Raw genomic sequence first — 72,089 nt, 5'->3', positions numbered from 1 at the left:
CCTAGCTGCTGGCATATGGATGACCTCGTCCACGGGCAACCATCCTAGTGTCCACTGTATTTGGCTGGCGGTGAGGGTCCGAAAGAATGATGTATATGCTGTAACTCCCTCGGGTAGACTGGCCCCCTTGATTCTTGTGTAGAACTCTTCTATGCAAGTTTTCTTCGATGAACCATAACTCAAGAGCTGGGAACGGTGACAGAGATGCTCAGTCATCCATATTTGTAGCAACAAGTTACACCCTTCGAAGAAGCTCCCTCTGGCTTTGCAGGCTGTGAGAGCTCTGAATATATCAGATACTATCATAGGTGCAAGAGTGCTTTTGTCTTGAATGAGCAAAGTACTAACGACCCCGGCTATTTTCAGATCAATGTTTCCGTCTTTCCTTGGGAATACCAAAAGGCCCAAAAGGTTATCAGAAAAGCCATCGTCTATGCTCGTCCCACTTCTGACGGTTACTCTTGCTGCATAACTTGTTATCCGGGTTGTTGAATCCTCCGACATTACTGTATCTGTCGTATATGAAGTGCGGATTACAAAAACCTGCGGCCAAATCTGGGTTGTGGACCGTCCTAGGTATTTTTAACGAATCTAAGAACCGATGCACAGTGACAGCCCTTGGAGCAACCGGGTATTTTTGCCTCAACGGAACTTCAATATTTCCGATGTACCTAGCTATTTCCTCCAAAGTCGGAGTGAGTTCAAAATCAGAGAAGTGGAAGACATTGTGTGTCGGGTTCCAGCATGTGACCAAAGCTCTTATGATATCCCCCCGAGGCTGGATTTCCAATAAACCCGTAAGACCTTTTAGATATTTCTTGACCTCATCTTTCCCTTCACCACCTAAATCATCCCACCATAGCCGCAACTTGAGAGGAATTTTAGTCATTATTGAAAAAGGTTCATTTTGCATCGCGCTCATCCTGCACATTTATTAAGGTGGCTAAGAAATAAAATTTATTTGACTCAACAAATTGACTATTTTTTTTTTAATTTTTCACAGATTAAAAGAAAGATCCGGCTCCACACACGACTTTTCAGCACTTCGGGGACAAATATTTTAAAGCTGGGTGAGTCAGCCGGTCAAATATCCAAAAAAATGACTAAAAGTGGCAGTTTATGCAAAGTCAGCCTTCCGGCGTCCCTTTCGGGAACATTCGGCTATTCTTGCCAAAATCGGCATCACCCGACTTATTTATGACGAAACTTAAAATTTTGACATTTTCTAGGTATTTTGCAAAAAGGGGAAGTTGAACTCGATGAGGGTTGCCTACGTATCTCACATCCGGTGAGAATCAAACCGACGTAGTTCGGGTAGATAAAACAAACTTCTTTTGAAAACAAGACTCTTTTCAACGGCAAATAAAACCATTTTTCATAAACAAAACCCCTTTTTTCATTTTCTTTTTTTTTCATTTCCTCAAAAATTCGACAGAGTTTCGACGCCATTTGGACATTGATTTTTTTTCAAAACAGGCGATTAACCATCTCCATCTCTCTTTCCTCAAAAGCTGGTCAACATGCAAGTCCGAAACAAATAAATGCACAAGTAGAAGCAAGTAAGATGCATCAGGATGGTCGTTTTCATTTTTGGTACACCTGTCCTAGACAGACTCAGCCCCTGTGTTGAGCCTCCAAAGTCAAATGCACGTGATGCAAACAAACGTTCCTACTAGGGATCCGGCATGAAGCTGAGTTATTATAGGTTCATAACCTGGGTCTCTGTTCTAGGCTGTGTACCCGAGCGGACAACTCGAGTCGAGGAGGGGGCTACGTACCGGGGACCCGCGGGATCGTCCGGCTTTGTAACTTGTCTGACCTCTTTCTTATTTCAAGGTATGACACTAACAGAATAGGGAGTCTCGACCAGCAAGCTCCTCCCCGGAGGTAAGAAGAGAAGGGTTTCGGCATAGTTTATATACAGTTCAGATAATATCAAAGCGGTAAGAGCAGCATTTAGCACATTAGGCCCAAACATGTAACAAAAATCAGATAAAGCCAAATATAACAATTTATCTAAGCTCGAATTCTGAACCCAGAACCAGAGGTTCTAGGTCTATTTATGTCCCCAGCAGAGTTGCCAGAGCTGTCACACCTCCTTTTTCAGCTACACCCCGCAAAGGGGCGTAAAAGGGAGTTTTTCCAATTAAAGGACAATCGAAACAGTATTTTATTTAAAGATTCAGAGTCGCCACTTGGGAGATTTATGGTGTCCCAAGTCACCGGTTGAATCCCGAATCGAGGAAAAGGTTGACTCTATATTACAGTCCGCGAACCGGAAATCCAAGTAAGGAATTCTGTTAACCCGAGAGAAGGTGTTAGGCATTCCCGAGTTTCGTGGTTCTAGCACGGTCGCTCAACTGTCATACTCGGCTTATTTATCTAATTTTAATACATGTTGAACCTATGTGCAAATTTTTATCTGTGTACTGCTTTTATTATTATTATTTTTACCGAGAACTGCAACATCGTGAAACTACATCTCGAACCACGTCACATCAATGCACCCGAGGTTATTGACATATTTCAACTCTGTTGGGATTTAGATTTGGGTCACATAAATGTGCACCCGAGTTTAAGAGGATAACATTATTAAATACGTGCCTAAAGCGACTAGCGTATCATTATTTTGGGTAGGGCCGTGAAATTTTGCTAAACTGCCCATCCCGAATTCTAAGTAATTTTACCAACACGTATAGAGGGCCCCGTAGCTTGTGTATTTTTGTTTGTCGAGGATCGTCTCATTCATTATTTTTTTAAAAGGAATTTGCAACGTCATGGAAATGCATCTCGAACCACATCACAATCAATGTACCCATGATTAGCGACACATTTCGACTTCGTTGAGATTTGGATTTGGGCCACAAAAGTGTGCATCCGGGTTTAAGGAGGTAATGTTATTAAAGTACGCGCCTAAAGAGACTAACGCGTGATTATTTTGGGGAAGACCATGAAATTCACTAAACGGCTCGCCCCGAGATCTAAGTATTTCAAATATACATTTGATGAGGGCCCCGCGACTTATGTATTCTATTTATCGAGGCTCGTCTCATTTATTATTTAAAAGGCAAACCTAAAAGCGACTATGATTTTCTATTTAATATCATTGTCTCTAATAAATAAATAAAAACTTAGTTAATTTATGAACTACTATATTAAAATAAACCTGCGTGTTTAAAACTACCCAATTTTGGGGCCTTTGATCAAAGCATCGGGCTAGCAAGAATGTTAGTCCTAAGGGGGGAATGGGCTTGTTACCAAATTCGAATGATCCATACAATTGGGCCACGGTATGGCCCAAATTGCTCATATTAACTTAAACGATCCTGAATGAAGTTTCTAAACCATTAGTTTAATACCAATTCACTAATTCATTACTGATTGGAATTAAAACGAGTTAATAATGCACTGAAAGCAGGTAAACAACTCGCAAAATGATTTATATTTCCAAAACATGCAATTGACACCCCAACTCTATTTTTAACTAACGGACCAGCCAACGTCTTATGCCACTGCCATCCTATCATCCAGTTCGACATTCACATGACTACTATTACCAATTTGAACAACGACCCTTAATGCAAACACAATATCACAGGTTCCAAAATAGAATGCTAATTCCAATTATTTCTAGCTTTAAATGTTTAAACTGAACACACACACTAAACGAACTATAGCTAATGCCTACAATCGATGCTTTAACCAATTCCAATACTATTTGCTTTCAACACTTTCCTTTTCCTTTCAATTGATGTGATACTTTCCAGAATACCATTGGCATAAAAACTGACATTCGGACTTAGTCGAACAGAATCCAATGATCCAGTAATCTAACAGTCACAGCCCCAATTAATTTAACAGTCCAACAAACTCATTTTTAACTACAGGAATCAGCTACCATATGCTAACATGTTTCAGTATGAACTATATTAAAAATAATCTCATGCAACTCCATTTCAGTCCACTTACTACATACCAACAGGGATCTATATACTAACAGCAGTGACTGAATAATTTAAATACATCAGTCATATAGAAACTAAAACAAAATTTCAAATCTTCACGTATATTCGAACTCCATGTTTTTAGCTTACAAATGCCAGAGTTACAGTTGTGTACCTGGAAATCAGTTACAATGGAAGAAGAAGAGATCAGCCACAACAATACAACAGTAGCATCAGCAAGCAAGGCCAAACTTAAGACCAAACCACAGTCACAAAGCCCAGGAAGAAAGAAGCTTAACCCAAAACACTGAATCTACTAGGAATTAGACTAGACAGTAATAGAACACCTTTCAACAATCAGATAGTACCCAGCAACCCTCGAATAAATCACCAAGTCCCTTCAAGTGTCCTGAACACCCAAGTACAGAATAGGAATAGAGAGATTTGAACTATTTCTGCTCTTGCAATTAATGTAACAGTATGAGCTGATTGTCTAAAGCACTCTCTCAAGCTCTTCAGGTTCTAAAGTGTAGAAGAATTCAGTTTTAAAAACTCTCGAGACAACTGATCCTCAAATCTTTCTATGAGTTCCAGTTCTCAGAAAATGATTCAAGAAGGGAAACTCTCTCCAGATTTTTTCCAATATAAGGTTTCTCCCCAGATTTTCAGAAATTATCCTCTTATCCTCTGTCAAAAACCCAACCAAATCTGTCCTAAGTGACTCTATTTATCCCCAACTAACCCTGTCCCTCAACTTTCAAAAGCACTTTGGGCAGAATATTTTCACTAATTCTGCCCATCATCTCCTTTTAATTCCACTAGCATATGTTTTCTTCCCCACTAAACTTGTTTTTATTTATTAATCCCACGCGGGTATGGGCAGCCTATTTTTCTATTCAAATCCCTTAAATCTTGTGAAATGGTACCCATGCTCCCTTACACAACCTTCAACCCCCCACTACTGTTTTTAAACTATTTCATTAGTTTAATGGCATTTTAGTACCCTACTGTCAGCCCACTTAAACTAGCCAATTTCTGAACTTTTCAATCCCCAAAATACCCTCTTAAAGCCTCTGAAATTACTGTCCTACCCAATCCCTTTAACTAGTAACAACCCCAAATAGCTATAACCAATTCAGCTAATCAATTAACTCCCTAGCCACATGAACCGATACCTAACAAGCACATCAAGACCGAATCCAATACAGGATTGAGATTCAATTCAGCAAAATCAGCTAGAACTTGCCCTTAGATTAGTTCTAAACAGTAACCAAATAAAACTACTGATTCAAGGCAACCTGTATTGAACTACTAAAGTCAAACTGATTCACACATACACAGGGAATAAGCTAACCATATTGGGAACCAATTCTAATTAGCTTAGACAAACAGAAATGAGCAAGGAACCAAACAAATGATGAACAACAACGAGCAAACTTGGCCAATTTGAACAAGTAATAACCATCAAACAATTACAGGAGTAGCCGTGGTTTTATACAAAGCATTATGGACACTGAATAATTCGATGTAAACAACAATACAAAAAAGAAACAAAATACAGAACAAACATAAAGCATTCGATCCTAAAAAAAAGTAGAAGATAAACTTACTGAACGAAACTAACATAGAAGAGAAATAAGCAGAAACCTACCAGTTTAAACGAGGACCGAGTTTGAACCTCCGACCTTTGGATTTGGGGCCAAAACGGACCCCATCGTGAACTCATTCTTGGATCCTTTGATCTAGACCAAAGCAGACTTTAATCGTGTGTTTTCAATGTGAAAACACACGACTAAAGTCCAATTTGGTCTACAGATCTTCAACTGTCCACTAAACCTCGAGCTTGAAAGAACTAGGGTTTGGGGTCAAACTTCGATCTAAGATTCGAGAAAATCCAACGAGATTCGAGGGAATCTGTTAATGGGTTAGGGACGAGGGAAGTCAGGTGGACGTTGGATGTTGATTTGGGGGCGATTGGGTGAACTAACGTTTTGGTTCGATTCTTCAGATGAAGATTCGAGACGTTTGGTAATGATTCTAGGAGAAAGGGTTGTGGATTCATAGAGGGGAGGGTCTGGGGGTTCAGGGGTGTTATTTTCACGGCCACCGGAGCCGGCGCAGCCGATTTTACGGTGAAGGGATGGGGTGGCGGCTATTAGGGTTTCTTGTCTCTGAAAGAGACGAGGATTGGGGGAGAATGAGAGAGGGGGGCTTAGTTTGGGGGGCGGGGTTCGTTTGGACCCCTTATATATGTACGTGAGGATGGTATCCAAACCATTCGATCTGGTGAGATCAACGGCCTGGATTGATCATTTAAGTGGAACGGCGTCGTTTCGTTTACCCTTGAGACCGGATCGGTCTTGGATGGGAACGGGTCGGGTGACAGAGGAGTTAATCTGGACCGTTGATCAAGTGAGATCAACGACCTAGATTGAGAGTGACAAAACGACGTCATTCGATTTAGCCGCAGGTGGACTGGATTTGGGGCGGGTATGGGCTGGTTATTTTGGCCAGGTTTGGCTGTAAGGATTTGGGCCTGGCCAAATTGGCCCAACTGAATTTTCCTCTTTTATATAGATATTTTTTCAATTTTTCTTTTCAACAATAAAACTAAAAATCATAATTAAATTATAAAATTGGCAATTAACTAAATATATTGACACTTAATAATAACTATCACACGAGATTAAACATTAATAACGATAAAAATCACATATTTCGGACATTAAATGCAAAATATGCAAAGCACATATTTTTTGTGATTTTTTCCATTTAGTAAAACAAACTTGTTAATTCCTAGATCGTAAAATTAAATCCTAAATGCACATGCAGTACATATTTTTTGTATTTTTCTTAATTAAAGAAGAAATAAACATGCACAGAAAAAAATACAAATAAATCACAAACAACACCAAACCATTTTATTTTGAATTTTTGGGAGTAGTTCTCATAGGGCAAAAATCACGTGCTCACATAGCTTATCTGGATTATGTTTGCAACTCCAGCGCTGAGGTCTCGTCTATTGATTATGTCCCTATTGTTCGGGAGTTTCCCGAGGTCTTCCCTTCGGACCTGCCGGGCATGCCGCCTGACAGGGATATTGATTTTTGTATTGATCTAGCTCCGGGCACTCAGCCCATTTCCATTCCGCCGTATCGTATGGCGTCACCAGAATTAAAAGAGTTAAAGGATCAGCTTCAGGATTTACTTGAGAAGGGTTTCATTAGACCCAGTGTTTCGCCTTGGGGCGCACCAGTGCTATTTGTGAAGAAAAGGGATGGTTCGATGAGGATATGCATTGATTACCCGCAATTGAACAAGGTAACGATTAAGAACAAGTACCCACTGCCGAGGATCGATGATTTATTCGACCAGCTTCAGGGTGCGAGGGTGTTTTCAAAGATAGATTTGAGATCTGGCTACCACTAGCTGAGGATTAGGGCGTCTGATGTCCCTAAGACAGCATTTCGCACTCGGTATGGGCACTTTGAGTTTTTGGTCATGTCATTCGGATTGACTAATGCCCTAGCAGCGTTCATGGAGTTGATGAACCGAGTGTTCAGACCTTATTTGGACTTGTTCGTGATAGTCTTCATTGACGATATTCTTATATACTCCCGCAGTCAGGAGGAGCATGAGCAACACCTCAGAGCGGTTCTTCAGACCCTGAAGGATAGTCAGTTGTATGCTAAGTTCTCGAAGTGCGATTTTGGTTGAGTTCGGTCGCATTCCTGGGTCATGTCGTATCAGCAGCAGGTATTCAGGTAGACCCGAAGAAGATAGAGGCAGTCAAGAACTGGCCTCGACCAGCTTCAGCTACGGAGATTCGGAGTTTCCTGGGGTTAGCAGGTTACAACCGTCGGTTTGTAGAGGGGTTTTCATCCATTGCAGCCCCTATGACCAGATTGACCCAAAAAGGTGCCCAGTTCAGATGGTCAGACGAGTGTTAGGCGAGCTTTTAGAGGCTCAAGGCAGCTCTGACCACGACACCGGTGTTGGTTTTACCCACATGTTCAGGGCCCTATACAGTCTATTGTGATGCATCTCGTATTGGACTTGGTGCAGTGTTGATGCAGGATGGCAAGGCCATTGCCTATGCCTCGAGGCAGTTGAAGGTTCATGAGAAGAACTATCCAGTGCATGATTTGGAGTTGGCAGCCATTGTTCACGCATTGAAGATTTGGAGGCACTATCTGTATGGTGTGGCGTGTGAGGTGTTCACGGATCATAAGAGTCTTCAGTATTTGTTCAAGCAAAAGGAGTTGAATTTGAGGCAGAGGAGGTGGTTGGAATTGTTGAAAGATTATGACATCACTATCTTATATCATTCGGGAAAGGCCAATATGGTGGCCGATGCCTTGAGTAGGAAGTCAGCCAGTATGGGCAGTCTGGCTTATATTCAGGTCGGTGAGAGACCGCTTGCTTTGGACGTTCAGGCTTTTGCCAATCAGTTTGTGAGGTTGGACATTTCTGAGCCTAGTTGAGTATTAGCTTGCACGGTCGCTCGTTCTTCGTTATTGGAGCGTATCCGTGATCGGCAATTCGTTGATCCCCATTTGTGTGTCTTGAGAGACACGGTGCAGCGTGGAGGTGCCAAGAAAGTAACCTTAGATGATGATGGCGTATTGAGATTGCAGGGGCGAGTTTGTGTGCCCAATGTCGATGGGATTCGAGAGTTGATCTTAGCGGAGGCCCACAATTCTAGGTATTCTATTCACCCGGGCGCCACGAAGATGTATCAGGATTTGAGGCAGCACTATTAGTGGCGTAGAATGAAGAAAGACATTGTTGCATATGTGGCTCGTTGTTTGAACTGTCAGCAGGTTAAGTACGAGCATCAGAGGCCCGGTGGTTTATTTTAGAGGATTGAGCTTCCCGAGTGGAAGTGGGAGAGGATTACTATGGATTTTGTTACTGGACTTCCGATGACTCGGAAGAAGTTTGATGCGGTTTGGGTTATTGTTGATAGGCTGACCAAGTTAGAGCATTTTGTTCCTACTGCAGCCACCTATTCGTCTAAAAGGTTAGCCGAGATTTATATCAGGGAGATTGTTCACCTTCATGGGGTGCCGCTATCTATCATTTCGGATCGGGGTACGCAGTTTACCTCACATTTCTGGAAAGTGGTTCAGCGAGAGTTGGGCACCGAGGTTGAGTTGAATACAACATTTCATCCCCAGACGGACGGTCAGTCCGAGAGAACTATTCAGATTCTTGAAGATATGCTCCGAGCCTGTGTTATTGATTTTGGAGGCTCGTAGAACCAGTTTTTGCCTTTAGCAGAGTTCGCCTACAACAACAGCTACCAGTCCAGCATCCAGATGGCTCCGTATGAGGCGTTGTATGGTAGGCGATGTTGGTCTCCAGTTGGATGGTTTGAGCCGGGAGAGGCTCGATTATTGGGTACTGATTTGGTTCAGGAGGCCTTGGACAAGGTCAGGATTATTCAGGATAGACTTCGTACAGCTCAGTCCAGACAAAAGAGTTATGCAGACCGCAAGGTCAGAGATGTTGCTTTCATGGTTGGGGAGCGGGTATTGCTCCGTGTATCGCCTATGAAGGGCGTGATGAGATTTGGGAAGAAGGGCAAGCTCAGCCCTAGGTTCATCGGTCCATTTGAGATTCTTGATCGTGTGGGAGAGGTGGCTTATAGACTTGCCTTGCCACCTAGCTTGTCAGCTGTGCATCCCGTGTTTCATGTATCTATGCTCCGGAAGTATCGCGGAGATCCATCGCACGTGTTGGATTTCAGTGACGGGCCGGTCTTCATAGATTAGCCCACGAGCCCGGGACCGTTTAGCCCGGGACCGTCAGCCGGTCCTGGCGGGCCTAACGGGCCCAACGGATTTTTTTTTAAAAAAAAAAATTTTGTATACACATAACATACAAAATATATAAGGTAATATATACACCTAACATACAATATATACTACAAGAAAATATATAAGTAATAAGTTATAATATATATACATAAGATACAATATATATACTACAAGAAAATATATAAGAGAATATATATACATAACATACAATATATACTACAAGAAAATATATAAGAGGATATATATATACATAACATACAATATATACTACAAGACAATATACAAGAGAATATATATACATAACATACAATATATACTACAACAACATATATAAGAGGATATATATATACATAACATACAATATATATTACAAGAAAATATACAAGAGAATATATATACATAACATACAATATATACTACAAGACAATATATAAGAGAATATATATACATAACATACAATATATACAACAACAACATATATAAGAGGATATATATACATAACATACAATATATACTACAAGACAATATATAAGAGAATATATATATATATATATATATATATATATATATATATATATATATATATATATATATATATAACATACAATATATACTGCAAGACAATATACAAGAGAATATACATATATATATATAACATACAATATATACTACAAGACAATATACAAGAGAATATATGTACATAACATACAATATATACTACAACAACATATATAAGAGGATATATATATACATAACATACAATATATACTACAAGACAATATACAAGAGAATATATATACATAACATACAATATATACTACAACAATATATATAAGAGGATATATATATACATAACATACAATATATAGTACAAGAAAATATACAAGAGAATATATATACATAACATACAATATATACTACAAGACAATATACAAGAGAATATATGTACATAACATACAATATATACTACAACAACATATATAAGAGGATATATATATACATAACATACAATATATACTACAAGACAATATACAAGAGAATATATATACATAACATACAATATATACTACAACAACATATATAAGAGGATATATATATACATAACATACTACAAGAACAATATACAAGAGAATATATATACATAAGATACAATATATATACTACAAGAAAATATATAAGAGAATATATATACATAACATACAATATATACTACAAGATAATATACAAGAGAATATATATACATAACATACAATATATACTACAAGACAATATATAAGAGAATATATATACATAACATACAATATATACTACAAGACAATATACAAGAGAATATATATACATAACATACAATATATACTACAAGAAAATATACAATGAAATATATATATATATATATAACATTCTATACTAGTATACTATATATATATATATATATATATATATATATATATATATATATATATATATATATATTAATATGCTTCATGTTGTACTTTGTTATTAATTTATTATGCATGACAATTTAGTGTTTTACTATTGTTTTGTTATTTTTCTTTTTCGTCAAGCACTTTAATAATTAGATTTCTACATATATACTACATATATATTTTTAATATAGCCATGATACTACAATAAATTGCCTTACAAAAAAAAAAAAAAAAAACCCCGCTAGGCCCGCGAAGCCCACGAGCCCGGCCCGTTAAGCACGAGACCATTTGGGCTTAGGCCCGTCACGGGCCGGTTCCACCCGTATCGCCTATGAAGGGCGTGATGAGATTTGGGAAGAAGGGCAAGCTCAGCCCTAGGTTCATCGGTCCATTTGAGATTCTTGATCGTGTGGGAGAGGTGGCTTATAGACTTGCCTTGCCACCTAGCTTGTCAGCTGTGCATCCCGTGTTTCATGTATCTATGCTCCGGAAGTATCGCGGAGATCCATCGCACGTGTTAGATTTCAGCATTGTCCAATTGGACAAAGATCTGTCATATGAAGAGGAGCCGGTGGCTATTCTAGACCGGCAGGTTCGACAGTTGAGGTCGAAGAGTTTTCCTTCGGTGCGTGTTCAGTGGAGAGGTCAGCCTCCTGAGGCATCGACCTGGGAGTCTGAGTCCGATATGCGGAGCCGTTATCCTCATTTATTTCCCGACTCAGGTACTTCTTTCTTTTGTCCGTTCGAGGACGAACAGTTGTTTTAGAGGTAGAGAATGTGACGACCCAAAGGGTCATCACCGTAATTCTTCCTTGTTTCGTGCTTCCGAGGCCTTGAAAACCTCGCTTTTAGTTGCCTCGATTTGCGTGCGTAGTTCGGGCGCGTAGCCGGAAAGTTTTTATGTTAGAATATGTGAATTTTGTGAAAAAATTGATGAATTTTGATACTAATATGCATAATATTGACTTCGGTCAACATTTTGAGGAAACGGACCCGGACCTATGATTCAACGATCCTGGAGGGTCCGTAGAAAAATATGGGACTTGGGTGTGTGCCCGGAAGTAAATTACGAGGTCCCAAGCCCGAGAAATGAATTTATGTGTGAAATTATTTTCTGAAATTAATTAAGGAAAATGAAGAAGAAAAATGATCAAAAAACTATGGTATCGGGCTTGTATTTTGGTTCCGATGCCCGGTACGAGTCTTAAATATGTTTTAAGCACTATCTGTGAAGTTTGGCTAAAAACGGACGTCATATGACGTGTTTAGGACTTAAAATGGGGAATTTGAGTTTTATGAAAGTTGAGAGAAAATCATTTGTTTTGAGGCTTGATTCTATGTATATGATGTTATCTTGGCGATTTGATCTCACGAGTAAGTCCGTAAGATGTTTTAAGTATGTGTGCATGTTTGGTTTGGAGCCCCGAGGGCTCGGGTGAGTTTTGAGTGGGGCCCGGGAGGTCTTAACTTAAAAAAAATTGCAGGTTCAGGTGTTGCAGGTCCGGCGCGACCGCGGCCATTTCCGCGCGGTCCACGCTGGCAGCCACGCGGTCGCGACACTTTTCTGTGCGGTCCACGTGGTGGGGTTCAGAGGGGGTGGCCAGGCCGACCAGCGCGGCCGCGCACCAAATCAGTATGGTCTGCGCTGGGTGGGTTCAGAGAGAGACCACTTCTTCCCTCCCTCGGCGCGACTGCGGTACATTTCCGCGCGGTCCGCGCTGGCAGCCACGCGGCCGCGGTGCATTTTTGCGCGGTCCGCTCCAGCCCCCAGCATATATATAAATTCGGAATTTTCAGTCATTTTTTCCACTTTTCAAAAATCCAAAACCTAAGAGGCGATTTTCCAAACAACTTTTCTTCTTCAAAACGATTGGTAAGTGATTTCTAACTCATTTTCTTCACTTCTTAACATCTTTTAACATGATTTCAACTTCAAAACAAAGATTTTCATGGGGGAAATTGGGTGTTTTGGGTAGAACCTAGGTTTTCTACAAATTGAGGAGTTGGACCTCAATTTGGGGTCCGATTTCAAAACAAAGCATATATTTGGATTCGTGGGAGAATGGGTAACCGGGTTTTGGTACGAACCTCGAGTTTCGACCACGTGGGTCCGGGGGTGTTTTTGACCTTTTTGGGAAAAACCTTGTAAAAATTATTTTCATGCATTGGGATGATTCATTTAGTAATTATTAATGTGATTAAGTAACTTATGACTAGATTCGAGCGGATTGGTGGTGGAATCAAGAGGTAAAACTATACTAGAAGCGTGAGTTGAGTTTGGAGCATTCGAGGTAAGTGTTTGTTCTAACTTTGGCTCGAGGGAATAGGATTAGGATGATATTTGCTACTTGCTAATGTGGAGTACGGTGTATAGGCATGGTGACGGTTATCTATGCACCGGAGTCTAGCATGACCGCGAGTCTTGATTGCTTTTAATTTGAATAATGTGACACAAGCTCCTTGTTTATTTGATGAGTTTCATATGATGTGAACGGTTGAGGTAGAATTGTGATTGGTGTACTCTTGGAGCGTTAGCTCGAACATGAATGTGTTAGTTGAGGAAGAAGTGATTTAAAAAGAGAATGTGTTGTGATTACTCCCTTGCCGGGATGTGCAGACTGATATATATACTCTCCCTTGTCGGGATATTTTGGGTTGTTAGCTGTACCCTTGCCGGGTTAAAGGCATTGAGATGTTATTCTCCCCTGAAGGGGTCTACTATATGAAGTCAGATATTATATACTATATTATGGGATCGTGTGGCACGCCGTCCACTTATATATGATATTATGGGATCGTGTGACACGCCGTCCACTTATATATGATATTATGGGATCGTGTGGCACGCCGTCCACTTATATATGATATTATGGGATCGTGTGGCACGCCGTCCACTATATATATAAATATATATATATATTATGAAAACCGGAGTTTCTTCTGTTTATTTTCGATATTTAATTTTTATCTGTTACTCCCCGATAGCATGTCCCCTCCCAGCTTTGCTTTGTATTATCTTGTTATTGTTTTCTTGCACTTGTTATATATATATCTGTACATGTTAATTGTGGTAGGTCCTGTCTAGCCTCGTCACTACTTCGCCGGGGTTAGGCCAGACACTTACCAGCACATGGGGTCGGTTGTGCTGATGCTGCACTTTGTGCATTTTTGTGCACAGATCAGGGAGCAGCTTTCGGACTACAGCAGTAGGACTTTTGGGAGCTATCTTCAGTCCAGGGACTCTCGAGGTAGCCTAGCTGGCGTTCGCAGGCCGAAGTCCCTTTCCATGTTTTCGTTGTTTATCTTGTATCAGACAAACATGATGTATTTTTCTTTCACACATTGTTTGTAGCATTCTGTAGTAGTCCGTGAGCTAGTGACACCAAACTCTGGGTGGCATTTTGGTTCAATCTTCCGCACTTTTGGTTCAAACTTCCGCACTTTTGGTTTTCAGTTGTTTTAAAATTAAAGTCTTCCGCTTAGATTTTGTCTCGCTTATTATATGGTTGAAAGAAAGTAGGAAAGGTGTTTTAAACATTTGGCTTGCCTAACTCCGATAGTAGGCGCCATCACGACACCCGATGGTGGGAAATCCGGGTCGTGACAATTCATAGGGAAAGGACATAGTTATAGTAACTTATTTTTTTGAACTACAATAACTTCTATGTTAATTTTTTTAATATTTAAGATTTTAAAATTAATACAATCTTGTCTATTAAATTCTTATTAAAATATGTAGAAAGGTTTAATAAAATCTATTTCATAAAAATCCTCCATATAGGTAATATATTACCACTCTATAATATTCAATACCAAAAAAAAATAAAAGTAATGCTAAACGGACTGCATAAAGCGTTGAAATTGAGAAAAAAAATTCCACAATAATATATTATTAAATTATATTTAAACTGCTTTCCTCAAATAATATTTTTTATTATTAATATTTCGTGTAATATAGAAAAATATACCCAATTATTAAAGAACAACTAAGAAATTTTTTAAGAATATAAATGTGTGAGAAAAGAAAGAAAAAGGTTGGTAAGAGCCAATACCACTAATGATTTTGCAAACATAAAGATCTAAAAGTGGAATGTCACTGATCTTTTTACTCTTTAAAAAAAATTATGGTGGAAAAAATTATAATTACGGTTAAATATTCAAACATGAGATGAACTAATATTAAGAATCTAAATCAACAGAAAATAAATTATATTTTATGTTAAAATCAAATAATCAAATCTTTCAATTAATTATTTGCAAGAGAATTCAATTAAATTATTTTTTAAATTCATCATATGAGTAAATTATTTTTCAAGTTAAAACAAATCTTAGGGTACATAAATTTATTTTATAAAAAGAGTGTTAGAATTTTTTTAAAAAAATAGATCACAATGTAAAAAAGATTAATATAATATTAAAAAGGCCATACAAGTGTTTGGGGAGGCACAGTCAAAGCTAAATCCTGAACAAGAATAAGCTTTCAAGACTATATTTTAAATAATCGACTCTGATCTAGCAGGATTATCCTTTGTGGATGCCTCCAACGGAATCAAAACAATATTCTTATGTCATGCATTACTTGCAAATGTCATATCAAGAGGCATGATATTGTTAACAATAAAAACAAGTGGTGTAATGACAACGATTTTAGTATGAGGACGTACAACCCAATTCAAATTTGATATGCCTCTTCAAGTAACTGAAATAACCATCACAAATATATCAAATCAGAGCAACAATGCTAAATTTATAAGGAAAGTAAAAGTGATAATATGGGATGAAGCGCTTTTGGCTAGCGTCAAACGATCGAAACAATCGCCTAGAGTTTTAGTGATATATTGGATATCGATGAACCGTTTGGTGAAAAAGTGATAGTTTGGGAGGTGATTTCTGTCAAGTACGATTAGTAGTTCCAAAATTGACCAAAGCAGAAACTGTAAAAGCTAGCTTGCCAAAATTATACTTATGACCTCAAATGAAAAATATTCAAATGACAAGAAATATAAAAGTAAAAACAAATGCAACATTCACTGACTTCTTGATTCGTGTCAGAAACAAAGAAAAGCATCCAATAAAAGACTAGAACACTTGGATATAACCCCAATGGTAATAGTAGTGCATTTAATAAGGAAAATATAGATTTTCATCATTAGATTAGAACACAATTTGTGCAAATTACATGATAGAATTTAAAGAGCTATCTTAGTCAGCAAAAATGAATATGTTGATTAACAAAATAAAAGGTTGATTGCTAAGTTTTATGGTAAAAATAAAATATTTTTCAGTTGTGACTCGTCAGAAGATGATGCCAACAATAACTACTAAGAAGAATAGTTAAATATTTTAATACCAAATGACCTTCTACCGTACATGTTTCTTCTCAAATTCATTATATATTATGTATGTTAGTGTCACCATATATATAATAGACTAAGTTAAAATTAATCTTCCATTGCATATAGGTTGATTTTGAAGAAAAATATGTCTGTCATGCTACTGAAAACTTAGATTCATTGAATAGCTTATGTAATAGTACACATATGGTATATAGAAGTTTTGGCAATAACGTCATACATGCAGAACTTATGATACTGGTCAATACGCTTCTAAGAATAAATTTATCTCCGAATTCAATTTTCGTCTTCCGAAACTAAAGAATATCCTTTTAAATTTGTGTGAAAATAAGTTTCAGTTTGTTTATATTTTGTAGTTATAATAAATAAAGCACAAGGACAAACATCCTAAATATTGAACTATATTTACCACAATATATTTTCTTACATGAATAACTATATGTTGCGCTTTCAAGAGAGATATCAATATCAATAACAAGAATTCTGGTTATGGCAGAGTAATCAAAGCATGAAGGAAATATATACAAAACAAACACCGTCTATAAAGAAGTATTCGGTAAGATATCATCGCATTAAATACTTTTAAACTACAATACATAATTATCTACTTAATATGACTAAAAATGATCATTTATGTAAGTTCTGATGACATCCTTTCATTTTGAATTCACGTATTATGGTAATGTAATAATATTTTTCGCCATGTAGATGATTATTATAGTATGATATATAAAATTTCTCTCATTAATTAAATTTATTATTCCTTCATATAAATATTTAAACCATCATGTGTCATTATTAACGTGCAACGCACGTTTATAAATACTAGTTTGACCAAAAGCCTGGCTCATTTCTAATTAAGCATGTGATCGTACTTTAATAACTTATTTGGCCAATTTTTTTTTTTTTTGCATAAAAGTTTTTTTTGCCAAAAATAGTATTTTCAAAATTAAGGTGTTTGTCCAAATTTTTAGAACGAAAAAAGTAATTTTAAGTAGAAGTAAAAGCATTTTTTGAGAAGCAGAAAAAATATCTTCCCAAAAGTACTTTTTTGGGAAGATACAATAGAAGATTTTTTAAAGTTTAGCCAAAAACTAATTGTTGTACAAAAATACTTTTTAAATTAATTCACTAAAAACCAATCAAATTTGGTTTGGTTTTGGTTTTAGTCAAAAAATATCAGACTTACTTGGTTTGATTTTTTTAGGAAACAATCGATCCAACCTGAACCATGAACACCCATCTATTTCTTATAAAAGGCAACAACAACGACGGTGGCTCCATACGGGGGATTGTCGGGTTCTTATGGGTGCATTAACAAGAAATTGGTTGGAATTGGAAGTAACTGTAAGCAAGGGAGGGAAAGGAAAAGCAAAAAGTTTTATGCGTTCGTGCTCCACATCCGTGAAGCACTTCACTCGCTCAAGAAGAAACATAAAATTAGTAGCTGGTGGGTTAGTGCGTATCTGTTTGGGCGGAGGCGGACAATGAAAAGACAGAAAGTAGCGAATGATGCCAACCAACTCGACCTCATTCTATGTCATCTTCCTTATACTTTTTCATGTGCACAAATCGACTGTCCCTGCCCATTCTAACGGGGCATTCTATTCCTTCAAGTCTCACAGCTCTAAATGAAACCTTACCCTAGGGTAGAGAGGTTGTTTCCAAATAGACCCTCGACATACTTCCCTCCAAAAACTTTCCAACTTGCTCTTGAGAAGACTCGAACTCACAACCTCTTGATTGGAAGTGGAGGTTGCTTACCATCAGAGCAACCCCTCTTTTCTACTTCTTATAAAAGACCTTTTGTGTAAACTCTCGTCTTTTTGAATTATTTTTTTTAATTTCAAGTGCTGGGTCCCACTAATATCTTTGGTGTTTGGCTGGGGAATGAGGGGTATGTGAAATTAGACTGCTAAAAAAGACAATGGCACATGTCCCACGTGAAAATTACAGCAGTTTTTAGTGCCCGTTAAATGATTACCAAACAGCTGCACTTAAAAACGTTATAGGGCCGGGCCCCAACGGCGATATCACGTCCGTTCGCCCTAATAAATCCAATCTAACGATCCAAATTGAATAAGCTTAGTGCCCGAAAACCCAATCTCACGGCCCAAATATCAATTTCCCTCTTCCACCCCTGTTCATTCGAAAAAGAAAAACCCTAATTTAAAAAAAATTGAAAACATTGCCAAAAGCTAAAGTCTCTTTGTATTCAGAAATCGAATTGTGTTTGATTTTGTCAATCATGAGAGGAACTAAACGATTCGTGTCGCCCGATTCCAACTCGTTCACTACCGACTCAGTGAGTTTGTTCTCTGCTATACAAATGCTAAATTCTTAGTTTTCAAGTGTGTAAAGGAGCTTTTTTGGGGGTTAATATTCTGAGTGCTTGAATCTTTCAGATATTAGAGCTGTTTATTTAGTTAAATGATGAATTGTTTAGTATTGGATGAAATGGATGTGAACAAAGTGGAAGGTGTATAGGAATAATCATATAGCCGAGAGTAACTAACTTGGGATGGAGACCCTGGTTGATTGATTGATTAGAGCTGCCCTGTTGTTCTAAATTCTTAGTTTTTAACTGTGTAAAGGATGAACGTGTGTTAAATTTGTGTAAAGCTAGTATTTTTTGTATTTTCTAAAGGTTTGAGTTTTATGTAGATTTTGTTTTTTATATGACAATGGTGTCAGGGTCATCTTGCGCACCTCGACTATTCCACTAGGTACTAGGTAATTTTGCCGTCCAATGCCTGGGCATATGGGAATAAATCACTTGTAATCTTTTTTGGCTCCGCTGGGATTTGAACCTTAGCCGTCATGGTTTCCAACCACTTCATTCACTTGAAATACAAATTATTTACTGGTGTAACTAATTGAGTGAACCGAGCGGTAATACTGATCATTCGTATTGTTTACCCCAATTACTTGGGATTGGGCGGTAGTTGATTTGATTTTTTTAGAGTTGTTACCATTGTTTGGATTGGAGAATAAATAAAGTTTTGATTTTGCTTCCAAAAGAAATTGTTTAAATTCTTGCAATGCATCAAGGGGATATGATGTTGAACTTTGCATCTTTAGAAATTGGCAAATTGGGGGCATCCTGGTTGTGTAATCTTAAGAGAAGCTTTGTGGATAGTTGGGCTGACCCTTTTTTATATCTCTTGTTTTCTGGTTTCAAAGCAGATTCAGGGCAAAAGAATAATGGCGGGATCAATTTTTGATTCACAAAAGGCTGAACAATCCCTGCCACAAACAATGAAGACTCCGCAGTTAGATATGCAAAGGGCTGAGTCATCTAGACAGCATGTGAGAGCTCTCAATACTCAGTTTGCAAGGTCTCTCATCTTTCTGTTTCAACTACTTTGCTTCTCAAGAAGTAATTTTGTCACGCCCTCTATGGTTATTCTATCTCTCTACATTCTGCAACTTACTCCTCCCCCCCCCCCCCCAAAAAAAAAAAAAAAAACCAAGAAAGAAGAAAGCAATACCAAAAGTTTAAATAAATAAATAAAACAAAAAGGAAAAGAATGCTTTCACAGAACGGATTGTAGAAAACGGATCTAATTGAAGTAATGCTTTCTCTCCCTAGAGTCTTACTCTATTCCGTTAAAATATGGTAGCAGCATGTCAAGCTATGTTTTCCTTGATGTTTGTTAACTCACTGGTTCTTCTCCTTTATGAGAAAGTTTTGTTTTCTTTCTTGTTTATCTCCATTCAAGTTGCTTGTCTCATTGGAGGATAAAAAACTGTCGCAGACATAGATCTGTATTGAACTAGTGGATACTACTGTTTTTTTGTGAGCAGTTGGGTCCAAACACAGTTACAGAACCACCCTGATGAACTTTGGGAAGATGGAGTTCAAGACTACTTAAACCATTCTTCAACTATCAAGGTATCTTCGGCATCTCTCAGATTTCCACTCTCCAATTTTTTTTCCAGATAGTTAGTATGAATGTTTCTCCACACACACACACACTCCAAAGATACTTTTATAAATTGCTTTGGTTGGGGATGTGTTGCTTATTCTATTTCCCCATATTGATACAATTATGTCTGCTAATTCATTGATGATAGGGTAAGCCAACATATTTCAGCAAGATTTTGTTGGAAAAGCATATCATCTACTTGAAGACCAAACATTTTGTTTTAATTTAAAAAAAAAACACCGAGAATGTTGCTAGTTGTGTAAAAGATTTCATGTCGAATTGAGTGTGCATAGGGCTTGATAGCTGTTTCCTCGTATGCTGGTGGTTTTTCAATTGTCGCCATTCAATTGCAGGATAAGTTTTGTGACATTGTGAATTGGCTAAAAGCTAATTCTTCCAATGGAGAAAATAAATCTGCACTGGGATCCCAAGCTGCTTCGAAGACCCTAGAGTCAGAAACTAAGGAGAATGATGGTAGATTATCTTTTCTCAAACCTGTTGTTCCTGTGGCTAATTCATCTCCAGGTTTTGGGGCTGTGGCTAATTCATCTCCAAGTTTCGGTGTTCTGGCTAATTCATCTTCAAGTTTTGGTGCATCATGGAGCTCAGGAGGTCTATTTAACAACAAATCTCCCTTTTCATTTGGTAAGTCTTCTTTATCCTGGATGCTTTATGTTGCTTCTGTTTTCTCTTTTTTTTGGTCTTCTTCTTCTACCTTTCTAAAAGAAATGGTTCTGGTATCTTTATTTTATAACAATGTACAACAACAACAACAACAACAATAAGAAGCTCAGTAATTTCCCACAAGTGGGGTCTGGGAAGGGTAAGATGTACACAACCTTACCCCTACCTTGGAAGGGCAGAGAGGTTGTTTCCGATAGACTCTCGGCTGGAGAACGGATAAAAGAAGTAATGGCAACAAGTAAGAATAACAATAAGATAAAATAAGACCGAAGCCAAGAAAGCCGCTAAACTCTAGGTAATAATATCAATCTATGAATAAAAGGATATCATACTAATGCTAGCGAACTGAGGGAGACAAAGAGAAACGCTCGACTACCTACTAGCCTTCTACCCTAATCTTTGACCTCCACGCCCTCCTATCTAGGGCCATGTCCTCAGTCAGCTCCAGCTGCCCCATGTCCCGCCTAATCGCCTCTCCCCAAGACTTCTTAGGCCTACTTCTACCCCTCCTAATAGGCTGATACCCAGGCTAACCTCTCGCACCTTCTAGTATTTAGCTTGTTCTTCGAGCAAATTAGTTCATTGCTGTTTTGTAGCTGAAGTTAATTCAAGAAAAATCTGAACTGTGGTGTCATCTCTTATGGAAGTTTTAATTTAATACTCAGTTGTGACACTTCTCTGTTGTCTGTTTCCTGCAGTAGCTCTATGATAAATGGACCAGTCATTTAGAATATGTTAATCCTCATTACATCTCGGAATGGGCTATTTTTAATATCATAATTTTTTCTGAAGAGTGAAGTAAGAGATCGAGCTTGCACCTGATGCATTATAACCTAATTCATCAAAAAGAAGGGTTGGGATGGACCAATTTATTTCCGATTTACCAAATGGTGTAAACTTTCGAGCTATGAGAACACAAAAACTATATTATTTTGCTTGACCAAAGGTAATCATATTGTGTGGTGGAACATATAATTGGGGAAAGCAGAATATGTCAAGCGATATTTTATGATATTGTTTTTCCACTCAGTCTTTTCATGCTCATATAACCTTTCTCTGTTGTCAAAATAGCTTTTAATCACATGAATGGTTTTATCTAAATGTATACATGACTGTAGTACTTCAATTTCACTACTGAACTTGCTAATCCTTTTTAGGACTTCAATCTTCGGTACAAACCCAAAATTCGGTACCTGTGAAAAATGATGCTGCAAACGATGTCCAAGATGCTGGTAAGGTTTGGAGATTTCATGTTTCAGTTGATTTTTCTAGGTCAAATTATATGTAATCACTTTATCTATCGTGTTGCTTGATACTCATTATGTGTTCATTATTTTATTTCGATTATTAAGTCCTCTAGATAATTGTCTGTTTTCCTGCTTGACATATTGTGGTGGTGGGTTGGGGGGGGGGGGGCGGAGGGCATATCAAGTAGATTAGTCCTGGTTTTTCTTATCTTTCATCATATGAGAGTTTCAGATTCACCTTATTTTCATATCACATGCAAGACTGTTGATGATTTATTAGTCATTTCCTTTGGGTAATGACACAGTCTCATATGGCCATATGGTTGGTGGAGGTTAAGTGCCTAATGCTTTGAGAACATAACATAATGTTGACTAGTAGCACTGCTTGAAGAGTTTCTTTGTATTACTTGATTCTCCCCGTCTCTAATTAAGGATGGCCCGTTATGTTCTTGTTGCACCTATTGGAGCAGCCTTAGACAGTAGAAGGGAAATAACATTGTCTTATTGTCTTTTGGTATTTTAGAACACGAGCTTTGTAGTTGAGACTAGTATCTGTTCTTTTTTGCTCCAATTCAATTAAGTTTCAGAATTTTGTCACTGCAACGTCATCTTGATGTAACAGATATTTCTAGCAACTACTGGTTAATGACTGATTAACAGAATGAATGGGAGAATAATATTGGGCCAGTGCTGATATTTCAGTGTTTCTAAAGCTGAAAACAGGTCAATCAGAGTTAATGCCACTTTTGTCGCTCTGATTCCTAAGAAGCTGGGGGTCAAAGAACTGAGAGATTTCAGGCCTATCAGTCTGATAGGTAGTATATACAAAATTATCTCCATGTTACTGACTGAGAGGCTAAAAAAGGTGGTCAATAAACTGGTGGATTCTCAACAAATGGCTTTCATAAGAGGAAGACAGATCATGGACGTTGTCCTTATAGCTAATGAATGCATTGACACAAGGAAAACAAGCAGGGAACCGGGGATACTATGCAAGCTGGATATAGAGAAAGCATATGATCATTCGAATTGGAAGTTTTTGCTTGAAACACTAAGGAAAATGGGCTTTGGTGGAAGATGGATTAACTGGATAAAATACTGCATCTCAACTGTAAGGTTCTCTGGACTCATCAATGGAGCCCCAGCTGGTTTCTTCCCTTCCCAGAGGGGTCTGAGACAAGGGGATCCCCTTTCCCCTTTCTTATTCATTATTGCTATGGAAGGTTTGAACGATATGCTAAAAAGAGCACAGACAAACAATTGGATCAGAGGCTTCAAGGTGAATTGCAGGGCCGATAGCAACATGAGGATTTCACATTTGCAGTATGTTGATGATACTTTGGTGTTTAGTGACGCTGATAGAGAACAACTGAAAGTACTAAGGGTGATATTCATTCTTTTTTGAAGCCACTTCTGGACTACGCATAAATTGGTACAAAAGCTTCATTTATCCAGTAAATGAGGTAATGGAATTACAAAGTCTTGCTGATATTCTAGGTGAGAATGTAGGTGAACTGCCTACTGTATATTTGGGATGCCATTGGGAGCCAAGAGTAAATCAAAAGGAATTTGGAATGGAGTGTTGGAGAAGTGTGAAAAGAAGCTAGCAAATTGGAAGAATCATTATCTATCTATGGAGGGTAGACCAACTCTGATTAACTCTGTACTAGATGCCTTGCCTACTTATATGATGTCTCTTTTTCCAATCTCAGTCAATGTAGTGAAGAGAATTGATGCCTTAAGAAGGAATTTCCTATGGGAAGGCAACAGTGAGAAGAAGAAGTTCCACCTGGTTAATTGGAGCTCTGTGACTACTAGCAAAAAGGCAGGGGGACTGGGAATAAAAAACATAAGAATTCAGAATCAGAGTTTGATGATGAAGTGGCTATGGAAGTTTGCAGCAGATGAACAATCACTGTGGACGGAGGTTGTTACGGAGAAATACGGAACGGAAGGAAAATGGACAACCAAATCAGTGAGAACTCCATATGGTGTCAGTGTGTGTAAGTCAATTAGGAATCTGTGACCAAAACTGATTAACAAATCCAAGTTCAAGGTAAGAAATGGTAGGAAGATTTCACTGTGGGATGACAATTGGCTAGGACAAGGACCATTGAAGGATCTCTTTCCTGACATATATTCCTTGAATCAACAACCACAAGTAACATTACACGAGGCATGGACTAATCAGGGATGGCATCTTACATTCAAAAGATTGCTAAATGATTGGGAGATTAAAAGAGTAACTGACTTTTACAATACTTTGGAGCGATTCAGTGGTACCAACTCTAATCAAGATCTTATCGTATGGCAAAGGAATAGGCAGGGGAGGCTTTCTGTTGGGTCTGCTTACAAGGAATTCAACTTGTCTAACAATCAGGTTGGTTGTTGGCCATGGAAGATGATATGGAAAGTAAAAATTCCATACAAGGTTGCTTGCTTTACATGGATACTGGCAAAAGAGGCAGTACTAACACAGGACAACTTAATCAAAAGAGGATTACACCTGTGTTCTAGATGTTACTTATGTGGAGAGGAGGCAGAGACAATTAGCCATCTTTTTTTGCACTGCAAACTCACTGTACAACTATGGAGAATCTTCATCACCTTAAGGAAAATTTCATGGGCAATGCCGGGAAGAATTAATGATGTTCTAACTTGCTGGAATAAAGAGGGCAACATTTCTAGCTATAAAGAGAGATGGAAAATAGTTCCAACATGCATATGGTGGACAATCTGGGAAGAGAGAAACCAAAGATGTTTTGAAGACAAGTCCAGTAACATCCAGAAGATAAAGATGAAATGTTTGGCTCTTTTCTATTTTTGGTGTAAAGGAAAGTTTATGGAGGATCATGAATCCATTTTTGATGTTCTAGATTCCTTGTGAGATGACCAAGGTTTTATGGGCACTTTCTTTGTAAATATGGGTGACTTCACTTTTTTAGTGAAGTCTTTTTATTAATATATAAATATGTTACCTTCTCAACAAAAAAAAAACAGGTCAATCAGAGTCTAACTAAGCCAAGTCATACCTAGTGTTAACCTTTTAAAATGGACAGGGTATTGTTTTCCCTTTTGCAAAAGAAGTGACAGGAAGAAAAATGAATACCTTCATATACACAGTCTGGACGCGACGACCCTGTATAGTTTTTGTATAGACTAATGAAGTTGAAGAAACATAATCAAAAGATTTTATCTTGAAGAGTTTTCTGGAGACTATTCTTTTTCTTCTTTCATTATCAGCCTCAGAAGATTGTGAAATTTTTGTTTTTTGTTTGCTCCCTAACTGGTGGAGTTTATGCAGAAGATGAAGTGGAGCAGCCAAGCAGCCCATCTGTGAAGAAGACTGAAGAAAAGGGAGTCACTTTAGTCCATGAAGTCAAATGTAAACTTTATGTGAAGGTAACATATCAAGTGCTTACTCCTGTTCAGAGAGAAATATATCATGTGTAGTTCTTTTTGGTGTTGTAATCATATTACTGGATGGTTACTACCCATTTTTCAGGTCTTTAAACTTCAGCTATATTTTGTCTTGTGATGTACTATCTTTTTTTTTTTTTCATACCATTCCAGTTTATGTGAACCTATTTCATTTTTAGTCTGTTCCAAAAAAATGACCCTTTTCTAAATTTGAAAAAAAATTAACTTCAACTTCCCATTTATCCTTAATAAAAAATTTTTACAGCCACACAAATGTTATGGTCGATTTAAAATTACAAATTCCATAAGTCTTCCTTTTTTTTTAAACTCCGTGTCCAGTCAAATAGGTTCATATAAATTAAAATGGAGGGAGTAACACTTTTCGTTTTTATTTAAACTGCGGTTGTCTCGTCTATTTTTGTTTGAGGAGTAACTTATGCATGTCAACAACTGACTAATGAACTGAACTGTAGTGGTCAAATCGTGTGTGAGACATGGAATAGCTGATATTCTTTAGCCTTCCCAACATTCTCTATAATAATAGTTACACTGCTCTATGGTATGTGCAAGGGTAGCTTCAGCAGGTGAAGCACACTGAGCAAGTCGCAGAGTCATGTCCAATTAGTTGTATTCTTTTGTGTTTCGCATGTATGACTGCATTTTTTCTTGCATTAGATTGCTTTAAGTTTTGTATAAAAGGACATTCTTATGCTACAGAAAATTCTTATACAGATTGCTACGTTCTCTCACTGTGATCTCATATAACAACATTTTTTGGATCAGATTCTCATCTTATTATCACCATTTTTTCGTTGTCGTTTAACTTTTTTACTTTATTCATTGCAATCAGACTCGTCATCAAGGCACTATAGTTTCATGCTTCTAGTGGATCATTCTATAAGTTTCGTCATGAAGATTCTTTTCGAGATTCAAATTCATGTTATTGACTTATTTTTATTTGTATTAAAATTATGTTGAGTTTGAGTTTTTTTGACTAATATGTTGAATTTGAGTTCTCTTGTGTGATCTGCTATCTGCTCTATTTATGACATTTCTTCCTCTCTCTTTTTTCCTAATTCCATTTGCTCAGTCAACTGATCCAGCGGATAAAGATGCATGGAAAGACAGGGGCACTGGTCAGCTTTCTATTAAGTGTAAAGAAGGTGTTAGCAAAGGTACCCGGGAATCCAAACCAACTATTGTGATACGAAATGATGTAAGTTCCTACCATTTGTTGCTTCCAGTGCACCCCCGTACCCACCCAAACTAAAGTAAAATGAAATAAACCTAGTCCCAACAAGGAAATAATATCCTTCTATTCTCTATTAGTTTATTCTGCTTTTTTTCTTTGTATCTTTGAGTAGGAAGCGACTCATATATTTGTCAGTTGAACTATAAAGGCAGAACTGTGAAATGGGAATCGCAGTAGCAGTATGTTCTGTTTAACCTTTAGCTTTCCCCTCTCTTCAGGGCTTATTTAATTTAGTATTAATAACTAAGATAACATTTGCCACAGCCTTAGTGGGCGACTACCGGGACGTATGCTAGTGGGAGATAGCAGTAATCTAGTGGAATAGTCGAGGTGCTCACATGTCACCACGGGCACCTCTGTTATAAAAAAGAACGAAAAAGAATAATACTAGATGTAACATAAACAGTGGGAAATTGGGATGTCCTTTACTCTAAGGGCCGTATTGAATTGGTCAAGAAGACAATTTTCACTTCTCTCTGACTTGCCATAAAGTAACTAAAAGAGAAGATTCTTATTTCTCCTACATTTGGCTCCTTTTCTTTACCCTAGTGTCTGAACAGGCCCTTAGTTTAGAAAGTATTTTTCCCGTGTCTGAGGGGGATAATGCTGGATAATTAACTGCTTGCTATTGCACTTTTTGGGAAAGGAGTATTTTAATCTTGCTCTTCAGACAGGAGAACTAGATCACACCTTAACCTTTCTACTTATCGAAAAAGAAGATTACACCTAACATTTCTTTTGGCGTATTTTATACTTGTTGCAGGTTGGAAAGATTTTGCTTAATGCATTGTTATATCCAGGCATTAAAACAAACATGCAGAAGAACTCCATTGTTGCAATATTTCATACCTCGGTAAAATTTCTAAACCACGAATCCATCTCATTCTTAGAAAATTCTCGCCACTTGAACAACTCCCTGTAAATGGAAGTTTAACTACGTGGTTCTTCAAAGCTTAGACAATTGGCAGTTCAGCACTCATTGTAAATACCATTCTTCAAGTTTTTTTCCCAATTTACTTAAAACAATAATGCTAAAACTTGAAGAACTTAGTTCTATTTCCAACTGCATTAACTGGTTGCTTGTACTTAGGGTGATGGTGATAATGATGATGCTGTGGTCGCACGGACATTCTTGATTAGAACGAAAACCGAGGAGGATCGAGATAAATTGGCGGCAGTCATCCAGGAATATGCTCCTGCTGCCTGAGGACTACCTTGGCAGCAATTCTTTTTCTGCACCATACCCTCCTCCGGGCTGAACGGATGCTTGGAATGGATCGCTTTACCTCTTCGACAGTTTCTTGGAAGACTCTTGACGGTGTAGCAGTTAAATTATAGCTTAGCTTATTTTGCAGTACAAATGAACTGATCCTGCTTTTGTGGGATTCCTGTCCCATCGAGAGGCTTTTACACACTGTATTGTATAGAGGAAAGAATTTGAGATGCTAGTGCCCAACAGAAAGGAAAGAAATGTACACATTTCTAATTATTGTTGGAGAAGAGAACCTGTTTCATTCAATTTTTCCATCTTTGCCCGCTCTTGTATTTTTCAATAGCGAAATGCCATACTCAATCGCAAAATAGGCTGCTATTGCAAAAATCTATTTGTATATTGATTTATGAACTCATCATCATACCCAGTATAATCCCACATGTGGGGTCTGGAAAGGGTAATGTGTACGCAGACCTTACCCCTACCTGGAGAGGGTAATGTGTACGCAGACCTTACCCCTACCTGGAGAGGTAGAGAGGCGGTTTCCGATAGACCCTCGGCTCAAGAACGTGTGGAGAGGAAGAGAAGGGAGAAGAAGAAATAGGGGGAGGAAAGAAACAACAAGGAGACAAAGGACGATAAGACTAAAGGAGAAAATAGTAGCATCAAATAGTATCAATCACGTAGCAACAGTTCCAGTGAAAGTCAAGAAAAAAAGTAAAAGTCGAGAAAAAAGTAGCATGAAATAGTAACAAGCATGAAGCAACAATTTCTAGTAGCAATTCACAAAAATAGTGGACTTGACTGCCAAGTACCAGATATAATAACAAACAAGAAGAAAATATCTTTCAACCGGCAACAAGAATATTAAGAATATTACTAGTACTACTGGTAACCCTAGGAGAAACTCACAACTACCAGATGGAATTTTATGAACTATGAAGTTTAAATAATGTAGAAAGATTAAGACCTGATTTGATGAATTCAGAAATTTTACACTGTAACAAGCTAACCTCAAGGCATAAATACAGATCACTAGTTGAGGCTATCTCATAAATGTACTTACTAACAGCTGAACTTCAAGTTGACTGTCAATGTGATTTGCAGCTATCCTTGGTAACTTGCACCACTGTACTCTAATTTCTTAATATCACCAATTTCCTTCTGCAAAACCTGTTAACTAAAAAGAAAAGCATGCCCTACCAAATTTGAACCTTTTTGAATTATATCATGTGGACATTATTCCAAGTTGAAATGGGTGCCATGATCCTCACTTTACAAAGGCAAAACACAGCGGCAACCTCACCAGTTACTCAACCGATCCAGCAATATCGCGACTGCTCTATTTTGGTGCAGACTTTTTAACACATCTTAATATAGCAAGCACTGCATACATTAGGCTCTGCATAACAGTTAGGAACCTTACACGGCTAGGCGACTCTCTTCACTCTCAGGGAGCACAATGTCTAGCCTCATCATAGGCTTATACTTGTGAGGTATTTGAGCACCAGCCTGCATACAAACTTCAACCACAGCTGGAGCCTTCCCATAGAACCTCTTTAGTGCACTCCTCAAAGGGGTTCCTTTTGGATCTCGAACATGCCACACATAGTTTGGGGGAAATACCTCATCCACTGTTGCATCTTGCCAGCCATGTTTTCCGTCCCTCCATTGGTGTTTAAATTCCCCACAGAGCTTCGCATTGTGACCCCATGGCCCCACATGGACCTCTGAACAGTATCCACAAGCTTTGACAGTGTACTTCTTCATCAACCTAGTCACCCCCCATTTCACTTTCTCATATGCGTCAATTGTCTCCTGGGCAATACGTGGCACCTCTGACTCCAATGGTGGAGTAAACCGTTCAAAAGATCGATGGGTGTCAAGGTCCATAATTACCGAACTCGAGTTTACAGAGGGTCTAGGCTCCTCAACTAATCCACCTATGTCGATCACTTTCTTTCCCATCATTCTGATGGGTTTAGTCCTTCTCCGTGAAGGATATCCCGGCAGATCCACGCCAGCTTGGATGCAAAGTTCTACAACTGCCGGAATTCTGTCGTAATTGAACCGTGTCTCATGCTTAATGCGTGTGCCAAAAGGATCATACATATGGTATGACTCGATAGGAATTAGCACATCATTAATTGAACCCTTCACCCATGAGTGGAAGCTTCTGCGACTACTGTTGGTCGGGCCAAGGCAATCCTGAATGTCGTTACCACTTTGAGCAACATGGATTTGTGAGCATTCACTGCAGGAAAAAACTAAGAATGTGAGTTGATAGAGAAATGAAAATGCTGCTCATTAACTTTATAATTAAACAGGGTTCAAAAATCAGTAAACTATCATTTTTAAAAGTTACCTACAAGCATGGACAGGAACATAGTGGAGAAGCTGTGAAAGTCCTTTAATCAAAAGTTTCCAAGCATCCAATACTTCATAAGCCACCGGAATTAGGTCAGGTACAAGCAATCCATTTTTAGGGGGTTCAAGCTTCTTTTCTATTCCCATTTCTGCCAACTTCTTATCAGCCCTAGCAGCCTGCTGAATTTTCTTGAGAGGCATGGGATAGGGCTTCTTCTTTTTCTTGGGCAGGACTGGGGGAAGATCAACATTCTGCTGCACAGCTTCACGTTTCTTAGAGTTTCGACCTTGGGGATGCCTCCTATCAGTACAAAAAATGGTTACTCGTCTTCTTGGACCAGTAGCATGATATCTACGATCAAACTGCAGCCAGAAACAAAATACTTTAGCCTTCACATCAAACATAAGGAAAATATGTAAGGCCAAAATCTCAAAACATTCACACTTACACTTTTTTTTTTAAAAACATAATGAAGCTTTTTTCTCAAAAATAAATAAATGTAAGTATAAAGTATCTCGCACATATACATCTCTCGATTTTTGGCATAGATATACAGAGCCTATAAGAATAACATTTGACAGTTGAGAAAAAAATCATTAGCTTGGGTGCCTGTACTCAAAAAGAAACTCATTCATGTTTCTCTTTTGGAAAATTGTAAAACTGTAGCGACCTTCAGTGCGAATCTGAAAATTTCATGCTGACACCAATTACAAACTTGTGCTTTCAACCTCCATTGCATTGCTTTCCTTACAAAAAGTAGCTCACCATGAGCTCTTTCAGTCCACGCCTCTACTCACTAAAATATCTCTCTAACTTAAAAAGTGTCTAATGGAAGCAAGTTATTATTCAATTAACAGACTGGTTTCCTTCTATATAACCTCTGACACAGATTTTCTACTTTTTGCTGGCTTTCCTTTTTCTTCTCTACAGGATACATTAGATTGAATTTAAGGTATTCCCAGGACAGCATCGTAGCATGATATTAATTACTATGATAGAGGGTAGAACATTTTCTGCCCAAGTACCAAGTATTGATCATGACAAGATAAATAAGTTGTTCTTATGTTGTGTGATAACTAATAGAATTTGGCTACAATCATGCTTTCTTGGGACAAACATTACAAATAATTCCCAATTCCACTATGCATGAATGCACAATCTGCATGAACTTTGGACTCAACTTCTCTTCTTGAAATATATCATCCTTTATTCTTCAGAAGGCACATGAGAAGATCAAGAGATGAATGAGTTTCCCCTGGACACAGTACTGTAGGGCACTAATTATTGAAGCGGAAATCTGACTATAGTGTCCACTATACTTGGACAACACCCAACTAAGAAAGAGTAAAAGTTGCACAACATAATCACGAAAGCATAGTGCTAAGTACTTATACATATGCTATGCTACTACTTGCTTCATCTAATTATAGCTCGAAAGAAAAATCTGAAAGCAAATAAATGAACAATCATTTAAGCAAAATAACATCATCTAGAACAGAGGGAAAAGGCACCTTTAGAGTAGGCAAATAAGGCCCTTGCCGTGACTTCTTATATACAACCACGCTGGGACAAGCACCTGAAAATGGAAGCCACGTGAAATATTCTCCACAAAAGGTTCTTATACTGACATATACAGAACTTTCATAAATTTCCCTTCTTTTTTTTTTTTGAATCAATGAGCTAACAACAACAACAACCCAGTATAACTTAGTGGGGTCTGGGGAGGGTAGTGTGTACGCAGACCTTACCCCTACCCTGGGGTAGAGAGGTTGTTTCCAAATAGACCCCGGCATCCTTCCCTCCAAGAACTTCCCACCTTGCTCTTGGGGAGACTCGAACTCACAACCTCTTGGTTAGAAGTGGAGGTTGCTTACCATCAGAACAACCTCTTGGTTGCTAACAATAATTCGTAATCTCCTAAAGCATATTATATAAAGACTGAGGTTTTCAAGGTTTACTATTGTATGCATCATATGTGTTGCACATGAAAGTAACCACCAAAAGATATTTCCTCCACTCACTCAAGTAAAACATTTGTATCAGATATCCTTTTAAACTAGAACTTAAAACGATAAGAAATTCTGACATGGCAAAGACTTGGAGCAGGAATTATTTGGAGATGGCTGCCATGGAGTATATGTCAGAGCTGGAAAATTCTGAAGCATCTCTTTCTCCTTGCTTTCTGTCTGCCTGCTGGCTCCAGTGAGTATGCAATTTTTGCAACTCAAAACTGTCCTACAAATGCAGTTTAACTAGTTGAGGAACTAAAATGAAGATGAACCAAAAAAGCAGATTGAATCACTAGATTAGCTAACAGGGACACTTGAAACTCTAAAAAGAAATATTTCACTAGTTTCATGACTTAAATTCAAGAATTTTCGTTCAAGAACAGAATTAATCAAATACTTATAGGAGCATTGTGAAGCAGAGTTCAATGCCATTCACATTCATTTTGAGGTCCTAGGATGTAGAGCAAAAACCAAAAATATCCTAGAGCAATTTCAATCAATCTGGCCTATTAATAATTAGTATGATAGTTTTTCCCAGGAAACTTTTTGGACATTGCCACCAATTCTCACAGAGTCGCATATGCAATTCGCATAATAGTGGGGGATAGAAACCTACATCAGTACCTACCTTTCTACCCCCAACCACACGTTGTCATCCCCCAGCCTCCACTTCGGACCAACCTATGACCACATAATTTCCATAAACCAAGGTTTTTAAACTACCTTAAAAACTGAGACCAAAATTCCATCTTGGAGAAAAAAAGAAGAAAACAATCCTGACTTACCAAATAAACTTTGAAATGAAGTTTTTTATCCAGGAAAAGGGTGGAAAGTTGAGCTTACCTCACTTTCTTGGGTCTTCTTGTACTAGTTCTGCTTTTTACGTTTACTGTTAATCCAAGTAAAGAAAAATCAGGTGCACCACTTTGAACTAGTGTTTGGTAGATTGGGTGCGATAGAAAAGCTCTAGGAAGCCTCAAGCTCACAAGGTTTTAGCAGATTAAGCAGTAGAAAATTAATTAAAGAAAAGAAAGCTGAGATTATTAATATTTATTACTTGGAACCATGAGGTTTCTAAAGTTTATACATACACCCCTCGTGTTCTTTAATTGGACTTAAAGTTCACAATGTTTTTAGAACTCTTTAGCCAAATCAATGAACAATGTGCAATCCAGCTCCTATTAACTACAAGTAATTGAGGAAAAAGAGTAATCGATTATTATCGAGGAATCAAACAATCTTTAACTACAACTTTGTTCAAACGTTTTCATACTCTCTCCGTTCCAATTTTTGTGAACCTATTTGACTGCGTACGAAATTTAAGAAAAAATGAACACTTTTAAAATTTGTGATCCTAAACAAATAAAAAAGAGGCCCTGAATATTGGTTATAAAAGCTTATCATTAAGAGTAGAATTGAAAGTTTAAGCTAAATTATTTATAAATTTAGAAAGGGGCCTTTCTTTTTTAAACGGACAAAAAAAGAAAATAGGTTCACATAAGCTGAAACGGAAGGAATAATACTTTCGCTTAAGTTTCATAATATGTCAACATTGTTTGCAAGAAATTTAAGGACTGAAACTCAAATCTATATCAAAAATCAAATAGATTTTCGCTCATACTCAATATCTCACTATTCTTCTTTGGACAGAGGGAGTACTCCTTAGCTTATATAATTGAGATGTGACTATCTGCATATGATAAGTGAATTCAAAACTGTAGAAACATTTCTTGCTGAAATGAAAATGTATATTCGAAAGACAAAAACAATATATACGTCCGAGAAACAAAACAATAGAGGAAAAGGCTGCACAACCATTCCAAATTCCCTAGAAGGCGATTGATCCAAACTCCAAATTATGGCCAGAAAACACATAATGTTGAGTGGTTGATGAATAGCCGTTTATGCTTTTCATGTAGGAAGGCAATTTGAGAGCAACATCAAATAGGCAACTGCCCTGTGATAGGGGTCCAGCCACAGTAACATATTTGATCAAAAGGTGCTTACAACAAAACGATCTTCTCGTTGCAAATACATTCAAGTCATTATTTGATAAAATAAAAACGTTATTCCCAGCCAATCAATAGGGACAGGCCTTCTCAAATTCCTGTTGCTCTTTACGACACATCTCAAACTCATTTGTGTTGTAGTACATGCATCCAGCATAAGCATCCATCTCTTTGTTACACCTTTGATGGAGATCCTTCAACCTATAACCAAAAATGAGAGTAGTAAATATGGAGCTATAGCTCGAGAAGTCAAAAAAATGAACAGAGGAGTAAGGTTTCTCACAGTTGCAAGATCATAGAGAGTTGATTATCATTCAGGTTTAAGTTGCATAAGCTATAAAATTCATTAACTTTCGCTAACACAACTTGGTTTAAATTAAATAATATCAAGATTTTAAGCAGCCAACATGTATTCAATAAGACCAAGTCTATGTTAGTGGAAATCCACCAAAACATGGCCACTCCCCGTGTTGTCTTTATATCTTCTCCACCTTCCACACAGTCGGCCCTAACCTAACCCCAATCCCCCCGTGATTCAGGCTATTGACCAATGGCTATGTAGCAGGATACACACTGTTACAGGCATATCAGATGACAATAAGGGACAAAAATCAATCCGTTGCCATAAAAATTATTCTTTTCCACATTAATGTCATTTCTGGGTGTATAGCGTGGCGTCGACTTCTATTCAAATCTTAGCCTGCATATCAGAGACATCCAAGCGGGGTAGAAAGAGGATTTGCAAGAGATTCAATGTGTGCATTCACCAATAATATGCGCACGCATAAAAGACTTTTGCTAGACAATACCACGGCACAGCAAGGCCAGTCTTGTTTGAAGGAAAAAGCATGCGGGGCACGTGGTAGTCAGCGGTATTTAGTTATTGGCTCTCAGAGTTGTTTATCGTAACGTTGATGATGGAGAGATAAAAGAAGTGCAGGAGGAGAAAAATGAATTCCTTTGAGAAAATGAAAATATAAGTAGCCTAGAATGGCATTTGGTGTAGAGAGGCTGAATCGCTTGTTGAGTCGAAGGAAGGGATTACCTTAGGTACTTATCTATGACTCTCTCTAAAGTGGGTCTGCATTAGTTTAAGAGAATTAAAATGTCACCGAGAAATAACACACGTAACGGAGTATAAATAATCAGGTAACTGTTCTATATTGTAAGAGACGTTTATTTTTTTTATTTTTTTTTGGGGGGGGGGGGGATAAGTAGGAAAACAGTTAGCACTCAAAAGGTACTTACAGAGCTTTCCAACATGTCTAAAGAACACGCTTCAGAAGGATTTTAATGAGAGAAATATCCAGGTCCAACGTCTCTGTTAGATAATAAGGGGATGACAATATCCAACCAGCCTTTTATTTCAAGCAATTCAAATTAGCAAGACACTCAAAACTACCCTTGATTTCATAAGGTTAATCACTCAAATATATCCCTATACAGAATATTCAACTACTCTGATCAATAATGTTTAGCAAAGGCATGGTGACCTAGGAAGAAGATCCTCAAAGCAACCCAATTACATAACGTAACTCATGCAATACACACTCATCTGCACATGCCAAAAGGATATAAACAGTTACAAGTATTCATTACGTCACAAGAATTCCCAGCTTCTATGCTTAATGCATACTTCTCAACAAAAAAAAAAATCCCAGCACACATACAAAAATATAACCTCTGTTGACTTCATAATCGATTTAACATTCCTACTAGCTACTACACAAACTCTCAGTCTTTAACTGCCAGAAGAGCAATTGTTTATTCTTTCTTTCTTTTTCCATGACTGAGGAAAAACGCAGTGAAAATTGGCCTACCAATATATCCTTCTCCTCTTAAATACAAATTTCGTTCAGCAGCCATGTTACAACCTCGTGACGTAAGCCTACCACACATCATACACTATACCACCTTTTGCTGTTGCACAGGCAGAACGCTTGTTCATTCTGGTATATTATTGTTTGAAGCTATGTCACTATATCTGACTTCTCTAAGCAGTCCAATAAAAGAAAGTAAGGAAATATATCTTATTGCTCTTACTACTCTACCAATTACAAGGCAACAAGAACTATAAAAGGCGGTTGAATTGCAAAGATTCAACCATTACTAAACAAACATTCAATTTAAAAAACAAAACTTAATTTCTGGCCTGATAGGAGCTTAACTGGAGCGACACAGCCAGTGAAGATTCATATAGCCGGCCCAACTTGTTTGGGATTAAGGCATAGTTGTTGTGGTAGTAATAGTAGTATCAATCAATCAACTAACCTCACTCTCAAACTAGTAAGGTTGGGTTACAAGAATCCTCTACATCTGTTATGCTCTATTTGGACCATTTCATTCCATCACTCAATAATTTGACAAATTAGAAACTTATCAAAATCTATTTGACAAATTAGGATTTTGGAAAAACTGGAGGTTATCTGAATCTCACACTCAATCTAAACGACACACTTGCTACTACAATAACAGACAAAACAAAAAAGACTTCGGACAACAATTAAGCTTTAATCCAACTAATCAGATCATCTATGATGATCCTTCTGCAACTTTACTTCATGGAACCACCACAACAAAACGAAAAATCTGCTATATACACTGTAATATTAACTAACGGATAACTTAAACAGTTCATACCTTGAATCAGAAAAAAGTCACCTCCTGATTATTATAAAATGTATACAAACAAAGCCCTAAACTTTCTCCATTTCTCAAAAATTAATTTATACACAAATCACAACTATAATTATAATCACAAAAATTCGATAAGGCATTTCAAAATTAAGAAATATTTGGATATGAATTTGTCACTTACAGGCTAAGGACACAGCGAGTGACTTGTTGGCCTTTGTGAAGGCATTTCTCAGGGTTAGGATCGTCCTTTTTGCACTTAAGATATGCTACGTTCTCGCTCCGGCATCTTATGTCAATGTGCTTCGACGCCGACATCAGCACCGCCGATGTTGGGATCGGATTCCCTACTGCATCCACTGCGCTACTCATTCTCCAATCGGCAAAACTTCTCACAACTATCGAAACTTCGTTCACTCTCTCTCTGAAACTGGAGGTAGTCTTCAGATTGCTGCTGGTAGATTTCTACCAAAACTTGGGCTGTTTATTTGGGCCGCTGTGGCTTCTGAATTGGGCTGAGGCCTTGTAATTGATCAAGTGACCTAAGAGCTTTTGAAGGGCGAAGTGCACAATTAGCCGTATTTAGGACCCTTATTTAAAAAATAACCGAAATTCAAACATACGGGTATAAAATATAAAAAACATTAAAGTTTAGCCTCTTTAGAATTAGCTTCTGAAGTTTCAATTTAGACCTTAGAGGTCTGAAGTTGGACTATGTCGAAACCTAACTTCAAACCCAATGGTCTGAAGTAATGTTGTACGGTGGGCCGGGCTGGAACCGGGATCGGACCGGAGCGGGCCCGTGGTTAACGGGCTAAACGGGTATGGCGGGCCGGTCCTTATGGGCCGATCCCTAATGGTGCAAAAAGTCCGTGGCGGGCCGGGTATGGTAAAAAGCCCATGAGCCCGGGACCGCTAAGCTCGGGACCGGCTGGCGGGCCTGGACCGGTCTTATCGGGCCTAACGGCTACTTTTAAAAAAAAAAAAAACCAACGGTCAAAAATTAAAATTATAGCCGTTGGGCTGCAATTTTGGCCGTTTGGTAGTTTAAAAAATAGCCATTGGCCCCCAAACTTTATATAATTACACTTTTTTCCCAATTTTCAACTATAAATACCCCCTCATTCTTTCATTTTTACTCACCAATTCATCAATCTCTCTACTATAATTGCTTATTTTATATATACTACAAGAAAATATATATATATATATATACACATAACATACAATATATACTACAAGAAAATATATATATATATATATATATACATAACATACAATATATACTACAAGAAAATATATAAGGGAATATATATACATAACATACAATATATACTACAAGAAAATATATAAGGTAATATATATACATAACATACAATATATACTACAAGAAAATATATAAGGGAATATATATACATAACATACAATATATACTACAAGAAAATATATAAGCTATAATATATATACATAACATAAAATATATACTACAAAAATATATAAGGTAATATATATACATAACATACAATATATACTACAAGAAAATCTCTCTCTCTCTCTCTCTCTCTCTCTCTCTCTCTATATATATATATATATATATATATATATATATATATATATATATATATATATATACTACAAAATACTCAATACTCATTTCTCAATCTCAATTTCTCTCAATCTCTCAATCTCCGATTTTCAAGGCTTCAAGTCTCAATCTCCAATTTTCAAGACTTCAAGTCTCAATCTTAATTTTCAAGTTACATCATGCTTCGTTCGGAAAGAGTGCGCTTATTTGTTTCGCACTACTATGAAGTGCTTGAAGAAAATGAAGAAGGCCAAATATTAAAATGTAAGAACTGTGGAAGAGTCTTAAATTTTCGTTCAGGGTGTACCACAGGTATTTTAAGGAGGCATATAACGTATTGTGTTGATGGTATTTATCCGCAAATTCGTCTTTAAGATATTTCAATAATTTGTGTTATTTTAAAATTATTAAACGTATTTATGCTTCATGTTGTACTTTCTTATTAATTTATTATGCATGGCAATTTAGTTTTACTATTGTTTTGTTATTTTATTTTTTGTCAAGCACTTTAATAATTAAATTTCTACATATATATTACATATATATTATTTATATAGTCATGATATGGTTTACAAGAAATTGCCTTAAACAAAAAAAATAAAATAAAAAAAAAGCCCGGAAATAAAAAAAACCCGTTAGACCCGCTAAGCCCACGAGCCCGCCTCGTTTAGCCCAGGACTATATGGGCTTAGGCCCGTCACGGGGGTTCCACCCGTTGAGCCCACGAAGCCCGGGACCGTGAGCCCGGGACTGCCAGAGCCCAGGCCCGTTAGGCCCGGTCTGTTTGACCCATTTAGGCCCGGGCCCTGGCCAAAATACAACATTAGTCTGAAGTAAGAGTGGCAAACAGGCGGATCGGGTCGGATATGGTTCGGGTTGAAAATGGGTAATGAAAAAACGAATCAATAATCCGACCCGACCCATATTAATACGGATAAAAAACGGGTTAACCGATGGATAATATGGGTTACCCATACTATCCATGACTTCTTGTATATGATTACTTTTGGGAGAATTATTAGTCTCTATAACTTGAGGAACCCCCAATTTGAGGCTTTACAAATGTAAAAATTAGATTCATTGGTTATCCATTGGTTACTCATTAGTTATCCATTTTCTAAATGGATAATATGGTTCTTATCCATATTTGATCCGTTTTTAAAAAGTTCATTATCCAACCAATTTTTTAGTGGATAATATGGGTGGTTAACTATTTTTTTTAAACTATTTTGCCACCCCTAATATGAAGTAAGATGTGAAATTGAACTCAAAGTGTGAAGAAGCAGTAACAGTAATATGAACGGTCTAAAATTTATCAAAATTGATAAAATTTTAAATAGTTTTTTAAAGAAATAGATATATTTTAAATATGTGTGCTCAAAGTAGTTACTTGATGTCATTTCTACAATTTTGGAAGCAATATATAATGGCAAAATATAAAATTGGTCAGCCGGTCAAAACTAATTGTATTAGCTAAAAAGTATATAAAATACATATATATTTTTTTGTTTATACTTATATGTATAAGAAAAAAAATATTTTTGTTATAAAATAAAGATTGTAAAGTAAAGACAAGTATAGAGAGAAACTGTTATATTATTCGAATAAAAACCGATGTACATAATGAACTGAAATCTCTTCTATTTATAGAAGAAAAGAAGCTGCTGTGTAAGCTGCTACTGCAAGCTGCTGTGTAAGCTGCTATTATATCAGATATGGATAATCTTCTACTGAGAGCAGTGTTTATCCATAACGGAGTACTGAATGGATAAACTCATTATACCCAGTATGGATAATCTTCTACCGGGAGTAATGTTTATCCATAACCGGGTACCGAAGTGATAAGCTTCTTCAGAAAGCTTATTTCTAATAGAGTACTAAATAGATAAACATATTTACGGCGGAGTCCCATATGAATAAGCTTCTTCAGGAAGTTTATTTACAACGGAGTACTAAATGAACATTCATAATATATTTATAACAATTTTGTCCGTTATTATTTTCAATAGCGACTAAAAATTATACATTTGTTATAAAATAAAAGCAATGCAGTAAAATGTAAATAAGAAGAGATAGAAAGAAGGGAGAAGTGTTTCTTCTTTCACTTTGGTGTATCTTTCCATTGCAATTACATGGCCTTGTATAGGCATAAAAAGTAAAGATGATGGACATAAAGTAAGAGATCTAATCTTTAAGTTATTCACAACATGGGCATCCAATGTAGCATCCAATGTACAAACTATTCACAACACTCCCCCTTGGATGTCCATGTAAGATAATGTGCCTCGTTAAGAACTTACAAAAAAAATATTGGGATGTACATAGTTATTTATAATATGCATTGCTTGTTGCCTCATTAAAAACCTTACCAGGAAAACCCAGTGGGACAAAACCTTGGTTAAGGAAAAGAGTGCAGCGTGTAGTTACTCCCCCTAATGAAAAATTACTTAATGTCTCGAAAACGACGCATTCCAATCTTATATATCAGCTTTTCAAATATCGAGGTTGGTAATGCCTTAGTGAACAGATCAGCCAATTTATCACTTGAACGAACTTGTTGTACATCTATTTCACCATTCTTCTGAAGATCATGAGTGAAAAGGAATTTCGGTGAAATGTGTTTTGTTCTATCTCCTTTGATATATCCTCCTTTCAATTAAGCTATGCATGCAACATTGTCTTCATACAATATTATTGGAATATTTTCTTTCGAAGAAAGACCACACATATGTTGAATGTGTTGAGTTATAGATCTCAACAAAACGCATTCTCGACTTGCTTCGTGAATGGCTATTATCTCTGCATGATTTGAAGAAGTAGCAACCATAGTTTGTTTTGTCGAACGACATGATATTGTTGTACCTCCACTTGTAAATAAATAGTCTGTATGAGATCGACATTTGTGTGGATCAGACAAATATCCAGCATCTGCATAACCAATTAATGATGGCTTGGATTCATTTGAATAAAATAAACCCATATCAATGGTCCCTTGGAGGTATTTGAATATATGTTTAATACCATTCTAGTGTCTTTGTGTTGGCGAAGAACTAAATCTTGTGTATAAGAACAAAGGCGATATCCAGATCTGTAACAACTATAGGGGTATTAAATTACTAAGTCATACCATGAAAGTCTGGGAGAGAGTGGTAGAAATGAGAGTGCGAAGGACGGTGTCTATTTCAGACAACCAGTTCGGGTTCATGCCGGGGCGATCTACCACAGAAGCTATCCACCTTATTAGGAGGATGGTGGAACAGTACAGGGATAGGAAGAAGGATCTCCACATGGTGTTTATTGATCTGGAGAAAGCGTACGATAGGGTTCCTAGGGAGGTCTTATGGAGCTGCTTAGAGGATAAAGGGGTCCCGGTTGACTATATTAGGGTGATTAAAGACATGTATGCTGGAGCTAAGACTCGGGTTAGGACAGTAGGAGGCGACTCTGAACACTTTCCAGTTATTACGGGGTTGCACCAAGGGTCTGCGCTCAGCCCATTCCTATTTGCCCTGGTGATGGATGCACTGACTCATCATATTCAAGGGGAGGTGCCATGGTGCATGCTATTTGCTGATGACATTATTCTAATTGACGAGACACGAGGCGGCGTCAACGAGAGGCTAGAGATTTGGAGACATGCTCTTGAGTCTAAAGGTTTCAAGTTGAGCAGGACGAAGACGGAATACCTCGAGTGCAAATTTGGAGTTGAGCCGACGGAAGCGGGAGTTGAAGTGAGGCTTGACTCTCAAGTCATTCCCAAGAGAGGTAGTTTCAAGTACCTTGGATCGGTTATTCAGGGGATCGGGGAGATTGACGAGGATGTCACACACCGTATAGGGGTGGGGTGGATGAAGTGGAGGTTAGCGTCGGGAGTCTTGTGTGACAAGAAAGTGCCACCGTTACTAAAAGGTAAGTTTTATAGAGCAGTGGTTAGGCCTGCCATGTTATATGGAACTGAATGTTGGCCGGTAAAGAACTCACACATCCAGAAGATGAAAGTAGCAGAGATGAGGATGTTGAGGTGGATGTGCGGGCATACAAGGATGGATAAGATTAGGAATGAAGATATTCGAGAGAAGGTGGGCGTGGCCCCCATGGAGGACAAGATGCGGGAAGTAAGACTCAGATGGTTCGGGCACATTCAGAGGAGGAGCACTGATGCACCGGTGAGGAGGTGTGAGCGACTGGCTGTAGTGGGCACGCGGAGAGGTAGAGGGCGACCTAAGAAGTATTGGGGAGAGGTGATCAGACAGGACATGGCGCGACTTAGGATTACTGAGGACATGGCCCTTGACAGGGAATTATGGAGGTCGAGCATTAAGGTTGTAGGTTAGGGGAAAGTTGTGAATATTTCTACAGCACAATAGAGTGAGACTAGCCAGTTAGGAGTTAGACTAAGAATGTCATTGGTCGTCTATTGATGCAGGGCTTTACCTGCTAGTTTTACTATACCAGCCATCTATTTCGTATTTCGTATTCTGTATTTCATATCTCTTATATTGCTGTTATTTTATTATGCATTTTTATGGTACTAATATATCGGCTCCTGTTGCTTTTTTGAGCCGAGGGTCTCCTGGAAACAGCCTCTCGACCCTTTGGGGTAGGGGTAAGGTCTGCGTACATATTACCCTCCACAGACCCCACTTGTGGGATTATACTGGGTCGTTATTTGTTGATTGATGGACAAATATTCCATCTTTCATATACTCAATTTGTAGACCAAGACAAAATTTTGTCTTTCCAAGATCTTTTATTTCAAATTCTTTCTTCAAACAGTCTACTGTTTTTGGAAGCTCCTCAGGAGTTCCAATGATATTTAAATCATCAACATACACAGCGATTATAACAAATTCAGATCCAGACCTTTTTATAAAGACACAAGGACAAATTGGATCATTCTTGTACCCTTCTTTCAACAGGTATTCACTCAGGCGATTGTACCACATACGACCTGATTGTTTCAATCCGTATAAAGATTTCTGAAGCTTTATTGAACAAGTTTCTCGAAAACTTTTATATGCTTCTGGCACTTTAAATCCCTCAGGTACTTTCATAAAAATTTCGTTGTCTAATGATCCATACAAATAGGCTGTAACAACATCCATTAGATGCATATCAAGTTTTTCTTGCACTGCCATATTTATGAGATACCTGAAGGTGATAGCATCCACTACAGGAGAATATGTCTCCATATAATCAATTCCAGGCCTTTGGGAAAACCCTTGTGCCACAAGTCGTGCTTTATATCTAACGACTTCATTTTTATCATTTCGTTTTCGCACAAAAACCCATTTATACCCTACTGGCTTTATGCCTTCAGGTGTTCGAACTATGGGTCCGAAGACTTCACGTTTTCCAAGTGAAGTTAACTCTGCCTGGATAGCGTCTTTCCATTTTGGCCAATCATTTCTCTGTCTACATTCATTGACAGATTTTGGTTCAAGATCCTCATCTTGTTGCATTATTTCAACAGCAACATTATAAGCAAAAATGTTATCGATAACAATATTATTTCGGTTCCATCTTTTCCCGGTTGAGATGTAACTTATTGATATCTCTTCACTCTCATTATTTTCAGGTACCTGGACCTCCACTAAGGTCTTATCATTTGCTACATCTTGGGGCTCTTCTTGAGTCACTACCTCTGTGTTATGTTCACTTTGATCACTTGCTCTTTTTCTTCTTCGAGGATTTTTATCTTTAGAACCGATTGGTCTACCACGTTTCAAGCATGACTTAGACTCATTTGCTTTAATTAATTGTCCTGTTGGGATATCAACTCGAATTGGAGCATTAGCAGCTGCAATATGTGACTTAGTCACCATTGGTAGGTCAGTGAATGGACCTGGCAATTGATTTGCAATATTTTGTAAATGAATAATCTTTTGAACCTCTTGTTCATATTGATTTTGTTCGAGGATCTAAATGAGACAGTGATAATGCATTCCAATCTATCTTCTTTTTCAGTTGCTTATTTTCTCCCCCTAATGTTGGACATACTGATTCATCAAAAGGACAATCAAAAAATCTTGCCGTAAATAAATCTCCAATCATCGGCTCTAGATATTTTATAATAGAAGAAAATTTAAATCTAACATATATCCCCAACCTTCTTTGAGGACCCATCTTTGTACGTTGTGGTGGAGCAATTGGAACATATATCGCACAACCAAAGATCCTAAGATGGAAAATATTTGGCTCTTGACCAAAAGCCAATTGCAATGAGGAGACTTTATGATAACTTATGGGCTTTATCTGCACAAGTGCTGCTGCGTGCAAAATAGCATGACCCCATACTGAAATGGGAAGTCTTGTTCTCATAAGCATTAGTCTAGCAATTAATTGTAGGCGTTTGATCAATGATTCTGGTAGACTATTTTATGTACGAACATGAGTAACCAGATGCTCAATTGTTATCTCAGTTGAAATACAATAATCATTAAAGGCTTGGGATGTAAACTCACCAGCATTATCAAGGCGAATTGTCTTAATTGCATAATCTGGAAATTGTGCTCTTAGCTTTATTATTTGAGCCAACAATCTCGCAAATGTCATATTGCGAGTTGATAGTAAACACACATGTGACCATCTTGTAGATGCATCTACCAAAACCATATGATATTTGAATGGTCCACATGAAGGGTGAATGAGCCCACATATATCACCTTGTATACGTTCCAGAAATGCAGGGGATTCCGTCCTAACTTTAATAGTTGATAGTCTAATAATTAATTTTCCTTAAGAACATACAACATAAGAGAATTCCTTAAATTGAAGAATCTTCTGATTCTTCATTGCATGTCCATGTGAATTCTCAATTATTTTACGCATCATATTAGAATCAGGATGGCCCAACCGGTCATGCCAAATAATAAAATTATCTTGATTAGTAAACTTCTCGTTTACTACGGCATGTATTTCAATCTTGCTAATACTTGTGTAGTATAAGCTGGAGGAAAGAGCATGTAACATTTCAAGCACATATTTCTTACCGGACATTATTGTAGTAATATAAAGATATTCAATCTTTTCATCATTTATAGTCTCAATATGATAGTCATTTTGGCGAATGTCTTTGAAACTTAATAAGTTTCTTTGAATTTACTACAATACAGTGCTTCATCAATAGCCAAATTTGTTCCTTCTGGTAGTAATAAATTGGCTCTTCCAGAACCTTCAATTAATCTTGTACTACCGAATATTATATTAACATTTGTTTCTTTCATTACCAAATAAGAGAAATATCTCTTATCTTTTAAAATAGTGTGTGTTGTAGCACTATCCAGAAGACATATATCATCTTTATTAATCTTGAATCCAATTGAAGACTGGGGAATTTTCATATTCTTCATAAAAAAAAAGACAAATAATACATCATAAGAAATATGAAAGTCAATCAGAAAAAAAAAATTAAGAAATACATTAGGAATGTAGAAACTAGCAACACGTAGGGCTGTGCACGGATCAGATTGGATCGGATTTAGCCTATTTCGGATTCGGATTTCGGATTTCGGATTCTGAAAAGGGCAATCCGAATCCGATCCGAATTAACATTGGATTGGATCGGATTTTAAACTTTGGATCGGATAATTTTTCGGATTGTCGGATCGGATTGTCACAAAATTTTTCAACAATTTAAAGTTCATTCGGTGTCTCTATCTCATCTTCCATCTACCAAAACAAACAAAAAAATCAAAATAAAATCAAAAGTTGAAGAATAGAACATGAAATAGACATAAAAGACAGAAGAGAAGAGAAGAGAGGCGGAAGAAAGAGACATAAAATCAAAGTAAAATCGGAAGTTTGAGTCATTGAGACTCTTTTAGTCTTCACTGAAGAGAAGAGAGGTGCAAGAGAGGCGGAAAAATCTAAGTGAGTGAGGGGGTGTGTGAAAAATGAATAAGCATAACCCTAAAATTTTAGTGTGTATTTATATAGGTACATATAATTTCGGATATCGGATCGGATCGGATTAAAATCATACCAATCCGAATCCAATCCGAAAATCCGAAATTTCATAAAACACAATCCGTATCCAATCCGAAAATCCGAAATTTGAAATCCGAAAATCCGAAATAGAGTGGATCGGATCGGATTTCGGATATCCGATCCAAATGCACAACCCTAGCAACACGTGATGCATTAGGAAAATACACTCAAGAAAAATAAACTAGTTGCAAACATAAAAATAACAACTTTTATAGCTTCATTCTCTAGTAAGCTGATTAGTTCTTCAGTCAATATCCTCAAAGAAGTCTCCAGCTTCTAAATGAGTAATATTTGTTAGGTCTTCAAAATCATCATCTTTATATGCAAGATGTGCCTTAGAATCATATTTGTTTGAAGGACCCGCTTCATCATCATTATTTTGAAAGGTCAAATGTGTCTCCATATTATTTTCTTTTTTCCTGAGGGAGGCTTGATAAAGTTTGACAAAATGCTCTGGCGTACGACAAATGCGTGCTCAATGACCTCTCATACCACATCAGTGACACATATTAGTTTTACCTTTTGAATGATTAATTTGAGAACCCTTATTATTCTCCAATTTATTTCCACCATAATGACGATAATTATTTCTCCCCCTGCCACGTCCACATTTATGACCATGTCCACAACCACAGTAATTGTTTTGTTTTCTTTCAAACTTATCATATACTGCTACAACATTCACTTCCGGAAATGGAGCTGACTCAGTGGGACATGCTTCATGATTTTTCATTAATAGAGTATTATTGTGCTCTGCCACAAGTAGACATGTGATTAACTCAGAATATTTCTCAAAACCTTTTTCACGGCATTGTCGTTATAGCACCACATTTGAAGAGTGAAAAGTAGAAAATATTTTTTTCAATAAGTCATCATCTGTGATAGTGTCTCGACATAATTTTAATAGAGAGCTTACTTTAAAGATAACAGAATTATACTCACCTACGGTTTTAAAGTCTTGCAACCTTAAATGTATCCACTCATACCGAGCTTTCGGTAATACCGTAAGTTTTAGGTGGTCATACCGATCCTTCAAATTAATCCATAATTCAAGTGGATCTTTTACGGTTAAATATTCAGTTTTAACCCTTCATGTAGATGATGACGAAGGAAAATCATGACCTTCGCTTTATCCTGATTTGATGCTTCGTTTCCTTGTATAATAGTATTTCCAAGACCTTTAGCGTCAAGGTGAATTTCAGCATCAAGAACCCATGATAAATAGTTCCTCCCGGTGATGTCAAGTGCCACAAATTCAAGTTTTGATAAATTTGACATAGTGAAAACTATCATAAAAGATGAATAAGTTAGAGAAATAATTATAATAATAAACAATTAATGAAAACAAAACGATTAAGGTAAAAGAAATGAAAATAGAGCTATATCATGTTAACAATTTACTATTTCATTTTATTCTTGTCATAAAGTAGAAATTACATACTTGTTTCATTTCACTTTATATTATTGATATATATATGTGTTAATAGAATCGAACGTGACTAACATTATTTATATGTCCCAATAAATATAAAGTAATTAAACTATAAAAGTATTGCTTGTCAATTCATTTCTCACAATTCTTCAAAATGCCTTAAAGATATGTTTTGATCTAGGGAGTCCATGAATATTATAAGTATGACATTAGTGCATAGCTAGTTTGATGACTTTGAGGTCCTCTAAGAGTTGAGCACGGAAGGAAATAGTTATTTTATCACTGCAATGTACTTAAACTATTTAAGATGTCCAAGCGCACAAGTAATCTGCAAATAGTGAGCATATGATATGTACTGCCATAAATAAAATGATTATAATGATACATACCTTAATAAAATATGGTTAAACTTAGCAGGAGTTAAGAATAAAATTAGAGCTTCGTGTTGATAACGTGTTATAAAATAAAAGCAATGCAGTAAAATGTAAATAAGAAGAGATAGAAAGAATGGAGAAACGTTTTCTTTTTTCACTTTGGTGTATCTTTCCATGACAATTACACGTCTTTTATATGCATAAAAAGTAAAGATGATGAACATAAATTAAGAGATTTAATCTTTAAGTTATTCACAACATGGACATCCAATGTAGCATCCAATGTACAAAGCATTCGTAACAACATTGTCGATATGTACGTAACTGTTATTGTCGGTCCGTTTTATTTGGGCTGACCAAGGATTGTGAATTGGGTTAAACCCTGGTTACTGATTAAGTGGGCTAAGAGCTGTTTTCTCGGACTCGGGCTTAAGGAAGAAACAATGAGGAAAAATTCCGGCGACTCCATCGTCGACGTGAACTGTTCTAATGGTACAGTAAATGACAGAGTGGCTCAACTGTGACGATCCACTTATATTCGGGAAATAACTTTTAGGTGAAGTTGTTCCTGTACTCTAAAACCAGGTTCTACTTTATGGTTTCTGAAAAAATTCAATCTTTTCAACGTGAATTATATAGTTTGTTCTAACACTGAGTTAGTACGATGTTTTTCTCTTCTTGTTTATTTGGGAATGCTTAATTTCTGCTTTTTTTGCTACATTAAAGGGCTGGAATTTTCAATAGGAGCAAAAATGTTACAAACCCAAAGCTCTCAAGCAACTGTTCTTGTCTCCAAACTGCTGAAAATCCCACCACTCAAAGCTCTCACACTCTTCAAATCCTCAACAGAACTAGGCTTCCAACAAACTCACCAATCCTTTGCCATTATCCTAGACCAGCTTCTCTCATGCAACGCGCTCTCACGCGCTCAATCTCTCATCTTACAGTTAGTTTCTGGTAAAATCACTTCACCCCATTTCACTGTTTCTTCCTTGCTTCACCATTTGACACATTCCCAGTTCTTGAATTCTACTCATTTATATGAAATAATCATTAATGCCCATGTTCATTCTCAATTAGTAGATAAAGCTTTGATCTTTTTTAATCAAATGATTGATAAAAGACTTGTACCTACATCAAATACTTTTAATACTATACTTTCTTGTCTTATAAAAAATAGATCTTTTGAAAAGGGTTGGTCTATTTTTGAAGAATCAATTGGAAAGGAGTTCTTGGATATGCATAGTTTTGGGATAGTGATAAAGGGTTGCTGTGAAAATGGTGACTTGAATGGTGCCTTTGAGGCCTTAGCCAAATTGAAAGACTTGGGTTGGCACCCGAATGTTGTAATATATACAACTATGATTGATGGATGTTTTAAGCACGGTAATGCTGGACGAGCAAAGGAGTTGTTTAGTATAATGTCAGCTGAGGGTATCGTTCCTAATCAGTACACTTATTCTGTTTTGCTTAGTGGTTTCTTTAGGCAAGGACTTAAAACCGATGGCTTTGAGCTTTATGAGAAGATGAAGCTTGAGGGAGTATTTCCTGATATATATACTTATAACTCTCTTATTAATGTGTATTGCAGCGATGGAAAAGTTAACAAAGCATTTGGATTATTTGATGAAATGCATCGTAATGGTGTAGTGTGCAATATTGTAACTTACAACACTTTGATTAGAGGGTTATGTCAAGAGAAGAGGGTATCAGAAGCTGAGAAATTATTGGAACGATTAAAGCAGGCTGGTTTGCACCCTAATTTGATCACATACAACACTCTAATAGATGGGTATTGCCGCGCTGGAAAGCTTGAGAAAGGATTAGCTTTGTTCAATCAGATAAAGTCCTGTGGATTAACACCTACTTCAATCACATATAATACTTTAATTGCGGGTTTCTCTAGAGCTGGAAATCCATCAAGGGTTGTTGACTTTGTTCGTGAGATGGAGGAAAGAGGCATATTTCCTTCAAAAGTCACATACACAATTCTAATTGATGCATTTGCTCGATCGAAAGACATGGAAAAAGCACTCGAGGTATTCTCGCGTATGCATAAAGCTGGTTTGAGTGTAGACCTTTGTACATTTGGTGCCTTGATACATGGATGGTGTAGTCAAGGGAATATGAAGGAAGCATTGAAGTTGTTCCGATCAATGGCTGAACATCATCTGGAGCCTAATGATGTAATATACAATATGATAATATTTGGATACTGTAAAGAGGGCAGTTCCTATAAAGCGTTGAGGCTGCTTAAAGAAATGGTTGAGAATGGAATGGTTCCAAATGGAGCAAGCTATTGCTTGACAATTGAAGTTCTTTGTAATGATGGGAAGTGGAAAGAGGCCAAAGTTCTTGCCAATGGCATGATTAAATTTGGTCTAAGGCCCTCGGTATCATCATGTGATCTGATTCAAAAGGCAATTGACATGACAACTTAAGTATATTGTGATGGCGGTCCCTTAATTATTTGCACAGAATGATCAATGGGGAAAAACATTAACTGGAAAACTGGTGAAGCCTAAAATATTTTAGAGTGCCTTGTACTCAGTATCATGGTAAGCTTGACTGCCACTAACACCTTTTGGTATTGAACGGTGGGTGTTTATTGCAGTTTCATGTCGTTGGTTTATATGTTATGTTCCTAGTGTATCTAGTGAATTATGTGACCGTTCTCTTGTTCCATGTTAATGTAGTTCATGTTATTTATTTTGCAGTGTTGCCCTTCTGAAAGATTATGCAGACCACTTAATCACAAGCTTCCGCTGATTCTTGACAGAAAAGAAAAGTGGAGGCTTTCTTAAACAAGTTTGTAAATAATTTGGATATTATACTTGCTACAGAAGTCTCGTCAACATCGGAATTCGGTAACAGCTGCATGCTACTTTTACTTTTATCATATGAGGTACAGAAATAACTTGTTCATCTGTCCTGTCTCGGATTAGATTGAAGATATAAACTATAATAGTTAGTAGGATCTCTTGTTGTTGTTAGTGTTATATTTTCTCTAAAAAGGAGCTTAACGAAGTTGTTGGGATTACTCTTTATGGGTGCGAGATGAGGTGTTGGTCTCACCAAAGTTCTTGAACCAACCGATAGAGCAGCTGATCTAGCAGCTGATCTTTGTTTCAGGGTGTCAACGGACCACTCATCTCCGTATATGTTAAAGGGGCAATTAATCTTTTGGATGGGTCATTATGTATGCTAGAGTTAAGCTAAAAGTATCTGATCATTATATTTGACGAAAGACTTTACCATGTCTTATTCCTTTGCTGTATTTCTCTTTCAGGAACATAAATGTAGATAAATCTTCTGCCTTCTTTGGAGGTAGTGAGAGACAAGGTTAAAGCCTTTTTAACAATTCCCAGGGTTATGGCTGCTACTGCTGCTGGTACTCCGAATAAATATGTGTGTGTGTGTGTGTGTGTGTGTGTGTGTGTGTGTGTGTGAAAAGCGGGAAACTAAAACTCAAAATCAACCACCCTTTCACTGTTTAAGGAGAAGCATCTCCTCCTGGTAACCATCACTTTACTGAAGGATCAATACTTGAGTAATAGGAAAAGAATCAATATTGTAATTTTAAGCATTGTCATTCTAGATTGCTGCAGTTTTTGCTGTGGACGTTTCCGTAGTAGGATGAGCAAAAGTTTTTTGAATGTAATTTGTTGGTGTTGATCTGAATATTGTGTCGACAATTTCCATTAAGCAGAGCTATTAGTATTTGAATATTTTGCACAACCCCTGAATTCTGTCACCAAAGATACTAGTTAATGATGCAATTCAGTTTTGCTGATGTAATCTTCTTTGGCTTACTCTTCAGTTGTTCTATTTTGATGTACATTATTTCAGTTGTTGCCCTTTGGATTATATACTATTCTAACTTTCACAAACCTTCTGATTCCACACTGCCTTGTATCTGCACTCTCAAACTTGGACCAAAGTTGTGAGAAGGTTTAGATATTGGTTGTTCCTCATATTATTGCTTCTTTCTATTTCTCTGCTAAGTACAACAACAACAAACCCAGTGTAACCGCACAAGTGGGGTCTGAGGAAGGTAGTGTGTACGCAGACCTTACCCCTACTTTAAGAAGATAGAGATGATGTTTCCGATAGACTTTTATTTCTCTGCTGCTAAGTGTTTACCGTAAATCGTAACTCTTGCCTATGTGTATGTGAGTTTAGCATAGATAGTTGGTTCCAAACTGGAATAAAGGAGGGTTACTTATCAAACAATAGAGAGAAACTGTGGTAGGTTGATAGCCACTATAAAAATATTTTAACTATGAAAAATCGGTGTGAGTAAGAGGGTAGTCGGCGAAATTATATGAATTTGAATGGTACTTCAGCTTCAACAATCGTATCCTCCCTCCAGCAAATAAGGTGGAGTGGGCAAGGCAGAAAAGACAGGAAAACACAAGCTCAAACATCAGTATTTCCATTACCTGCGAAAGTAAGGGAAGCATTTCCGGTGAATAAGAACTAGAATTTCCATTGGGTTGGGGGCTAAGAGAGATTGCAAATGTTTAAATAAGAGTGTACCTATCGTCGTTTGCTCTCTCTTATTAGAAGAAGAAAGAGGTGCGACCTCACTCAGCTCGAAGAAGTAGCTCTTTCAATTAATCCATACTTTTTCTTTCCATCTCCTTGCAACTGTAAAAATGTTGAATTTCTTTTTTTACACCGGCACAAATGATTTCCCCTAAGGCATCTAGATGACTACGATCTTAATGATATGTATAGTTGATTCCAACTAGTTTGATTTAAGATGCATGCAGTTAATATATGCTATGGTCTAACAGCTGTGGACTTGTAAAATCTTTCTGGAAAAGTTGAGCCCTCGATTATCCAAATAGAAAAACAATTGATTGATTGCATATGGAATAGATTTTGAAAGGATAATAAAGAGTGAGAATAGATCCATAAAGTGTAGTACCAAAAGAAGAAAATTTATCAAATATAGTCATGGATTCATTTTACCATATAGAATGGTTCTTTTGGTCATAAAGTTTTTTTCTTTTTTTCTTCATTTTCTTTTATTGGACAGAAGGACCACCCCACCATATTCTGAAAACTAGTACTACTCCTTTCATGTGGTAATCAATTGGGACCAGAGACCTCCGTGTATGAAAAATCACTGACAACATGACCAATGAGGAAGAAATTGCAATCAGTATACAAATTTAAAAGTGCAAAAATAAATACTAGGTTGGGCCCATATTAGGTTATAAGACTTAGGGTGTGTTTGGTACGAAGGAAAATATTTTTCAATTTTTTTTTATGTTTGTTTGACTTAAATGTTTTGGAAAACATTTTCCTCAACAACTCACTTTCCTCCAAAATGTTTTACCTATCAAATGAAGGGAAAATATTTTCTAAAAAAAATTTCAACCTTCTCAACCCTTTTCCCCATCCCACTCCTACCACTACCACACCCCCACCCCTATCCTAAATAAATATATTATTAATAGTACTTTCTTTTCATGTTATAGATAGATTTTTTTTAATTTTTTTAAAAAATATTTTCTTTTCATGATGTAGAAAAAGTATCTTCTTCCATTTCAACAAAATGAGTATTTTCTTTTTATGATGTAGAAAAAGTATTTTCTTTTATTTCAAATAAATGATTACTTTATTTTCATGTTGTAAAAAGAATACTTTCTTTTTCAATAAAAAAAAGAGCATTTTTTTATAGTTATGGAGCATAAATCTCAACGTTGCTTTGCGTAAAAAAGTAAAGCAGCACATTAGTTCCTTTGGGTTTGTGTAAATTTTTAGAAGAATAATTAAATTATTGTAGAAAATAGATTCTTGAAAACGTTGGGTATTTTTTTTTTTGGGGGGGGGGGGAGGGAGGGTAGGGCGATGAAATATGGGGATTTGGGGGAAAAGGACGAGGAGATTAGCATAAAAAAAAATATTTTCTACTCTCTAATCAAACATTAAAAAAACAATTCGTAAAAAATTTTCACCAACCAAACAAGAAAAAATAAGTGATAAAACCACTCATTTTCCATGAAAACATTTTTCATGAAAAACATTCCTTTATACCAAACACACCCATAATAGCAAACAATTGTTTGATAGTCAATTGTAATAGAGCAAAGTCTAATAGTAAGATGTGTATGAACTATAATAGGATACAAGTTATATACAGTGAAAATATAAAGGTTTTTTTTACACAATACACAATCAGTGTCTTTTAACATGTTGTAGTCGATTTTTTAATCAAATAAAAATTTGTAATACTTATCATAATTCAGAAAATACACCTCTGGTTATATTATGATCTGATCGTATAAATATTTTTTATTTATTACATGTTCAATCATAAGATTTTGAGATATTGGATCAATAACAATAATAAATAAATAAGTAAATCAAATATCATTTTCTAGAGTCCGAAACCTTTTTAATCGTTTTTTGGACAAAAAACACTTTTGTACTACTTTAAAAAAAAAGTTACATAAATGAGTAAAACGCAATATTATACTGCGAATTACTTTAACGGAAATTTTGCCGTTAAAGTAATTCGCAGTATAGTACTGCGTTTTTGTTTTAATTTTTTTTTTGTTTTGTAAATCGCAGTACTATACTACATTTTACTAAGATATATTTGTAAAACGCAGTATAATAATGCGTTTTATATTAAATAATTGTGTTGTACTCTGGTTTTTGCCCCCACCAATAATGAACTGACATAACAATAATTCAATACATAAAACGTAGTATTGTACTGCGTTTTACTTAGAAAAATTCTACACCCCAACGTCGGACTTGCCTTATTTAAAGGCGTTTCAATTTTATAAAAATTCATTCAATACTTTATTTCAAACTTACGTTCATACTTCTCTCTTCTTCTTATCAATTATTTTTTTACAATGTCTGAAGTGGCAAAAATAAGGGTTTCACTATATTGGGGGGGGGGGGGTGAGGTTGTGTTGGAGAATAACTCTATGAGGTATAGCTCACCTCCACAATGTCATGTTAAATTGCCGCTTACTATGGAGTACGATAAATTGGTATCATTGTTACGTAAAAAAATAAATGAGAGGAGGCGTTCGGTTAACCTTAAAATAACCGGTAGATTTCCGTGTGACTCCGCAGGGGTTTGCTTATTATTCTGAGTTTAACATCGAGGATGATGAAACTCTTAGAGATTTTTTGTTGATTCCGGCTAAATATAGGGAATTTATTGTAATAAAATTATTGGAAATGTACGTGAAGGTGGAAGACGTTCCCAATAATGAGGGCGTGCATAGTAGGGATAACCCCCAGTCATCGGGTGCTTATTCTGGAGCAGTTTTTGCCGGACAGATTGGTGATGAAAGAGCTTGCCTTGATTTAAACTTGTCACCACCGGCGAATGAGCAACCACAAAATAATTTTTTGACTTTAGATAATCAACAAGACGACTGGTAAACTTCAATTTTACTACGCTTTAGCAATGTTTAATTTATATTTTAATTGGATTTGTATTAACACTCATATTTTTCATAGGGGGTACCGTCCGGATATGAATTTTACAAGTTATGACCCTGACCCTAGTTGGAATATGCGTAGTTCTGGAGTATTGGACCATGGTGGTCCATCTGGGAGTCATCACCAACAAGAAAATATCCATCATGAAACGTTAAGACAGTACGGCTTGTAAGTAAAGTGATATAGTTATATCTAAAGTATTTATCTAGTTGGGTAACTTATCATTTTGTTCTTTATGTGCAGTGAAAACGATCTTCTTGAAGCTCCTGACCTCACACAATTGCCTATAGACGACGTATTTACTCGTGATTTGGCATATGCGCAGAGTCAGAAAGATGATAGTGATTATGACAACAATGCGGATGAGTCTGGGGATGACACACCCTTCCATGATGAGGGTGATGAGGAGGAGGAAGTAAATGTTGAACCTGAGTTGACTAGGGAGCATGTTCCTCCACCTCCAGCTAGACCAAGAGTGTACGAGTCCCACGTGCCATTTCATGAGCGGAATATTCCCTACCTTGATAATTTGCCAAGTATGCCGAACGTGGATGCCCTCACAAGGGATGATGATGAATTTCGGTCAGCGATGTGGGATGAGTCTAGACCAGCTGTTCTGACAAAGGGCATGTATTTCCCCGATAAAGCTCGCCTAATTAGGGCTGTAAAAATCTACAGTATAAGAGAGTGTCGTGAGATGACGGTAAGTGAATCAACTAGGGAGAAATACAAGGCTGTATGCCGTAGAGACTTTATGGGTTGTCACTGGATGTTGCGTGCCACCAAGAAGAAATCAGGTTTGTGGAAAGTGGGTAAATTTATTAGCGAGCACAGATGTGAAATGGACACATACAATGAGAATCACTTCAACTTGGATGTGGACTTGATTTCTCTTGTCTTGATTCCATATTTGGAAGTGTCCATTAGGTTCAAGATTAAAGAGTGTATTACAGTCGTCCACCAGGAGTATGGTTGTACTATAACCAAAAGAAAGGCATATCTCGGTCGCAAACGTGCCTTTGAACTTATTTATGGCGACTGGGATAAGTCTTTTTCAAATCTGCCCAGGTACATGGCCGCACTGCAACACTTTAACCCCGGGACTGTTGTTGAATGGAGGCGTGAGCGGAGTCCGGACAGACCCGAATATATTTTCAACTATGTGTTCTGGTCATTTAAACCAGTAATTGATGGTTTTGTGCATTGTCGTTTTGTTATTTCCATAGACGGTACGCATGTCTATGGAAAGTATGATATTAAGCTTTTGATTGCAGTTGCAGTAGATGCCAACGGGCAAATATTTCCACTAGCTTTTGCCATATGTGCCAACGAAAGTAAAGAGACATGGACGTTTTTTTTGAACCACTTGAAGCAGCACGTTGTCAAACAGCGTTCAAGTATTTGTCTAATATCTGATCGGCATGGTGGTATTTTAAGTTCTGTACGTCACTTGCCTGAATGGCAGGAACCATATGCATACCACCGTTACTGTGTGCGTCACCTGAAGGCCAATTTCCAGAAGAAATATCCTGACAAGGCATTGCATGACTTAATGTGGTTGGCTGCAACTGAGCACCAGCAGTGCAAATTCACGAGGCGCATGAAAGCGATCCGGCAGTTAGAACCACGAGCCTATAATTGGTTGATGGGGTATGAGCATCACATGTGGACATTGCATGCTGATGGCGGCAGACGATGGGGAGCCCTCACTGCAAACGTGTCGGAGTCATTCAACGGCTTGTTGAAGTCTGCCCGTGGACTGTCTGTCACTGCCATGGTTCGCATGACATTCAAACAGAGTGCGGAGAGGTTTGTTGAAAGGCATGCAGCTACAACAGCATTGATGGATAGGGGTGTTCAATTTATGCCAATACCCATGAGAAGATTTGAAAGGTCCATGAGACGAGCACAGTGGCATTCATTTCTTCAGTACGATCATGAACGGGGTATTTTTGAAGTTAAGACCGCTATCTACGGACACCGTGGGAATAATCTACAGACGGTGAATGAAAATAGAAGGTTATGTTCATGTGGGAAATGGACCATCTACCACATGCTGTGCGCACATGCGTTGAAGTGCTTTCAACAAGTTGGATATGGGGCAACAAACTATATTGATAGGCAATGCAGTGTTGCTGCATACATAGACACGTATAGTGGGAAGTTGCAGCCATTAGGTGCTGAGCATTATTGGCCGCCGGAACCTTTTAAGATGGTATGTAACAAGGACTATTTGCGCAAGCTGCAAGTGCAAAAGAGAACGCGTATACGGAACCAAATGGATGTTGGTGACACCGTTTATGCGCGTAAATGTGGCATATGCTCGCAAACAGGACACGACCGTCGTAAATGTCCTTCAGGTGGTGTGCGTGGCGGTGGTAATCCGGCTCCTGGTGCAAGTTCGTCGAATGTACCCAACTATCAAGGATACCCCTAGTCTTTTATTTTGGTATTGTTTTTTGTAATACATGTTTTTACTTGTGTATGTTGCAATATATATCAAATAAAATTATGTTCCACAATTTGAAATGAGTGAAGAAAAAGTTGTTTAATTGTAGGAAATGTAATATGTAAAACGTGGTTTGATAGTTTCATATAACAACACAAGCACTTAAACTTAACTTGCACTTCAATTAAAATAAAGCATTACTACAGCACAAACACAAACATAACAGGCCAACATAATAAAAATACATGAAATATGAAAAATACACTAAACACATACAAGCAAATGTTTAGTCCCGGTTGCCATTTATTCTCCGCTCCAACCACTTAAATCGTTCTTCCATTCGTTCTTTTTCTTCTTCTACTTCTTTCAGTTTCGCCTTCACCTCCGCAAGTTCCCGTTTATATTTTTCTTTTCATTCCTTTTGTGCTTCACAATTCCATTGTGCTTTCCATTTTTCTTCTCCCACCTCCTTCAGTTTCGCCCTCATTTCTACAATAATTCTATCGCTTTCTCTTTGTGTTTCCCGTTGGCATAAACACATATTATGAAGAAACATCAGTTGTTCTCTGTAGCATTCCTGATAACATGGTTCATCAACCCATTCCTGAATATCACAAATAGGTTTGCCGTAAACCTTGTATAACTGGTTCATACAACACCAGTAGCGGCGTACAACTTCACCATCGTCCCAACAATTTTGCATCGAGCATTCTTTTCCACATTTGCACTTTGGTGCACGAAGAGGTTGAGCCATTTGATGAAATATTAGCTTTTAGTAAAAAAAAACCTTACTTTTAATGAAATATTTGCTTTTACTAATTTTTGAGCACACAAAATAACTATAATGATGCCGTTATTTATAGGCGAGACAAAATACATAAAGCGTAGTATAGTACTACGTTTTATGGAGTTGTCTTGTCGTTCTGAAAAAGATGTGTCACACCTCCTTTTTACCTACACCCCCGGAAGGGTGTATAATGGAGTTTTTCCAATTAAAGGACAATCGGAACGAGATTTAGTTATCAATTATTCAGAGTCGCCACTTGGGAAATTAATGGTGGCCCAAGTCACTGGTTTCATCCCAAACCGATGAAAAATATGACTCTGTACTACAGTCCGCGAACCAGAAATCCGGATGAGGAATTATGTTAACCCAGGAGAAGGTATTAGGCATTCCCGGGTTCCGTCGTTCTAGCACGGTCGCTTAACTATTGTATTTGATTTTATCCGATTTTAATACATGCTAACTTATGTGCCTTTCATTCGTGAACCGATTTTTTATTTTATTTATTTTAAAGAATTGCGACGTCGTAAAAACGCGTTTCGAATCACATCGCAATCAATGCACCCGTGGTTGTCAACACATTTCGACTTCATCGAGACTTGGATTCGGGTCGCATGAATGCGCACCTGAGTTTAAGAAAGTAACTTTATTAAAACGCGCCTAAAGCTCTTGTATAATGTTCAACAATCATTACGTTTTATCCACCTTACAAGATTAATTTCACACAATACAAAAACTTCTAATCATTTGAATGGGAAAAAAAATGCTAAGTTGCATTTTACCTACTTAATGTCACTAATAAAATCTAGAACAATAACAATAGCACACTGCAGCCAGCTAACGTCTTAACATCACTCAGTAAACTAGTTCATAGCAATAAGATCAACAATTCTGCCAATTCCAAGTTAATGCTAATGAAAACATCAACCATTCAGGATGAATTTGCACAAGAAAAGAAAATATAGAACAATAGAAAGCCACATATACCAAGAACGATAATTTATGAAACCACTCTTATATCCCCACTAGTACTCTTTTTTTTTTTGATTATATTCTTTCTTTTCTGGTACTGCAAATCTTGCTTTGTTTGTGTTAGAATAGATCAATACAATGCTTATTAGGGAGTAAAACATTTATACTAATGCAAACATAGAACAGTCACGCTATTCTCATAAATCATACTTTAGAGAACTAATTGTAGAGCAAATATTGAAATTCAAACATGTTGCACCCAAACAAAAATGGTTTCTCCATGAACCAACAAATGAGGCAAATCGGATAGGCATAAGCTCCTGTACGAGAAAGTTCGTCTCACATACTTCCTATATGATTTTCCTTTCATTAAGTGAGGAAGTTGACTAGAATAAGATTAGCTATTTCTATTGGATTAGCATAAGAGAAAGCTTGTTGCTTAATTAACTTAGCAATTGAGTCTAAACTAAATTCTGAAGATAATACTAGTATCTAAATGTTCCAATTCAGAAATCAACAGTCATCAGTAGCTCGTGAAATTCGAATTCATCCAAAAATAGCAGCGCAACAGTTACAACCACAAACATCGGATCAAAAAAATGAAATAGATTGGAGGTAACCTGAAATTAGCTTTCCGATGAATTGAAATGAAGCAATTACACGGATCGAAACGAAGTTACAATCTGAAATCGATGCAGCTTCAAACGAAGTCAGTGAAAGTCGAACCGGAAAAACCAACAGACAGTACCTCCCTCCGGCGACCTCGAATCTAATTTCTTGCCAACCAAACAGAGTATTCACGAGCCAAATGAAACGCGCGAAGACGAGAAGGATCCAGCGACGCGCAAACAAAACACAACTTCGATTTAAGACCGAAATCGACTCAAATCACCAAAAATTGTAAAAAACGAAGCAGTAGAAATCAGACCAGCTAGAGAAGGCTTGCTCGATTTTTTTTTTTTGGTTCTGGTTCTTTTTTGAGAATAATGAAGAAGAAGGCTTCCCATTCAATTTTCGTTCTCTCTTTTTCTGTTTTGCTATTTCGTGTGTCCCCCCTTTTTGATTTCATTTTTTCTTTCGTGTCAATTTTTTTTCCTCCCTCAAATGGTCCCTTTTTTTTTGTTTTCAACTTTTCCTTTTCTTTTTTTCTTTTCTTTTTTTCCCCCTCCTGTGTCAATTTCGTGTGTGTTTTTATATAGGTGGGTGAGTGTAGTGATTTTTATGTGAAGGGGGGTCTTGTGTGGGGGAGTTTTATTTGGGGAGAAGGTGTTATGTGAGGTAATAATTTGGGGGGAAGGTTTTAGGTGGAAAAATATTTTGGGGGGGAAGGTCTTAGGTGGGGAGAAATGATTTGGGGGGAAATATTTTTGGGGAAGGTTCTTCCCATTTTTATTCCTAATTTCTTTTTATCTTCCTCTTTTTTTTGTATTTTATTTATTTATTTTATATTTTATTTTCTGATTTTGTTAAATGCTAAATTAAAACCAAAACCAAATTAACACTAAAAATTAGATTTCCTAATTAAAATGCTAACTGATACAAATTTGAACTAAGAATGCAAAAGGTATTATTTTTGTTATTTTCTTCCTATTTTGTTATAAAACAAATTAACCCTTAATTAATCCTAAAATATGAAATTAGATCCTAAATGCAAATGCGTATTTTTGTATTTTATTATTGTGATTTTAAAATATTAAAATGTATGAAATGAGACTACAAAAGGAAAAATTCCTAAAAAATCAATAAAAATTATTTTGACTTATTTTTTAGGAGTTATCTTCATGTAGGGCAAAAATCACGTGCTTACAGCTGGCCCTCTTTGCTCGGAAACACGAAGAGTTTTCGGGCAAAGATAAAGTAAGCATTGTGAGGGATTTTTGCCCATTTGAAACTCCATGAGAAGCAATTTTTGAAAAACTGTCTGACCGAACCTTGCTTCAAAGGTTGCCTACATATCCTTGGCTATAAAGGAATCAGGTCAGGTGTAGTTCAGAAGTGTCTGGTAGCTGGGACTACCAGGAGCTGTGATTTCACTGCGAATGTTGTTGTTGCTGCTTGCTGACCTCCCTTATTACACCATGTCAAAATAAAAAGAAGCTAGCCTAAGCTACGAATTACAAAATCCTATCTAAATCTTCAAACTTGCTTTTGTATTTCTTGTTGCTTTGTTGTCTTGTGTTCTCTTGGTGAAATCCCTTGTCGTCATTTCAAATTGCTAACTGAGATGTTGTTCCTTCCCTTCCAAATTTCTGAACTTGAATAATCTTGGACTTGAATGTATTCCTCTGTTATCCAGACGGGCTCCTGACTGCTGAACTTGAACTTGAATGTACTCCTTTGTTATCCAGGTGGACTCCTGATTGCTTAAAATTTGAACGGTATGTCTCTATTCTCCAGGCGGACTCCTGACTTCTGAATTTTGAAATTGAATGTCTCTATTCTCCAGGCGGACTCCTGACTTTTAAAATTTAAACTGTATGTCTCCGTTCTTCAGGCGGACTCCTGACATCCGAAACTTGAATTGTATGCCTCTGTTCTTCAGGCGGGCTCCTGACTTCACAAAAATAGACAAAATAAAGAAAACTTTCTGCCCTAGTTTGGAAAACTGGTTGTTTGTTACCACATACTAATAAAAACTAAAACTTGAATTGTGATAAGACTGAAATGCAACTTTTAAAAATTTAAAGACTGCAATGTATCTTAAAATTTAAACTTTATCTTAGGTGAAAAATTCATCAGACTAAGATTCGCATCTTAGGTGAAAGATTCGACGGACTAAGATTTATCTTTATCTTAGGTGAAAAATTCATCAGACTAAGATTTTCATCTTAGGAGAAAGATTCAACAAACTAAGATTTTTATCCTTACCTTAGGTGAAAAATTCATCAGACTAAGATTTTCATCTAAGGAGAAAGATTCATCAGACTACGATTTTGACTCTAGGAGATAATTCATCAGACTAGGTCCATTTTTGTGTGATCCCGACTTTCTTAATTTTCCAAAGTCCAACTTCCTTTCTTTTCAAATTCTGCCTTCCTTTTTTTTTTTCTTTTCGACTTCTGCCCTCCCCTTCTTTAAATTATGCCTTCCCTTCTTTTCCCTCAATTCTGTCTTCCCTTCTTTTTTCCAACTTCTGTCTTTATCTAAATTATGCCTTCCTTTCTTTTCCAACTTCTGCCTTTATTTTTTTTCAAATTATGCCTTCTTTTCGTTTTTCCAACTTCTACCTTTATCTTAGGTGAAAGATTCATCAGACTAAGATTTTTATCTTAGGTGAAAAATTCAACAGACTAAGATTTCTTTATCTTAGGTGAAAGATTCAACAGACTAAGATTTCTTTATATTAGGTGAAAAATTCATCAGACTAAGATTTTCTTTTAACCATTTTCCCTCGAAATTTGTTTTATCTACCCACTAACTTGAATTATCTTCCTTCAGAACTGCTTCCCTAAAAACTGGTGTTGTCCTCCTTCAAAAAAACCACTTCCCTAAAAACTAGTGTTTCATTCCTCCAAAAATTACTTTTCTTAGAACTGGTGTTTCTTTCCTGAAAACTACTTCCCTCTCTTTTTCTTTTTTTTAAAAACACTTGTATTGACCTTCATGTTCTTCAGATGGGTACCCGGAAAAAAATTTCAACATGGCAGAAAATTTTCTGCCCCAGTTTGCTAATCCTCCTGTAGCATATCTTCTGCCATAAATAACATTTCCATGCCCCTGTTTCAAATCAAAGAAAATTTTGTCAGTTTAAAAGTGCGGTGGTTGGTTGTGGTACTCCCGCTGGGATGACTTTCCTTTTCTCCTTTCCATGCTTTGCGTTGTCCGACCATCTTTGAAACTTAGCTGATAACTTCCACCCTTCTTGACGACTATCTCTTAATTATTAGTTCTAGTCTTCTTATCTGACCCCATATGTTTTCTGTGACAACTGATTCTTTATGAAGGTCTTGCATGTTTATTGATTAACCACTTTTCCCGTCATCTGTGTCACTGAAATACCCTTTTCCCCCGTTCAATCCCAATACTCTTTATCTGTTGCATTATTCCTGAACCGACATCTACCAAACTTTGTGTTTCATAAGGATCCCAAAGTATGTTGATTATTACCAGCTCAATGCTCTTGTTATTTTTCCTGACTTGTGACCCCATTTTGTGCAATTGGAAAGCTGGTGGAAAATTTTGAAGTCATTCCTCACTTGTTACGACCAAAAGACTCAGAAAGGGGAAAAAACAAAACAAAAGGAACAAAGTAAAGGACAATAGAAAGAGATGATTCCTAACAAGAAAACTACACAGTAGAAACCTATCGGATGTGGGTACCGACTCTAATGACCTTAACATGCACCTGCGACCTATTCTGTTAAGCAAATCTGATGTTCAGCTCTTGTTGTTCCTTTTTGCTGTGAAACTGGGCTTCATTGCTCCGCTTATCCAATTTGATTCGCATTCCTTATTCGGCTTGTAGTGCCTTAAAGGGTTTTCACCATCAAACCTCTCTCATTTCGTTCTTTCTCTCAACTTATTGTCGCCTCAAGGTGCCCGTGAAGGTTTTCACCAATAAGACTCTCTCATTTTTTATTTCTCTCAGCTTTCATCACCTTGCGATACCCATGAGGATTTTCATCAATAAGATTCTCTCATTTTCATTTTCCTTGTTTGGACCGGAGTGTTGCCCCTGACAGGAATTACCTTACCTGCTTGACTTGGCATTTCTCAAAGACTGATCAGAAGGTCTTTCTTTGGACCGTAATGTAGGCTTTTGGATGGGTTAGAAAGAAAGGGTATAAAAGGCTCAAAACAATTTCAAAATGGGTTAAAATTACAACTTTCGGAATCCAACTTCTCACAACAACCACAATTTCTGCCCCAGTTTCTTGCTTGGGGACTTTTGGATTTTTGTTTTGGTATGACTGAACCTCAGAGAGACTGCCTACTTACCCTTTCGGGATCAAGTCAATACATAGTTCACGACATAGAAATTACTTTTTTTTGTGATTTTTCTTTCTCTTTTTTTCTGTTCTTCTTTTCTTCTTTTCCTTTCTTTTCTTTCTTTTCTTTCTTTTCTTTTTCTCTTTCCTTCCTTTCTTTTTTTTTTCCTTTTCATTTGCTTATTTTCGGCACTTGCGTTTCTTAATTGTGTCGTTGATTCTGAAAGAGGGGTACGAAAGAAAATAAACACGACTCAAAAAGGGTGACAATGGAAAAAAGTGTTTGGATAGCTGAACAAAACGCCTTCGTCATTTCAATCCTCAAGACATGCCAAAGGCAAACCAATACGATTAATGCACAGAAATTACACATAGTATATCCTGACCGCCTCGGAGTTGATGGCCATTTTCACACATTTTCCTGCTACATCTGTCAAATATAATGAACCATTGGGCAACACTCTTACTCTTATTACCACGACCGGCCCCCTGTCGATTTGGACAACTTGATTTTAGGGTTTCTTTATATTCTATCTGCCCCAGTTTCACATGGTTCGGGCGTCAAACAATCTCAAAACGTCCAAATCTGTTCTTATTTCCTCAGGTGCCCCTATCGTTATCAAATGGTCTCGTTGCTTCGCAACTTTTGAAGATCAGACTGAGAATTATGCGTGCATGTCATGTCACTAGAACTGGCAAAAGGCAAAACAAAACGATAGAAAAGAACTAAACGAAGAACAATGATTGGAAATAACAAAATACCGGAATTTGCATTAGACAACGATGAAATAACTCGAATAACAAAACAAGCAAACAAACTGGAGTACAACCCTAGAATGAACCTGAAACACCCATGGACAACACTAAACGAACCACTACGACTAAACAAGCTAGACAAAAATGAAAGGATAAGAGGGTTTGATCACAAGACAATATCCGGATTACAACCTTGCAAATAACCCTGACAACAGAAATGACAGCAAAATAGACCACCAAAGCTCCTCCCCAACTGACTTAGGAATGGAGCGTCTTTTCAATTACTAAGCACGACATTTTAGCCACTAAGCCTCGCATCCATATTGCCATGACCACTATCTGCGCCAGTATTTTCAACTTCGGTCAATCATCCCCACCAAGTGTGCCTCCTCATGTAAGGGATGCAGCGTGATATTCTGGGTGCCACTGTCTTGAATCAAATTTTCCTGGATCATCCTTTCTATTTCTCTTTTCAAATCCCGACAATTTTCCACATTGTGCCCCAGAGCATTGGAGTGGTATTCACACCTTTTAGATGAGTCAAAGCTTCTCGCACGTCGGTCCACCTGATTTGGAGGAATGGGTGCAATCATGTCATGTTGTTTTAACTTCTCAAATAAGCTTGCATAGGACTCTCCTATTGGTGTAAAACTATCTTTCAACTTTTGTTCCCTTCTATACCCCTGGCTTGGATGTGGGTTACAAGGTAATTGAAAATTTTGCGGAGGCTGGTAGAGATTTTGTGATACTCGTGCTCGCTTTCTTGGGTGATTTGGTGGCTGGGCAACATACTGGGATGGATCAACAGAGTATGGGGGTTCGGAGGTGGATAGTAATGCTTGGGGGGTCATGGAAAACTTGATGAGGCTGCACATACCTTCGAGATGTTCTCCTAGGACCTCTTCTCGACCTGATATCACCATGATTTCTTCATCCCCCTCATTCGTGTTAGCAAATTCAATTTGGACAGCTTGAGCTGCAGCTTTGAGAGTTGTTTGACTTATAATTCTGCCTGTCTTAAGACCGTTCTCCACCATTTCTCCCATTTTGATTGCTTCCGGGAAGGATTTACCCACTGCGGATGTCATGTATTGAAAATAATTTGGCTCTTGAGCCTGTAGAAAGACAGTGATTAACTCGTGGTCATCCATGGGTGGCTTAGCTCTAGCTGCCTGCTCTCTCGATTTCATGGCATATTCCCTGAAACTTTCAGTTGGTTTCTTTTTTAGGTTAGAAAGGGAAATGCGGTCTGGGGCGATGTCGATGTTGTATTGAAACTGTTTGACAAAGGCTCGTGCCATGTCATCCCAGACGTACCAGCAAGATGTGTCCTGATCCAAAAACCATTCAGATGCTACACCCGTGAGGCTTTCCCCAAAATAAGCTATAAGCAATTCTTCATTTCTTCCCACACCTCTCAATTGGTTGCAATACCTTTTCAGGTGGGCTATGGGGTCTCCATGTCCATTGTACTTTTCAAATTTGGGAACCTTGAAACGAGGCGGCAAGTGGACATCGGGGAACATACATAGATCTCTGAAGGCAACACTCTTTTGACCTGCCATTACTTGCGTGTTTTTCAACCGTTATTCTAATCTTTTCACTCTTTGGGTTATTTCTTCCTGTACTCTCTTTTGGGAAGGCTTCTCGATATTTACAGGAAGCTCAAACGAGTATGAGTGGTACTCGGGAGAGTGGTACTGTTCTTGCTGTGTAGCAAATCATGACTCGTGACAAGACTGTCCTTGGCCATTGGCCCAAGCTTGACGCATTTTGGTCATTTGTTGTTTCAGTGTTCTATTTTCCTCAACCACAGTAGACCCTTGTTGAATCCCCTGACCCTGAGTCTCTTGAGCACTCGTAACAGCTTCGATGTCAGTTATCATTTTCCTTGGATCTTGTGTTTCCAGCTTACCACAACCGACCACCTCAACTTTCTTCACAATTCAAAACAAAACATGCTAGAATGGATTGGGTCGGTCCTTATTATCAACAACATCTTTTCCATTTTTTATTCTTTTTTTTTGGTTTTGGTTGTGGTCGAATCCTATGTGGATTACCTACGTATCGTGACCCCGCACGAATCAGACCAGGCGTAGTTCGTGCAAATATAAGGTAAACGACAATAAAATATTTTTGGAATTTTCCATTTTCATAAATAACGACAAAACCGACCAACTTAACGATGCAATACAGACTCGAAAATCAAACGACTCATATACTCTAATCAAAAGAAATATAAACCCAAAAACAAAATGACAGATTGCTTCCCCTATATGCCAACTTTGACCCAAAAATCCGAACGGTATTCACTTGACCACTGACTCTTTTCTTGTTTTTTCAAAATTAAAATAAATGACCCGGTATTGCAAACACGGCCTTCCTGCGCCTTGGGGGCGAAGATTTTAAGGCTGTGAGGGTCAAAAATCAAAATACGACCAAAGGTGGCTGTTTATGCAAAGTCAACCTTTCGGCGCCCCGTTTGGGAACATTTGGCTATTTTTGACAAAAACGGCATCACCTGGTTTATTTATGACAAAAATTAAAATTTTGATATTTTTTGGTTATTTTTGCAAAGGGGAGGTTGGACCCGATGAGGTTTGCCTACGTATCTCACGCGCGGTGAGAATCAAACCATGCGTAGTTCGGGCGAATTAACCGAACTATTTTTTGAAAACAAGACTCTTTTCTTTTTCATTGTCCATGGCACGACAAACTATTTTTCCTTTTCTATTTTGAAAACAAGACAAAATAACGACTCTTTTTTTTTCTTTTTCATTTTCAACAAACAATAAACAACCTATTTTTTCCCAAAAAAAAAACAAAGACTTTTTTTTCCTTTTCTTTTCAACAAATACTAAAACAATCTAATTTCCAAAACTAAAACAAAGACCCGTGTTTTTTGCCCTTTTTTTTAGTAACACAAACTATTTAAAACTAAAACAATTTTTCATTTTCTCAAAATTCCGGCAAAAAATAGGCAATTAGCTCTCTACACTGTTATTTCTCTCTTTTTCTCTTTTTCTCTTTTTCTCAATTTTTCGATATTCAAAAGCCTGTCAGCATGCAAGTCTGAAGCAAATAGATGCAGAAAACAAGTAGGATGCATTAGGATGGTCTTTTTCATTTCAGGTTGCTAGTCCTAGACAGGCTCAACCCCTGTGTTGAGTCCCCTAGGTCAAATGCAACATGATGCAAATAATCGTTCCTACTAGGGATCCGGCATGAAGTCACATTATTCTATGTTCAAAACCTGGGTCGGTGTTCTAGACTGTGTACCCGAGCGGACGACTCGAGTCGAGGAGGGGGCAACTTTCCGTGAACCAAAAGGCCATCCGGCTTAGTAACTTGTCCGGCCTCTTTCTTATTTCAAGGTATGACACTAACAGAATAGGGAGTCTCAACCAGTAAGCACATCCCCGAAGGTGAAGAGAAAAGGGTGTCGGCACAGTTTATATACAGTTCAGATAATATCAAAGCGGTAACATTTAGCACATTCAGCACAAAACATGTAGGAAAATCAGATACAATCAAATACAACAATTTATATAAGCTCGAATTCTGAACCCTGAACAACACGTTCTGGGTTCGGTCCCCAGCAAAGTCGCCAAAGCTGTCACACCTCCTTTTTACCTACACCCCTGGAAGAGTGTATAATGGAGTTTCCAATTAAAGGACAATCGGAACGGGATTTAGTTATCAATTATTCAGAGTCGCCACTTGGGAAATTAATGGTGTCCCAAGTCACCGGTTTCATCCCAAACCGAGGAAAAATATGACTCTGTACTACAGTCCGCGAACCAGAAATCCGGATAAGGAATTCTATTAACCCAGGAGAAGGTATTAGGCATTCCCGGGTTCCGTCGTTCTAGCACGGTCGCTTAACTGTTGTATTTGATTTTATCCGATTTTAATACATGCTAACTTATGTGCCTTTTATTCGTGAACCGATTTTTATCATTATTTATTTTAAAGGATTGCGACGTCGTGAAAACGCGTTTCGAATCACGTCGCAATCAATGCACCCGTGGTTGTCAACACATTTCGACTTCATCGAGACTTTTGCACAAGAAAAGAAAATATAGAACAATAGAAAGCCACATATACCAAGAACGACAATTTATGAAACCACTATTATATCCACACTAGTACTCTTCTTCTTTTTTTTCTTTTGATTATATTCTTTCTTTTCTGGTACTGCAAATCTTGCTTTGTTTGTGTTAGAATAGATCAATACAATGCTTATTAAGGAGTAAAACATTTATACTAATGCAAACATAGAACAGTCACGCTATTCTCATAAACCGTACTTTAGAGAACTAATTGTAGAGCAAATATTGAAATTCAAACATGCTGCATCCAAACAAAAATGGTTTCTCCATGAACCAACAAATGAGGCGAATCGGATAGGCATAAGTTCCTGTATGAGAAAGTTCGTCTCACATACTTCCTATATGATTTTTCTTTCATTAAGTGAGGAAGTTGACTAGAATAAGATTAGCTATTTCTATTGGATTAGCATAAGAGAAAGCTTGTTGCTTAATTAACTTAGCAATTGAGTCTAAACTAAATTCTGAAGATAATACTAGTATCTAAATGTTCCAATTCAGAAATCAACAGTCATCAGTAGCTCGTGAAATTCGAATTCATCCAAAAATAGCAGCGCAACAGTTACAACCATAAACATCGGATCAAAAAAATGAAATAGATTGGAGGTAACCTGAAATTAGCTTTCCGATTAATTGAAATGCAGCAATTACACGGATCGAAACGAAGTTACAATTTGAAATCGATGCAGCTTCAAACGAAGTCAGTGAAAGTCGAACCGGAAAAACCAACAGACCGTACCTCCCTCTGACGACCTCGAATCTAATTTCTTGCCAACCAAACAGAGTATTCACGAGCCAAATGAAACGCGCGAAGACGAGAAGGATCCAGCGACGCGCAAACAAAACACAACTTCGATTTAAGACCGAAATCGACTCAAATCACCAAAAATTGTAAAAAACGAAGCAGTAGAAATCAGACCAGCTAGAGAAGGCTTGATCGATTTTTTTTTTTTTTTGGTTCTGGTTCTTTTTTTAGAATAATGAAGAAGAAGGCTTCCCATTCAATTTTCGTTCTCTCTTTTTCTGTTTTGCTATTTCGTGTGTCCCCCCTTTTTGATTTCGTTTTTTATTTCGTGTCAAATTTTTTTTCCTCCCTCAAATGGTCAATTTTTTTTTTGTTTTCAACTTTTCCTTTTCCTTTTCTTTTTTTCCCCCTCCTGTGTCAATTTCGTGTGTGTTTTTATATAGGTGGGTGAGTGTAGTGATTTTTATGTGAAGGGGGGTCTTGTGTGGGGGAGTTTTATTTGGGGAGAAGGTGTTATGTGAGGTAATAATTTGGGGGGAAGGTTTTAGGTGGGGAAATATTTTGGGGGGAAGGTCTTAGGTGGGGAGAAATGATTTGGGGGAAATATTTTTGGGGAAGGTTCTTCCCATTTTTATTCCTAATTTCTTTTTATCTTCCTCTTTTTTTTTGTATTTTATTTTCTGATTTTGCTTAATGCTAAATTAAAACCAAAACAAAATTAACACTAAAAATTAGATTTCCTAATTAAAATGCTAACTGATACAAATTTGAACTAAGAATGCAAAAGGTATTATTTTTGTTATTTTCTTCCTATTTTGTTCTAAAACAAATTAACCCTTAATTAATCCTAAAATATGAAATTAGATCCTAAATGCAAATGCGTATTTTTGTATTTTATTATTGTGATTTTAAAATATTAAAATGTATGAAATGAGACTACAAAAGGAAAAATTCCTAAAAAATCAATAAAAATTATTTTGACTTATTTTTTAGGAGTTATCTTCATGTATGACAAAAATCACGTGCTTACAAGATGAAAAACATGTGAAAAAGCTGGTTTATCGCAGAAAAATTTAACACATAAAGCGTAGTATAGTACTACGTTTTATGGAGTTGTCTTGTCGTTCAGAAAAAGATGAAAACCATGTGAAAAAGCTGGTTTATTGCAGAAAAAT

General features: G+C 37.2%; 4 protein-coding genes and 1 long non-coding RNA gene across 16 annotated transcripts; 2 read left to right on the top strand and 3 right to left on the bottom strand.

The window, feature by feature from the left end:
* Positions 1-18,628: 18,628 nt before the first annotated feature.
* On the top strand, positions 18,629-28,598 carry LOC104234987 (uncharacterized). Of its 2 annotated transcripts, none has more exons than XM_009788651.2 (9): positions 18,629-18,852; positions 19,734-19,885; positions 20,355-20,442; positions 20,830-21,121; positions 22,318-22,392; positions 25,712-25,809; positions 26,918-27,043; positions 27,843-27,932; positions 28,170-28,598. In XM_009788651.2, exons 1-9 carry the CDS (start codon positions 18,796-18,798, stop codon positions 28,284-28,286), a joined length of 1,095 nt encoding a protein of 364 aa, XP_009786953.1. In that variant the 5' UTR covers positions 18,629-18,795; the 3' UTR covers positions 28,287-28,598. The 2 variants fall into 2 exon arrangements, with proteins under 2 accessions (XP_009786953.1, XP_009786952.1); XM_009788650.2 differs by having other exon boundaries at positions 18,680-18,852; positions 19,731-19,885.
* Positions 28,599-29,074: 476 nt separating this feature from the next.
* Positions 29,075-33,662, bottom strand: LOC104234989 (APO protein 1, chloroplastic). 6 transcript variants are annotated; one of them, XM_009788655.2, is made up of 5 exons: positions 33,513-33,662; positions 32,747-32,895; positions 32,172-32,236; positions 30,658-31,022; positions 29,075-30,546 (listed from the first exon to the last, which is right to left on the bottom strand). In XM_009788655.2, the coding sequence occupies exons 2-5, from the start codon at positions 32,823-32,825 to the stop codon at positions 29,715-29,717; spliced, it is 1,341 nt and encodes a 446-aa protein (XP_009786957.1). In that variant the 5' UTR covers positions 32,826-32,895; positions 33,513-33,662; the 3' UTR covers positions 29,075-29,714. The 6 variants fall into 6 exon arrangements, with proteins under 6 accessions (XP_009786957.1, XP_009786956.1, XP_009786955.1 ...); XM_009788654.2 differs by having other exon boundaries at positions 32,747-32,890; XM_009788653.2 differs by lacking the exon at positions 33,513-33,662 and adding an exon at positions 33,393-33,435.
* Positions 33,663-34,395: 733 nt separating this feature from the next.
* LOC104234990 (NADH dehydrogenase [ubiquinone] 1 alpha subcomplex subunit 8-B-like) lies at positions 34,396-37,765 on the bottom strand. The gene is made up of 2 exons (XM_009788658.2): positions 37,497-37,765; positions 34,396-34,879 (listed from the first exon to the last, which is right to left on the bottom strand). Exons 1-2 carry the CDS (start codon positions 37,682-37,684, stop codon positions 34,750-34,752), a joined length of 318 nt encoding a protein of 105 aa, XP_009786960.1. The 5' UTR covers positions 37,685-37,765; the 3' UTR covers positions 34,396-34,749.
* Positions 37,766-49,088: 11,323 nt separating this feature from the next.
* On the top strand, positions 49,089-52,504 carry LOC104223490 (pentatricopeptide repeat-containing protein At4g11690). Of its 4 annotated transcripts, XR_011401640.1 has the most exons (3): positions 49,089-51,250; positions 51,410-51,597; positions 51,982-52,504. XR_011401640.1 is itself a non-coding variant. In XM_009774940.2 (2 exons), the coding sequence occupies exon 2, from the start codon at positions 49,445-49,447 to the stop codon at positions 51,131-51,133; it is 1,689 nt and encodes a 562-aa protein (XP_009773242.1). In that variant the 5' UTR covers positions 49,089-49,277; positions 49,419-49,444; the 3' UTR covers positions 51,134-52,504. The 4 variants fall into 4 exon arrangements, 1 of the variants encoding a protein (XP_009773242.1); XR_710105.2 differs by having other exon boundaries at positions 49,089-51,289; positions 51,410-52,504; XR_710106.2 differs by having other exon boundaries at positions 49,089-51,559.
* An 8,358-nt stretch (positions 52,505-60,862) lies between these two features.
* Positions 60,863-71,431, bottom strand: LOC138874609 (uncharacterized). Of its 3 annotated transcripts, none has more exons than XR_011401642.1 (2): positions 70,781-71,431; positions 60,863-62,930 (listed from the first exon to the last, which is right to left on the bottom strand). It is a non-coding gene; the product is annotated as an uncharacterized lncRNA (long non-coding RNA). The 3 variants fall into 3 exon arrangements; XR_011401641.1 differs by having other exon boundaries at positions 60,863-62,926; XR_011401643.1 differs by lacking the exon at positions 70,781-71,431 and adding an exon at positions 63,999-64,088 and having other exon boundaries at positions 60,863-62,926.
* Positions 71,432-72,089: the final 658 nt, after the last annotated feature.

Source organism: Nicotiana sylvestris, chromosome 8 (assembly GCF_000393655.2).
Source record: "Nicotiana sylvestris chromosome 8, ASM39365v2, whole genome shotgun sequence".
Classification (NCBI taxonomy): domain Eukaryota; kingdom Viridiplantae; phylum Streptophyta; class Magnoliopsida; order Solanales; family Solanaceae; genus Nicotiana; species Nicotiana sylvestris.
This window is presented reverse-complemented; position numbering and strand designations above follow the sequence as displayed.

What these genes read in the sequence shown, in the direction of transcription:
- LOC104234990 (XM_009788658.2), bottom strand. Translation starts at nt 37,684, where the DNA reads ATGAGTAGCGCAGTGGATGCAGTAGGGAATCCGATCCCAACATCGGCG. An exon ending in ACTCGCTGTGTCCTTAGCCT is followed by an intron (nt 34,880 to 37,496) that starts GTAAGTGACAAA and finishes TTTTGGTTATAG; the next exon opens with GTTGAAGGATCTCCATCAAA.
- LOC104234987 (XM_009788650.2), top strand. Translation starts at nt 18,796, where the DNA reads ATGAGAGGAACTAAACGATTCGTGTCGCCCGATTCCAACTCGTTCACT. An exon ending in ACTCGTTCACTACCGACTCA is followed by an intron (nt 18,853 to 19,730) that starts GTGAGTTTGTTC and finishes CTGGTTTCAAAG; the next exon opens with CAGATTCAGGGCAAAAGAAT. An exon ending in CTCAATACTCAGTTTGCAAG is followed by an intron (nt 19,886 to 20,354) that starts GTCTCTCATCTT and finishes TTTTGTGAGCAG; the next exon opens with TTGGGTCCAAACACAGTTAC.
- LOC104234989 (XM_009788652.2), bottom strand. Translation starts at nt 33,101, where the DNA reads ATGGCATTGAACTCTGCTTCACAATGCTCCTATAA. An exon ending in GCTTCACAATGCTCCTATAA is followed by an intron (nt 32,896 to 33,066) that starts GTATTTGATTAA and finishes CTGCATTTGTAG; the next exon opens with GACAGTTTTGAGTTGCAAAA. An exon ending in GTTCCTGTCCATGCTTGTAG is followed by an intron (nt 30,547 to 30,657) that starts GTAACTTTTAAA and finishes TTTTTCCTGCAG; the next exon opens with TGAATGCTCACAAATCCATG.
- LOC104223490 (XM_009774940.2), top strand. Translation starts at nt 49,445, where the DNA reads ATGTTACAAACCCAAAGCTCTCAAGCAACTGTTCTTGTCTCCAAACTG.